The sequence below is a fragment of the Furipterus horrens genome, unplaced genomic scaffold (assembly GCF_987537825.1).
Source record: "Furipterus horrens unplaced genomic scaffold, mFurHor1.1.pri manual_scaffold_6, whole genome shotgun sequence".
Classification (NCBI taxonomy): domain Eukaryota; kingdom Metazoa; phylum Chordata; class Mammalia; order Chiroptera; family Furipteridae; genus Furipterus; species Furipterus horrens.
This window is the reverse complement of record NW_028327176.1, coordinates 64,084,929-64,157,017: the sequence shown is the minus strand read 5'-3', so window position 1 is coordinate 64,157,017 and position 72,089 is coordinate 64,084,929. Positions and strand designations below refer to the sequence as shown.

The following is a 72,089-nucleotide window of genomic DNA, read 5'->3' as shown; positions in this document are numbered from 1 at the left end:
AAAAAGGATTGCATTTATTAAGTGGCAAGTAACATTAGATCAAAGTGCTTCAGATTCTTACACAAATCAAACAAATATGTTAAATGAGAAAACTGGACCCAGTGGAGAGCAATAAGATATTCTTGCATGAAGTGAACTGGAGTACTTATACCCTATCTAGAAGAGATGTCTACTGAGCAATGAAAAGGATCATTTTCATGTGGAATATTAAGCCTACTATTTTCATATGCTCTTATTTTTATTTTTCAAAGGAAGTAAAATTTTAAAAAAATTTTAATGTAAACAACCACAATGTTCAGAACATGGACCAGGCTTAACAGCATGCTTTCTAGTCAGAAGGTGTCTTTGGATGACATTTCAATCTATAATATAAAGAACATTAAAGTGTATCCCCATACTAAATTGTATAAAATTATTAAAGAGAAATAAAAGGATTTTAAAATCTAAACTTGGATTTTTCTAAATTGAACTATTATTAGTTGGACATATTGCAGCCAATATTGAAAGATATATCAATAGATTGATATCCCTAGTTATCATAGATAAATAAATGACAGATAGAAAGGTGGATAGATTCAAATGCTAAATTATTTCCCATTCTTTATTACAAAACTACTACACTTCAGAATAAATGTATTGCTTTAAGAAGTATACAAGTAATAGTCACTAGGATTAGTTTCCTAAATTCAGGGCATCTGTATAATACCAGGTGTCAGCCACATAGTTGTGGGATGGTGCCGACAGTGGGGGAAAGGATCACATTTCAATGCCCAGGGATTAATTCTAATGCTTCTAATCATATCACAGTGATTTATTTTGATCACTCAAGCCTAAAACAATACAGTGACCTAACTCTGACTAATAATATGCTAGAATACAGTTACTTGTTCTCTAACTTCCCACAGTCAATCTCTATATTCTTCTGAAAGACAGAACACATGCAAATGTTTCATCATATTAAGAGAAGACATTTTTATCATAAGCCTGATGTTGTACAAGCAGTGCTGAGAGATCCAAGGACAGTGAGACCTTGATAATGTATAAGAGATACTGACTTAAAATGACCCAGAATGTCTCTCCTTCTGGACCACTCAGTTATGAGCACCACAAAGTTGGCTTTATATTTTATTTATTTTGGATTACAAAAAGTGACCTTATTCATTAAAGAATAAAAAATTGAATTGTGTTTCTGTGGTATGACTTATCTGTGTGATTGATTTATTTTTTCTGGGTTATCTTGAGCTGTATAATTGACAAACTCAATAATGTATGTAACTGAATAAAAATTTAAGTGATTTCAATATTAGATATGACTGGCTGTGTGTCATTATTATGTATCATATCATATTTGATCTATTTCTATAGGCAACACAAATGTACACCATAAAAATATATTCTATATTAATTAACTTAGTTATAAAATTCCAAAAATTATCACACATAAAAGCAAATTTAGATGGAGCTAAATGATGATTTAAGCTCTTGATTAGAGTACTAGACATCCCTTTTCTCTTTAACTATCCTTACCAGCTAGAACAATCTTACCGTGTATCTGTTGCCAAACTTAAAAATATTCACAAAGACTCAACCTAAGTCATAATTCTACCATGAGACTTTCCCTGCCTTAAAGCATCTCTTCCTTACTTTATCTTCAGTAGCATCTTTATTGAGGAATCTACTTTTGCCAGGAGTTTCGAGTTGTTATTTCGGCCAATCTCTCATTAGGTTGTGAGTATCTAGACAGCAGAATCTATTCTGTATCTCTCCTCATTGCCAAGAAGAAGAATGTGGATTTAGTGAAACCACATAAAAAGGATACCTAAAATTTATTTTAAGGTCATAATTATATGATACTAGAGTTTGAGCTTTAATTTTAATAAAAGAGATTAGTAGTTTTCTTTAAGTGTGAAAGATATCTAAAAATCTAAAAATATGAAGCATTATTTTTCTTTTTACAGGATATTTGATATTTTAACCTTTCAGAATAATGAAGATTAATCATTTAGATTCACATAACTGATATTTTACTTCTATTTCCCCCATTTTATTTCCTTTCAATCAAATTAAAATAATTTCTCAAGAATTCCAAAAAAAATATTTTTTTAGGGATAAACATAGATTCTGCCACCCTTTTATCCAGTATTTATTTGGTCACTTTATTGTTACTACATATAGTATAATATGTACACCGTAGGCCAGTTGTCAGATAATATCTCTGCACATTTTATTTCTCAAGATTCTACTACTAAACATCACATTTGAGTTCAGTGAATTGGCAAAAATAAGAAGGATAACAAGTAGAATTATTGAATGTTAACAACCCCAGTTTATTCCAACCTCTCTTGTATCTATTTTCAGACCTATGACTGAGTTGCATTCCTGCAATTTTGTCTTTGATATCACTATGATTATACAGTATTTGATCTCTCTTATCTGGTTAATGCATGGAAACTTGGTTTTTATAAAATGTAACAATGACCCTTAGGGCATTTTTTAAAATGATGAAACAATGTCAGTTGAAGAAAATGTAATAGGGTCTTTAAATAAAAATTATTATTAAAGTGAGTTGAGTAACTATGAAAATCAGGAGGAGAGGTATGTAGTGTAAGACTGTATTGATCTATTTTATTTTAAGAATAATTTTATCACAAAAGAACACATTGACTCAGACTTTTAAGGCTTTAAGTTAAATAAAACTGAGAGAAACAGCTGACAAGATGCATGATTAAATTAAGATTTAATCCATAACACGAAAGTTAACAAAGTACATGTTACAAAAATAAATGTAAAGATTTGTGTTAAAAATCAACTTTGATTATGTTAGCATTGGATAATGAAGTCTAGGAGGGCTTTGGTGCAAAACCTCTGTGGATATTGTGACATTGAAAACAAGGCATGAAGTGATTTCTTAATATGCAAGCCCAAATAGAAGTTGCATTAATTCAGAAGAGTTGCATTTTTTATGGTGAAGCTTAGATTTTTTATTTATTAAATTTATCGGTGTGACATTGATTAATAAATTATAATGGCTTCAATATAAGAGCTTCACTGTTTTTATGAGAGAAAATAACTTTCTATTTATTTTTATTCTAATTATGTTGTTTTACCATCATCAAATAAATAACTATATTGTTTGTTCTAAATTGAATGACACCTACTTAAGAAAGATAAAATGTTTTGTTCAGATAATGCTGGCCATCAAGGTAAAATTATTTGGAAATATTTAAAGAAATCTGAAATATTTAAATGTGTTTATTTATATTTGAAGAAGTGTTATCATAGACAAGAAGACTATTTCTTCCAGCATGTTTTTTGCAAGAGACACAGTAGGATGAGAAGTTGAAATCTACTAATAATCAGATTTTTTTTTCAAGAAAAAATTTTCAAGTAATTATAGCTGTCCTAGAAATAAATAAATAACCTCAAGAAGGATATTTTGATATCACTGTTGTTTTTTAGTTATTTCAAAAGAGGCAAATCAAATATAGATATCTTGTGTAGTTATTATTGATTTATTTTTGGATTATCAAATCATATGCTCAAGAGCATTCATTATATGAGTGATTAGTACACATATTAATAACTGTAGTCAAGGTCATATATGAATTACCTGTTGGTCATATACATCCAAGAAAGGGAGGACTCATTAGTGATCCTTCAATAGTAAGTCAATTTCATTTCTCCTGCATTGTTGTGTCTGCTGGCTATGTATATATTTTCTTTTATTATTATTATTACACAATCAATGTATGTTAAATGTCTATGATATGTTAAAAATACCAACCTTTTAGAACAAATTTATTTATTTTTGATGTGTCAAAATAAGTCATCACATTAAACAAATAAATTACAAAACTTTGCACTAAGTGTTGGAATATATAATCTAATTCAAGACTTTGTGAGGTTAAAAGAAAACAATACATGCCCAGCTTTATCTAGGAAACAATTTGTTTATTAAAACAAGATTACCATTAGTTTTAATATTGCCAATATAGAGAAGTTTCATTAAACTCCCAAAATATAAGTATAATATACTACTCCTTAAGGTGTTTGGGATACATAGAAAATTATTATAAAAATATTTCAAATTAAACTTATGGTGTAAAATTATGCAAATATATAATGTTAATATTTAAGTTAAAACAATATACTGGGATTTTAGAACCTTAAAAATAAAATAAATAATGTTATTCATAGATTCTCAATGAATTCTCAATAAATTATAAGAGAAAATAACAATTCCCTGGTATTTTAATAATCCTTCACAACTGGAGATATAAAATCATGCTTCAGTGCACATTTTATTCTCTAGATTTCTATTATACTTACAGATCACCCAATTGCACATAGCTTAAAAGGAGAAATTTCAGTTCCTAGGGAGCGTATGCCACTGTTTTTGTTGCTGTTGTTGTTTGCACAAACCCAGTCATGTGCAGAAACTAGTAGATGTGTAGTAAATATGCATTAATTAACTGATTCTTCACATCTAAGTGTAGACTTTTCTAAACTCCCCAGATTTTCTTTTCCCCAGCAAATATTTTCTCATATTGTTATGTCCAGAGATAAATGTAGTTTAAGGTAAATTACCAGTTCATGTGAAAAGACAAAAACAGCCAGTTAGGAGCAAAAAATAATTTACATTGCCATTTAGTTGAAAGAAATTCTAAATGTTTTCACTGAATTTCCCCACAACTGTTATAATCTCTAAGTCTCCATATTGTTAGGCCATGGCAAGATTCTATCCTGATAAAATACAAATATCCCATTTGTTTTGATGTTCTACATTTGGCAAGTCTGTGTGTATGGCAGACATTATGAGGAGGGAGGCCAAAAAGAATTGTTATAATGCACCTGTCCATTAGTGAATCCTCATGACTAACAGAAACTTTCTGGCACCATCTGGTTATAATCTTATGCTCTGAAGCACATGAATTGATGTACCTTTCAATTTTTATCTCAGCTAGTATAATTGCGGATGCTATTCTTATTCAAAATGCGCCACATTTTGCCCAAGGCCAAAATCATACAGTTCCCATTGACTTTAATATGCAGACAAGCACAAGAAACTGACAGGAGAATTCAGCCTAATGCTTCTAATTGCTTTATGAATCTTAATAAGCCTGTTTAACTTAATAATGTTCAATTGTAAAACTTGCAGAGGTTATTTATTCATTTACTATAAAATGTGTTGGTCGAACCCTTTTATAAAAGACTGTGTTTTCATTACACAGCAGATTCTTTGCTTTCTGTAGCTAAGAAGCATAGTGTTTTGTTCAATCACAGATTTTATGCAAACAAAAAGAATCTGAGAAAGACTGATAATTATTAGCACCAACATTCCAGCAGACACTGAAACTGCATGCCCTTAAAGATAAAGGATTAAGGATATTTATGCAGTGTGTTTTCCACACAAAGACGAGCTAAATTTGTAGAGAATATAAAAAATCAAAGCTAATTATGATGGTTTCAGTTGGGTTCATGCTAAATCCAATGCCTTACAGAGCCACTGATGCTAAAGAAGAAAAAGATAGTCAAACTATAAAATATACAGGGATGCTGACTATAAGGAACTAAGTGTGATAAAGACAACAGTCCCCATTGGAAAAAAAAATAGCATCAAGTAAAAACAGAGCAAATATTTCCAAGAGGAGATAAAGGGAAAATCAAATTTTAACATTAAATGTAGTCTAAATCCCTATTTATAAACTAAATATTGGCATATGTCTGTAGATATGCCTTTTCTCAAACACATACACACATGCACAAACTGCCTCCTGCAAGTATTGGACTATGTCCCCATTACACATATTGAACACTGTCTTTGAAGCTGAAAACACTGTAGGGTGATAACAACAATTGTGAGAGGTTAAGGAGAGTTGATTTCACCTACCCCTATGGAGCAGCAAAAATACAATCAACAAAAGGAGATGACAAGACATTAAAACACACAGGCAGCATAAGCATATACATGCATGCAGAGAGAACAAAAAAGTATACATCAAGGCAAACTACTCTTCAAATTTTGACAGGCAGACTTACCAGGTTAAATGATTAAGAATAATATCATTTGTCTTTTTTATGAGTAATCAGATCTTATTACTGCAGTGAATTTTTGAGGCAGATGATTCACCAATCATCTAGTTTCCTTAGTGAGTGAAATACGGATGTTAAGCACATTGTTGCTGAGAACTAGTGCTCAAATTTAACAAATCCTATTTTTGTATTAAAGATCCACATATCTGATTGGAAATCTTTAATGGCTTCATGCCAGAGAAGAAAAGAAGGAAGGTTTGGGCTCAGAAAGTACTGTTTTTGTTTGCTTGTTTGTTTTGTTTTGTTTTCCATTTAGAAAAGTCCAATTTATTTTTAAATTTAAATTGTTTTATTGTTTATGCTACTAGAGTTGTCCCGATTTCCCCCCTTCAACTTGTCCACCCAGCCAGCCCCCCACTGTCACAGTCAATCCCCACACTCTTGTCCATGTCCATGGGTCACCTTCACCTCCTTTCAATCAGTACCCACCTCCTCCCTCCCTCATTATAGCTTTTGGAAAAAGCACTGGGTTGATGATCTCCATTGCATTCAAAAATCACAGAGAAAGAGATTCTACAGTATCTGATACAGGCAGTAGTGTATATCATTATAAGACTATAAAGATTTGCATCTCTCAATTAGATTTCATTTCCCAAAGTCCAAAAGTTGTCATTCTCTTGCAGTGGAAATAGGATTCTTCTACAGAGTCGCAAGGAAAGCTTTTCAGGAATCTATTAAGGACTTGAGGCATAGTGGCAAGGTTTATTGTCATGAAAACAAAGGACTGCCCCCAGGTGCCTCATCCATGACCAGATGGCTGAGCTCCATCCTTCTGTGGTAAAAGCCTAGCCTCTGATGCTGCAGGCCTGCACTAGAACCCATCAGGTCCAAGAGAATCAAGGCCCACAGATGCAGAATTTTTGTGTCTCATTCCCTCACCAAGACTCAATGGCGCCTGGGCCATGACTGGACCACACAGCTGCTACAGAGATGCCCACACAAATGCCCCAGGTCTTTGTTAAGCTTTGATTATATTATCTTGAGCATGCGAGGGGGTAAGTTTTATTTCAAACTAACCATTCTCTTCCCTGGCTCTTTGTGGGCTTGTGTTCAGTCTTCCCTCAACCAATCCCTTTTCTGGGCATTTGGGGTCTCTGTCCATTATCCAATCTGATCCTTTTCCTGAGCTAGACACCTTCCCTCATGGTTGCCATCTTGGCTCTTACTGAGCATGTCTCAGCAGAGGAATTTCTCCTATACTGGTTCTTCTCCCACCCCTGCTCTCCCCAGGTGACCTGCAAGAATGGACCCTTTGTTCGCTGGGGAGATTGAAAATCAGCTGGCCCAGGGATTAGGTCCTTCTGGCAGAGCATGTGGGTGCCCTGTGCTGTCTGGAGCTATAACTTTCAGACTGAATCAGGCTATGGCTTAGCCAGTTTTGTTACCTTCTCTTTTGGTTAACATCTAATTAGCTGCCTATGCTAACAATTCTACTTTGTATATTTTAACATGCCAGAGGATATCTTGAGAAGTTTTTCTGGGTCATATAGGGTTGTTATAGATATTAGCATTGGGGGAGTAGGGACAATATAAAGATACAGTTTATTAAGGAAACAGAGCCACTGAAATGCAATATTATTAAAGGCAGATTGAGATTAATAATAAAAACATGAAGTTTCATTACACAAATAATAATAAATTAAATATTTAAAATACCTGAATCAGTGTATTATCACATTATGTATATTAATCTTATAATAGATACCCACATGCACACACAAAAACAAACACATGTACTATTTGATGCATAATGCTATGATTTTACAGTTGAAGAAAATATTAACTGATTAGTCCAATGATATCTATCTGTTATCTAAGATTTATTCTGGCAATATCATGCTAATGCCTAGGTGATTTTTTGGAACTCAAGCAGTGCAAGCACATTCATATGGGATGGCTATACAAGAATATATTAAATGTGATATGTATACAGGATTTAAAGTCCTAAAACCAAGCAGATTTTTGTTCTTGAACGAACATTTATTGGTGCTGAACATAAAGTTATTCTTTAAAAAGACTGGTGCATATGAATTTAGCCAATCAACAACAAATCTTACTGAAATGATCAAATTATTATAAAAATCAAGTGAAATTTAAACTAATCCTGGAAATTTAGGGAATGATAACTTGCACACACTGCACCCTTTGCAAATTTGTTCTGCTTTTTCTGCATTTGGAACAAAAATAACAGCATGATTCTAAAGATGCACACACACACACAAACACACAAAGAACTTTCTTAAAAATTTATATTTTATCATTAAAACAGTAGAAGAAACTAAAGCAGAACATACTCAGGTAAATGTGGATGAATATTGAAAACATAGGCAGGTTTCAGAATAAAAAAATTCCTGTAATTATAACCTGTTATTGCAAATAAACAACATGTTAACAGTTATACTTGAAGTATAAACTAATCAAGAAAACAAAACTTATAGTGCAAATGTTGTGAGGATAATTAAGATAAACTAGTACAGATGTCTAAATAAGTATTATGAAGATGGTTAAAAACTAAATGAAAATGTCAAAAGTATTCTAGAAAGAAAAGAAAGACATATCATGAGAAATAATAATATTATTTTCATTGAACTATCCAGATGACATTATCAAAAGCACAAGAACAATAAGTTGAGGAAAATACAGCAAAAAAATATTCTATTTCTTATAGAGCATACCTATATTTGAAATGCCAAAATTTGTTAGCAACAGAATTATATATTAAAATATACCCCTCCATGCAGTGGGACTGTGAAGGGTAACAGTGGTAAAAAAAGTAGGTGGCCTTTGCATGTTATGCTAGTGGAAATATAAAATCATTCAACCCTTGTGAAAGAGAAACATGTACAATGATGGGAGAAAAATTTATATATGCTTATCATTTGATACAGCAACCACATTTTTGGAATCAACCATTGTCCAGCAAGTTAAATATTTATATTTTGTAGCAATAGAAAAACTGATTCTAAAACTTCAATGTCATTTCAAAAGACCTACAATTGCCATAACAACTTTGAAAAAGAAAACAAAACTGGATGAGTAACACTACATGATTCTAGAACTTATTTTAAAGCTACAGTAATCAAGATAGTATGATACTGTAAAAATAAACAAATAGATTGATTTTCAGAGTAGGGAGTCCTGAAAACGGCCCAGAGGTATATAACCTATTGATTTTAACTTCAGTACAAAACAATTCAGTAAAGAAAGGATTGTCTTTTTAATAAAGCCAATATCTATCTGTAATAAAATGAACCTCAAATTGTACCATATACAAAAATTAACTCAAAATGGATAGTAGATCTAAATGTAAAATTTTAAACTATTAACATTACAAGAGAAATCCAGAGAAAATCTTTGTGACATTAGGTTAAGTGATATTTTAGATATAATGCCAAAAGTGTGATCTCTGAGAGTATGCAAGTACTTATTTTTAAATCCACCTTATAGAAAATTTTTATCCTATAACAGAAACTTCAGGAAAGGCTTCTCAGAAGCAAAGACTTCTAATTTTGCCTTGGCATTAGAAAGTGAACAGTAGTGGGATTCCATTGCTTACTCTTTCTTGGTGTTTATATATGGGAGGAAGAGGGATGTATTCAATGCTTCGCCAACAAAATATGTTGAGACGGTCTCTTATTGAAATACTTTTATGACTTTTATTTGCTTCTACCTACTAAATAAGAAGGCAAAACTAATCTCCACTTTACCTCCCAGGGTGCACTGTTATTTACCATCTTCACAATAAACTATGATTTATCCAAAGACATTATGAAATCAGTGTGAAGATTACAATATTGCATCTGAAACTTAACTTTAATTATTGGTCATTGAAGCTGCTTCTTGGAATTACCTACTGTGTTATTTTAAAACACTGTTCCATCACTCCTCCTCAATATTCTTAGAATTGAAAAGTGAGACACCCTGTTTTCACTAACTGCTAGTCTAGTCATTGCCATTCCACAACACCCCATTGTTTTCCCTCTACCTCCAGTAAATTAAGTTACCTCAAATATTCCCCATGATATCTCTACCTTCTCTATGTGTCTCGGAGCAGGTGGGACATTCGTCTTCTACTATTGCAGCCTGTTTCTCCATTTTCCACAAGTATCAGGTGGAATCCTTGGAAGGGGGTGTCATAGCATTCTAACTCCTTAGAGGAAGGATGAAACCTCACACTCAATCTACACTTTTTCCCAATAAAAGAAAATACATTTTGGAACATACTCTGCTTTATGAGCATTCTAACCTGGTCCTTATTGCATTTGTGTAAAAACAACAACAAAATAGAGTTAAAATATATACATGGTAGTATTTGGTGAAGTACAAAAAGAAAATATGTAGATTGTCTATTATAGCCTCCAAATAGTTATTAAATGTGTTAATTCTTTCCTTCAATCATATTTGAATCTGCAAACATTGAGGGTCATCTTTTTTTGTCTGTTTTTTTCTTGTTTTTACCATGTGTGTGGCACTCCTCTAGAGATGATGAGAAGATCAATAAGGCATGAGTCTAGCTTCAAGCAGTCTGTAGTTCACGGTGTTAAAGTTTTCACCCATACTGCCACAAAAAACACATCTATTTACAATTTTACTTCAGTTTCAAATTAGGACTCTTTTTCTGCAGTATTTGGCTCTCCTGTTTCAAATCTTCAGGATCAGCAACATCTACATAAAGCATTTATAAATTTGTTAATAAAGTGAGGTAAACTCGTTGTTGAAACATAGCACAATGTTATTTGTATAATAGTAGATTTGATTACTTAAAAGTAAATACATAAAAATAGGGATGGGATTATTTTCAAGAGTTTTCTATTTTGACAATATTTATCTTTACCTCTCTTCAGTGTAGATGGCATAAAATTTTATCTTCATATACTTTACATTATTATTGGTTTTACATTGGAAAACTTCCTAGAAAATAAGAAGAGATATAGAGTGGCAATTAATTGAAACAGAACAATAAGGATGCATTAATTTTCATACTGTAATTACTTATTGCTTTTTTAGAAGCTAAGCCTGAATCTGTAATGATGATTTTCTGTTTTTGTAGAGGGAAGATACAATCTGTTTTAAATAAATATAATATTTAACAATTGATAGTAGACATGATATATTGAAGGTAAGGTTCTTATTTCTAATGAACATATTTTTATATTTGCAATTTTCCTCAATTGGCTTCTCAAATAGTTTACTCAAATTAGAGTAAATCACATTTTTTCCCCACCCTTCTATGATGTTTTAAGTTAATCACAGAGTGTCTTTTCTCTTCCCTGATCAGAAAAAGAAGCCAAATCCTCCAAAAAAAAAAGCAAACAAACCATAAATAAACTTTTTTTACTTTAACCCAAAAGTGCTTTCAAGGTGGTATTAGGTCAAAAAGAATAAAAAAGAAAGAGAAAATATAAAACGGTAGAAGCTTCCCCTTAGAAATCGTGATGTCAAATGAGGCCCTTGTGCAAATTTGACCATGTGTAGACATAGCCTATGTAGGCAGTGGATGTTCAAGCTTTGCATTGTGTTTTGAGGTAGGCTCAAATGATTTCTTCTGGAATTTTTTAACTAGGTAAGTGATCATAGAATATCAGCATTTACCAAGCTTATAGTAGGAGACATGAAGCCTAATAAATAAACCCATATTAACAGGTTGATGGAGACTTGACATGTTGGAATTAACCAACAGAGATTTTAAAGCAACTATGATTACAGTGTTTAAAGTGTTAAATTACAAGCTGAAATTTATTATAAAAATAAAAACTATAAAAGTGGCAGAGCTTATTTGAAAAAGAGCCCTTCTAAAATTTAATCATTCAATAACCAAAATTAAAAACCTTAAAGATCATATTTGGAAGTAGAGTGGAGTAAACAATTAGACACAGAGTAGAATGAACTAGTGAATTGGATGACACCTAGAGGTGGGGGAGGTTAGGGGGTAGAGGGATTAAGCAAAAAAGCAAAAGGACTCATGAACATGGACAGCAGTGCAGTGATTGCTGAGAGGATGGGGGTATAGGAGACTAAATGGTAATGGGAAAAATACAATAAAGATTAAAAAAAGAAAAATAAAGCAAAAAATAAATTACTCAGAATACAGCGTAGAAAGAAACAAAAGGGTTAACACCATAAAAAAGAAAAGACACAGGGCTTATAGGAGGAGGACCCAGTATAGTTTTTTTTTAATTGTATTAAATTTATTAGGGTGACACTGGTTAATAATATTATATAGGTTTCAAGTGTACAATTTTATATAGTACATGTTTGAAATGAGTTCTAGAAGTAAAAACAAAGAAAAAATATAAAGTTAAGACAAATTTTGAAGGGACAGCAACCAAGGACTTGTAAGTAGTAACAAATGATACCAAACTGTATTTAATTCTTAAGGATTCTTTTTGAAAATGCTGTCTTCTTAGAACACCCTGTTTACTATTAACACAGTGCTTATTATTCTCTTTCATAGTAACCTATTTACTTTTATTTCTTCTGCTTTGATTTTGAATTCAGTGAAGGTGGGACACTGGTTTCTCTATCTTAATTTTAAGAGCCTAGATAAATTCAGTTCACCAAAGAAATATTTATTTAATAATTGCTTTTTTGAATTAATTGATTTCCTCTTGGGGTCTATAGCTCTTAAGCAGTGCAATGCGAGTGTATCCAATTGGATTGTATTAGCTTTTCTGAGCAATTTCATCTTACTTTATCTGAGGGACTGTCTCTTGTAGTGTTGCTTTTTTTCTCCAGGTTCTTTACTTAATTCATATTTTATTACAAATTACTTCTTGGATGCCTATTATGTAATACATTGTTCTAGATATTGAAACAATATCTATGACCAAAGGACACATTTAATTCTTATATGTAATTAAATTTCTAATGAGGTGTGGGAGATAAAATAATATGTAAGTAAACAAATTAAGATTATTTTAGAGACTAATGAGCTCTATAAAGGAAATAAACTGGGTATATAATATTTAAAGCATGGGTACCCTAAAAGAAAAATCTATTTGATAAGTTAAAAATATATATTATAGAGACAGAGAAAGAAAGAGGGTTTTCTTGTATCATTTTCCATAGCAAAAGACCATGAAAGGGTACATCTCTGATGTAGAAATCTCTGCAGGGGTTTTATAGGTGCATATGTATAGTTAAATAGATTATAAATAAGGAAACAACAACATAATACATTTTTTATTGTTTTTCTATTACATTTGTACCACTTTTTCACCAATGCTTCCCCACACCCCGCACCCCACACACCCTTCCCCCACAGTCAATCCCCACCCCATTGTCCATGTCCATGGGTCATTTATACTAGTTCCATGACTAGACCTTTCCTCTTCTTACCCCCTTGTCGACCTCCTTCATCCTCCCCTTGTCACTGTTAGTTTGTTCCTTGTTTACATGCCTCTGGTTCAATTTTGCTCCTTTGTTTGTGTTCATTAGTTTCTTGTATTAGGTGATATCACGTGTTTTTTGTTTTCGTTTTTTTTTTTTTCATTACCTGACTTATTTCATTAGGCATAATTCTCTCCAGTTCCATCCATGTTGTTGCAAATGGTAGATCTTCCTTCTTTCTTTCTCCTGCATAGTATTCCATTGTGTAAATGTACCATATCACCCTGCCCAGGCTCTGTAGCTTCAGCTTCACTGGAGAGGACACTCCAGCGTCATCGCAAGATGTCGATTCAACACGGGAGGAGACAGATACCGTGTCACTCCCGAGTCGGACTGCACAACCATTCTCGGCGGTGCAGATAGACTCTTAAGAAGCTACACCATCGTCTTTCGAGACGGACGGCTGCCGACGAAATGTACCATAGATTTTTGTTCCACTCATTTACAGATGGACACTACAGTTGTTTCAGCTCATGGCTATAGTAAATAGTACTGCTAAGAACATAGGGGTACAGAGGTTCTTTAGAAATGGTGTTTCAGGATTCCTCGGGGGTATAATCTTAGCAATGGAATTGTTGGATCAAAAAGCAGTTTCATTTTTAGTTTTTGAGGAAATTCCATACTGTTTTCCATAGTTGATGCACCAGTCTGCATTCCCACCAACAGTGCGCCAGGGTTCCCTTTTCTCCACATCCTCACCAGCACATGTTGTTTGTTGATTTGTTGATGATGGCCATTCTGACTGCTGTGAGGTGGCATCTCATTGTGGTTTTTATTTGTATCTCTCTGATGGCTAGTGATGTTGAGCATTCTTTTATATGCCCTCTGTATGTCCTCCTTGGAGAAGTGTTTGTTCAGATCCATTGCCCATTTTTTAATTGGGTTGTCTGTCTTCTTGGTGTTGAGTCATATAAGTTCTTTATATATTTTGGAGATCAATCCAAATTGGCAAATACGTTTTCTGGTAAGGTGGGTTCCCTTTTAATTTTGCTTATGCTTTCTTTTGCTGAGCAGAAATTCTTTAGTTTGATGAGGTCCCATTTCTTTATTCTTTCCTCTATTTCCTTTGCTGTAGGAGCGATATTGGTGAAAATATTGCTACATGGGATATCTGAAATTTTCCTGCCTATGTTGTCCTCTAGGACTTTTATGGTGTCACAGCTTACATTTAAGTCTTTGATTCATCTTGAGTTTATTCTGGTGTATGGTGTAAGTTGGTGGTCCAGTTTTATTTTTTTGCATGTCCCTGTCCAGTTCTCCCAACACCGTTTGTTGAAGAGGCTCTTTTCACTCCATTTTATGTTCCTTCCCCCTTTGTCAAATATTAGTTGACCATATAGACCTGGGTTTATTTCTGGGCTATTTTGTTCCATTAATTTATATGTCTGTTCTTATGCCAGTTCCAGACTGTTTTGATTACAGTGGTTTTGTGGTATAGTTTGATATCAGGTATTGTGATTCCTCCTACTGTGTTCTTCTTCCACGCAATTGCTGGGGCTGTTTTGGTTCTTTTTTGGTTCCATATAAATTTTTGAAGTATTTGTTCTAGGTCTGTGAAATATGTCATTAGTATTTTAATAGGGATAGCATTGAATCTATTATTGCTTTGGGAAGTATGGACATTTTAATGATGTTGATTTTTCCCATCCATGAACATGATATATGCTTCCATTTATTTGTATCTTTCTTAATGTCTTTCTTCGGTGTTATGTAGTTTTCCAATTACAGTTATTTTACCTCCTTGTTAAGTTTATTCCCAGCTACTTTATTTTTCTTGTTGCTATAGTAAATGGGATTTTTCCCCTAGTTTCTACCTCTGATAGTTTATTGTTGGTGTACAGAAAGGCCTTCGATTTCTAAAAATTGACTTTATACCTTGCTATTTTGCCAAATTCATTTATTAGGTTGAGTAGTTTTTTTGTGGAGTCTATGGGTTTCATATGTAAACTATTATATCATCTGGAAATAATGACAGTTTTACTTCCTCTTTTCCAATTTGGATGCCTTTTATTTCTTTTTATTGCCTGATTGCGGTGGCTAGAACTTCCAAGACTATGTTGAATAGGAGTGGACAGAGTGGACATCCTTGTCTTGTTCCTGGGCTCAGGGGAAACACTTTTAGTTTTTGCACATTGAGTTTGATGTTGGCTTCAGATTTCTCATATATGGCCTTTATTATGTTGAGGTATGCTCCCTCTATTCTCATTCTGCTAAGTGTTTTCATCAAATGGGTTTTTTACTTTATCAAATGCTTTTTCAGCATCTGTTGATATGATCGTGTGATTTTTGTCTTTCATTTTTTTTTATGTGGTGAATTACATTTATTGACTTGTGAATATTAAATAATCCTTGCATCCCTGGAATGAATCCCACTTGATCGTGGTGTATGATCTTTTTAATGTGTTGCTGGATCTGGTTTGCCAATATTTTGTTGAGGATTTTAGCCTCTATGTTCATCAGCAATATTGGTCTGTAGTTTCATTGTTGTTGTTGTTGTGTCTTGACCTGGTTTTGGAATTAAGATAATATTGGCTTCAATGAAAGATTTTGATAGTCTTCCCTCTTCCTGGATTTTTTAGAGTAGTTTGTGAAGGATAGGAGTTAGTTCTTCCCTAAAGGTATTGTAAAAATTCACATGTAAAACCATCCAGACCAGGGTTTTTGTGTGCCTGAAGTTTTTAAATTTCTGCTCTGTTCAGGCTCTGGTTCTTCTTGATTCAGTTTTAGAAGATTATATTTTTCCAGAAATTTGTCCATTTCATCCAGGTTGTCAAATTTCTTGGCATACAATGGTTTGTCATAATTTCTTACAGTTCTTTGTATTTCTGTAGTATCGGATGTGATTTTCCCTCTTTCATTTCTGATTTTATTTGGGCCCTCTATTTTTTTTTCTTTATGAGCTGGTTTAAGTATTGTTGATATTGTTTATCTTTTCAAAGAACCATCTCTTGGTTTCATTGATCGTTTGAATTGCGTTATTCTCTATGTCATCAATTCTGTTCTGATATTAATGATTTCCTCCCTTCTGCTCGTTCTGGGCTTTGTTTGTTGTTGTTCCTCTAGTACTTGTAGCTATAGGGTTAAAATTTTTATTAGAGGTTTTTCTATTTTTTTTTTTTTTTTAGTTAGGCCTGTATTGCTATGAGCTTCCCTCTCAGGACTGCTTTTCTGTGTTCCATAGGTTTTAGGTTGTTATGTGTTCATTATCATTTGTTTCCAGAAGCTTTTTTGATTTCTTTCTTCATGTCATTGTTAACCCATTAATTATTTAATAGCATGTTATTCATTCTCCATGAGTTTGAATGTTTTTGAGTTTTTTCCTTGAGATTGATTTCCAGTTTCAAATCATTGTAATCTAAGAAGATTCTTGATATAATTTCAGTTTTTTTGAAATTGATGAGGCTTGTTTTCTGTTCTACCATGTGGTCTATCTTTAAAAATATGCCATGTGCCTTTGAAAAGAATGTATATTTTGCTTCTTTGGGCTGAAAAGTTCTAAATATATCAATTAAGTCCATTTTGTCAAATGTTGTTCAATGCCTCAATACCCTTGGTGTTTCTTTACTTCAAAGATCTGTCCATTGTTGACAATGGGGTGTTAAAGTCCCTTACTATGAGTGTGTTGTCGCTTCCTTCTGTAGTCTTCCAAGATTTTTCTTATATATTTAGGTGCTCCTATGCTGGGAGCATATATATTTACTAGGGTTATATCTTTTTGATGGATTGTTTCCTTAAAATTATAAGATGCCCTTCTTTGTCTCTTTTTATGGCCTTTGCTGTGAAATATGTTTTGTCTGATATTGCTACCCCAGCGTTTTTTATGTTCATTTGCTTGAAAAAAAATTTAATCCCTTCAGTTTCAGTCTGTGTAGATTCTTAGTTCTAAGATTAGTCTCTTTTAGACAACATATACATAGGTCATGCTTTTTAATCCATTCAGCTACCCTATGTCTTTTGATTGGTGCATTTAATCCCTTTACATTTAAGGTTATTATTGATAGGTACTTAATCATTGTCATTTCCCCCCTTTGTACTTGTGTTCCTCTCTGTCTCTGTTTTTTTCTCTTTTTAAAGCAGACCCTTTAGCATCTCTTGCAATGCTGGTTTGGTGGAGATGTATTCTTTTAGCCTTATTTTGTCTTAGAAACCCCTTATTTCACCTTCCATTTTGAATGAGAGCCTTGCTGGGTAGAGTAGACTTGGTCGTAGGCCTTTGTTTTTCATTGCTTGGAGTTTTTTTTTGCCATTTTCTTCTGACTTGTAGTGTTTCTGCTGAGAAATCCGATGACAGCCTTATTGGAGCTTCCTTGTATGTTATTAACTCTTTTCTCTTGCTGCTTTTAGGATTCTCTCTTTGTCTTTGAATGCTGCCATTTTAATTATGATGTGTCTTGGAGTGGGCCTGTTTGGGTTTATCTTCATTGGGATCCTCTGTGCTTCCTGGACTTGCATGACTTTTTCTCTCATCGAGTTATGGAATTTTTCTGTCATTAGTTTTTCAAAGAGGTTTTCTATCCCTTGCTCCTCATCTTCTCTTTCTGGTAGTCCTATGATATGGATATTATTATGTTTCATGTTGTCCTGCAGCTCTCTTAAAACCTCTTCATTCTTTTTCATTCTTTTTTTGTTTAATTGCACTGTCTGGGAATTTTTTCCACATTGTCCTCCAGCTCACTGATCTCATCTTCTGTTTCCTCTAGCCTGCTTTTGATTTATTCTACTGTGTTCTTCAATTCAGAAATTGTATTTGTCATTTCTTCCTGGTTCTTATTGATAGCTCCTATGTCCTTTTTAATACTGTTTTAATTCTCTGTAAGTTCCTTGTAGTTTACCCAGAGTTCTTTGCTATTTTATTTGAGCTTACTGTGCTCATTGAGCTTCCCTATAACCCATATTTTGAATTCCATGTCTCAGAGTTTGTTTACCTCTATTTCATTTTACATTCTTCCTGGGGATTCCTCCTTTTCTTTTGGTGGGGCATTGTTTCTCTGTCTCCCCATTTTTGTGACTCTTCTTGATTGTTTCTTCTTCTTAGATTGATCTGCACTTCCTGGATCTGCCCCAGGTGGTATCAGATTGTGTCCCAGTCTGGGCCTAGGCAGCGTGTTGGAGACTACCAGAGATCTACTGCCTTCTTCTCCTTTACTTGCTAATCTATTCAAACTCTGATCAGCCATCAGGCTTAAACACCGAGGGTAGGGCAAATTAATTCTTGTGAGCAGGACTATTGCTTACCCTAAGCTGATGTCACTTAGAGGTGAGTGGTCTGCCTGCAGTATGAGGAATGAGTCAGCATTGGTACCTGGTCAGCTACTCCCTCAGTTATCTCCTCAAAGCCATTGTCCCAAACTCTCCTTAAGCATCTCTAGTCCTCTGCCCCTCCTCTGCTGGACCTCAGGGTAAGTGGGTGTCAATACATTTTCATTCATGATCCCTTTAAGAGCTGTTTGTCTCCAGCTGTTTCTTTCAGGCCAGCAAAAAAATTACCTTGCACTTTTCACTTTTTAAAGCTGGATGCTCTCTTATTTTCTTCTCTTTTGCTGTAGGCTGGGAAGCCGAGCTGGGGTTTTAAATCCCGCCCATCTCAGGGGAACCCCCTGGCAACTGAGTTGTTTCTCAGTCCCTTCAGCTGCCACACATGGGACCCAAGCCAGCCCTTTCGCATCTCTGCAGTTCCTACCAATCACATTTTGATGAAGCGGCCTTTTCTGTCTGTCTGTGGTTATAAGGCTTCTCTCTAGCTTGTGTTCAGTTGGTTATTACAGATGATTTCTCCACAATTAAGTTGTAATTCCAGAGTGGTCCTGGGAGGAGGTTAGTGTAGCTTCCACTCACTCCTCTACCCAAAATAATACATTAATTCATAAAAATTATAACAAACATTGAATATATTCATTACCCTATTTTAAGATAAGTCCTTAAAATATATTGGAGAATTTTACAAGATTTTTAAAAGATACATTTGTTATCAATATAAAGTACAAAAGATATAGACCCAATACTCAGTTGCGTGTGAGTATATGCCTTAGTCCTTGTGGCCCTACCTTTTATTTTTATTGATGAATAAAGTTTTCTTTTAATCTCAGTTTGTCATACTTCAAAGAAGTAATAATGATTTGCAATCACTGTGGTAAGAACAGAAGGCATTATTACCATGCTTCCTTTCAATGAAATTACTTTGGATACTAGGCTTCACTTTCTGAAAGATATAATAAGGTTAAGATAACAACTTATTCTTATAATTGTTTTTTTTCAAATAAGAAGACAGGCAAGTCACAAATGCTTCAGGAATGCTCCTTCATTCAATTCTAGAGTTCCAGTGCCTTTGCTTTGCCTGTTTGCACTTATTAGGGATGGGGAGAAAGAATTTGTTCAGTTCTCACACATTTCTAATAGTAGTTGATGGCTCTCATAAACAATTTGATAAAAAAACAACAAATGGTTGGAATAGGGATATTTATAAATCTGTATAAATTGCGACTTTAAATTTATCTTTGATTTTTAAACCACTAATGTTCTCCTTGTCTCCTATTATGTAGTAAAATAAGATTGATGCATTTGAATAGAATTTTGGTAAGTATAAAAAGAAAATTAAGTTGTCATTGATATAGAACATTGTAGAAAGTCACAATGTACTGTTAAAATATTTTTCATATTGAACAAAAAATTTAGATCACATCCTAGGTACTCTTCTTGCCATAATCCTGTTTAATATTAAAATGGTAGAAAGGGGGTTATCTGTAATTGTTAACTTCTTTATACATTGCAGCTCAATTCAGTTTGAATAGAGGACACTTATTTGAGAAGCAAATGTCATAAGACTGAAACCAAACCATTTCCATATCTAGTGTATAAAATTTGCAGTACTATGCCAATACTGTGACAGAACACTTGAACAAAGTACAACTAGTACTTATACAGACTTTAAGGCACTTTCTGTGCAATTTATCTCATAGAAAATAGGAGGCAACTTGAAAAAAAAGGAAAATTAATTGAAGGTGGGAAAATTATATTTTAAGGAAGAAAAGATGGAATAAAATAAATGCATGTAAATTTATGCATTTTATTTTATGTTTTCTAATTGCAGCAAGAGTAATGACTATAGAGAGTTGGGGGATTTAGAGTCTTTCAAAAATAAAATTAATTCCTTCTAGAGGTGGTATGAAATGGTACATCAACAGATATTGTAAAATTTTAAGGAGTTTAAATTGGACACTTCTCCTTGGAAAATTTTCTGACTCTAGGTTTGGAGAATACACAAAATGAGTATGAAGTTTCTCACAGTGCCGAAAAGTAAAGAAATACTAAAAAAAAAAAAAATGATGAGCCATATCAAAAGGATACAGAACACAGGAAGAGCCCCTTCTGATCAAAGCTGAATATTAGAAAAAAAAGAACAAAAAAAAATATTGGATTATAACCCAAACCATAAAATAAATATGCACAGTCCATTGCTAACAGAAATAAATTATGTAATGGATAAATAAATAAATAAGAATGAACAAATTTTTTTATGCAAAAGAATTTCAAATAAGTTATGTAGATACTCTGCCCTCAACTCTCATTCTTTCAGTATGAATTAAACATAATGCCTTGTTTCCAAAAGAAACAAAAGAGGAACTGATATTGTAAGACATAAACACTACTTCAAGAAGGTGACTAAAGTGAACATTAACAATAATAATCTATACTGATAGCATTTACTCTTAAAATGATCTGCTGAAAATGGAACTTTACCTTCATGGCCTTCCTTTCAAAGCATATAACCTCTGTTTAATCATGAGAAAAACATCAGACAAATTTCACCAGAGGAAATCCTACAAAATACTTGTCCAATATTCTTCAAAACTGTCTATGTTACCAAAAACAAGGCAAGTCAGAGAAACTAACATCCCAAAGGGGCCTAAGGAATGTGAGCAAATAAATGCTATATTATTATTTTGTAGTTGGAAACTGAAACATAAAAAGGCCATTATGTGAAATCTAAGGAAATCTATATATAGTTAATACTAATGTACCAAAATAGCTTTATTAGTTGCTACAAATTAATGAATAATTTCTAGAATAAAGTCCTAGAATAAAGCAGGATGTTAATAATGGGGGGAATCTAGATATGAAGTATATAAGAACTCAAGAACTCTCTGTATTGTTTGTGCAACTTTTGTGTGACTCTAAAACTATTCTATAATTAAATGTTAAGTTAAATGCATATGTATAGAAAAACTCACCTCTTGGAAATTTCCACTAGTTAATTCCTAGAGAAAAGAATTACATTACCTTTACCACTACAAAAAACTTCTTAAGTTGTTCAGAATACCCTCAGACTTCTTTAAAATATGCCTTATTCTGAGTTAGGGACAATGCCCAAAATCAGGTAACAGATATTTTCATTAGACCATTTAAAGAATGATTTTTTATTGGACAGATATAATCAAATGGGACTACATCAAACTGAAGAGTTTCTGCTCAGCAAAAGAAAACATCAGCTAGATAAAAAGGAAACCAATCGTATAGGAAACTATATTAGCCAATGATACCTCAGACAAGGGATTGATCTCCAAAGTATATAAAGAACTTATATGACTCAACATCAATAAGACAGGCAACCCAATTAAAAAGTGCACAAAAGACCTGAACAAACACTTCTCCAAAGAGGACATACAGAAGGTCCTTAGACATATGAAAAAATGCGCAATATCACTAGCCATCAGAGAGATGCAAATAAAAACCACAATGAGATACCACCTCACAGCAGTCAGAATGGCCATCATCAACAAATCAACAAACAACTTGTGCTGTCGAGGATGTGGAGAAAAGGGAACTCTGGTGCACTGCTGGTGGGAATGCAGACTGGTGCAGCCACTATGAAAAACAGTATGGAATTTCCTCAAAAAACTAAAATTGAAACTGCCTTTTGAACCAGCAATTCCATTTCTAGGATTATATCCAAAAAATCCTGAAACACCAATTCAAAAGAACCTCTTCACCCCTATGTTCATAACAGCACTATTTACAATAGCCAAGTTCTGGAAACAACCTAAGTGCTCATGTGTAGATGAGTGGATCAAAAAACTGTGGTACATTTACACAATGGAGTACTATGTAGCAGAAATAAAGAAGAAACTTCTACCATTTGCAACAACATGGATGGAACTAGAGAGAATTATGCTTAGTGAAATAAGCCAGGCAATGAAAGAAAAATACCTTATTCTACCACCTATTACAGTAGACTAATGAACAACACAAACAAATGAGCAAAATTGAACCAGAGGTATGTAAACAAGAAATAGACTAACAGTGACAATGGGAAATAGGAGAGGGAGATAATAGGGTAAGAAGAGGAAGCATCTCGTCAAAGAACATGTATAAATGACCCATGGACATGGACAACTGGGTAGGGACTGGCTGTGGGGGAAAGGGTAGGCAGGGTGCAGGGAATCATTAGGGGAAAAAGTGGGACACTGTAATGGAAAAAAATATTTTTAGTGGGGGAAAAAAAGAATATATAAAGAATGTAAATGCAATTTGAGTGAATGTTAGAAGGACAAGGAATGTCCTTCACACTGTATATTTTTCTCCCTATCTAATTCCTCCAGAATTTGGCATTCTGAACAAGTAAGTGATGAATAAGGTTCTTTGTATAAAACTAAGAAGACCAGTTGTTAATAGAGGTTTTGTTGACCAAGATTTTGACTGGAATATCATGCCTAAAGGAGACATGCTTGGCCTCTTGGCCTCTGGTTGTTACCAAAAAGCCCTGAAGAACTGGGATTGACTTTCGAAGGTAATAAAAGCCCACAAGGAAAAAGGCCTGGTACCTTGGTTGGTTGTGTGGTCCACGGCAATCTCTACAGGGAAGGAATGAAGGTTGTTTTCCTTAAAGATGGCTAGAATGGACCTTAAGGCACAATGGAAAACCTGGACAACTTGGAAAAGACAGGTGTTTACAGGCAAGGCTGAATGGCATCTATGTGGCTCAGCTTCAGAAGGGCAGACTGAAGGTCATCCTAAATGTTCCTTGAGTAAGTTCCAGCAAAGCAGAACTAAAGATCATAAGTGATCATTTGCTGCTCTTGTTGTGTTTATGCAAATGAGAAGTATAAATTAAAAATGTACTTGATGTAGTCCCTTTAATGACAAGGAGGATAATCTTAAGGAGAAAAATAGTGATTCAAGGAAAATCATAATGCTCAGTGGTAGACTATAAAGTAGTGCAGCTAATCGTCTTTAAAGTTTCTTTCCATTCAAAGTTTGTTTTTATTTGAAAGTTAAACCATGTTTGTGGCATCATCAATGATGCTTAATTTACAGGCAAGAAGTATGTCAAATGCCTTGCAACTGGATGTCTTTCAAATAAGACTCTTACAGATTTAGAGACTTGTTTGTGGGTTATGTTGCATAACCCACGATCTCATTACCTGAGTGATTGTCTGTACCTACAGGTCTCATTTAATCCTGTCTGCATTGCTGCCTCCAGAGACTCAACGGTTTGGCTGAACTAAGTGGCTAGGTTGGTGAAGAATGGGGTGGTCTGTGGGTTTCACTTTAAAACTGGTTTCTCTTTTCTATATTAATGGGTTGGACAGAAAGGGCCCAGAGGTCTGAGAGGGGGAAACCTAAAATATTTCCCTCAGCCCAAACTAAGTATAATGGGCTCCAAAGAAGCCCTTCTTTTCCCTAATGTGGGACATTGAAAAATTAGTACCTGCCTTTTGTCATCTAGTTGTTATGGGTTGAATGATGTGTTTTAACCCTGTTGCCAAATCTGTTGCCCCCAGAATACAGCAAGTGTGCCAGCCTATTAAACCAAGCATGCCGTTGTCCGGGAACAGCCAACTGACCTGGAGTCTACAAGCTCCTTCACTATGTGGGAAGGCCACCCTCCCCTCCACACTCCCACCCTTATTAGGGATTTATGGACCTAAGAGTAGATAGGACGATGACCATGTCCAGCTTGAAGCAGCTAGAGGAGCTTGATACATTCGCCCATTGTCCTTTATAAGGTTATACAGGGTCTTAAGTCTGAGGGGGGGGAATGTTATTTTTTTATTGTTGAAAAAAATCAATCAATTCATTAATTATTTAAAAGAAGAAGAAGAATATAGGAAAGGGTGTAGCCAGAGAACTTGTATGTATGACCCATAAGTATGGACTGGGCAGGGGGCAGAGGGGTGGGGGTGCTGGGGGAGGGTTAGTGCTGGGCAGAGGGGAGCAAAGGGGAAAAAATTGGAACTATTGTAACAATATAATCAATAAAACATACTTTAAAAAATAGTAAGATTACCTAACTTCACCCATTAAATTTTGGTAGATTTTACGGCAGCACTAAAAAAGAACTTGGAAGAAAGCTGAACATCAGTATGAGGTGCTTCAGGTCTTTCCATGAGACCATAGTGGAGAAACAAGTCCCTGAGCTATTCTGATAGCTCAGACTGGGTCCTAAGTGGGGATATCAGGAAAGCTGTAGCTGAAAGGAACTGAGGTACTTGGGCAAGGGTCACCTTAGGACCTTGGAGTCTTCACTTGCCCCACCCACCTTGCTTCCCGCCACCCCACCCCCCCACGTAAAGGGAAAGGAGAGACATCAGGGCAGATCCACTCCTACTCAGGAGCCGGCAGGATGGGAAGTAGGACAGCCTTGGGAGCTCTACCTTTTGCCAGTAAGAACTTAGCCTGAGGAGACAAGACATGAATGTAAGGTATAGAGAAAGAGGTTTGAACAAGTAAGATTTCAGAGCTGGAAAAGAGAAGATATGGTGGGAACTTCTCAGGTAATTGGACAGAAAGAGGATACACACCTGACCTGAGTAAAACCACAGGAAATCATGCTTCTGAAGAAATCTCACTGTCTTGCTACTACAGTCAACATTAGATCAGTTCATACCATATAAAGGCTTAAAGCTTTATCTCTCTGAAGTTTATATTGATAGGTCTTCTTTTATTGAGAAGATTGAAGCATTTGAAATTTTTTTCACGAGGTGTATTGATTTATATGATAAGGTGTTAACTAAGGACCTCGAAAGGCATGCAGCTGAATTACAAGCTCAAGATGGATTGTCTAGAAATGCAGAAACAATGGTTGATGTGCCTCATATTCATGCAAAAGTTTATAAAGGACACACCCTAACAGTACTTGAAAAAGAAGTTAGAAATTCAAATGTTATTGAATCTGTATATTCCTTTTGACATTATTTTTTTCCTTTTTCACTAGGAAACAAACAGTAGGACAAGAACAAAATGGAAGCTGTAGCATTTAAAAAAAATTTTAGAATGATTTAATTTTTGTGAAATTTTTGATATATATAGAGATGATATGGTTTGAGAATTCCATAGGTGCTTTTAAAAGGAACTTGTGAAATACAGACAACCTCAATTTTCTGTCCATTGTAAATTCATGGATAAAAATGTTCCTGTTTTGTATTTAGGGTATACAACTATGCGCCCTTGACACAACTCAAGAATGTCCGAGCAAATTACAATGGAAAGTACGTGGCTCTGAGAGGGACAATGGTTCGTGTCACTAACATAAAGCCTCTTTGCACCAAGATGGCTTTTCTTTGTGCTGCATGTGGAGAAGTTCAGAGTTTTTCTCTTCCAGATGGAAGGCATAATCTTCCCACAAATGTTATCATGTTCTTTAACTAGTTTATTTATCTTGGTATAGAAGGCAAATCATTTTACAGAAAACACTTCCTGATGTTTGTGAACACAGAGCTTATTTTTCTTTTCAGTTTTTAAAGTATGAAATACTTCAGGGTACAAAAATAAGGAAATAAAACATTCTTTTAGCCACATTTTGCCAGCTCCATATATATTTTAAAAGATATGAAGCATTGATAAAATTAGTGTCTCTGTTTTGTCTCTTGCATGTTCCATTCTGAGTGACAATCATTACCCTGAAGTTGGTGTGCATCCTTTCTATTCATATTTTTATATTTTGACTTAACAAAGCACACACATCAAGTTTTATTTTTAAAAATTGGGGGTAAATTTTATTCAAGTGAAGTGATTTTTTAAAAAAGAAATAAAAACAAAAACAAAAATCTTTTCTGTTTCCAGATAGGAGAAATTGCATGAGCAAAGGCCACAAACTGGGTTAAACAAACGAGGAATGAGTGGGTATGTTAGAGTATGCATGTGGGAAAGGGTAGATCTCAAATAATGGTGGGTGAATTTTGGAAGCTAGTTTGGAACTAGATTGCAGAAGAGCTTGGGTGCCATAAATAAAACTATATACAATAAGTGGAAAAACCTGATTTGTTTGGAGTCAGCCATAATCAGTTTTACTCTGAATGTTTTGTAACCATTGTGGTGTAATAATATATGACCATAAAGTAGGTAGATAATATATTTTGCCACCATTTCACAGTGCATTTATATAAAAACAGATCCAAAATTATATGGCATAGCATTTATATGTATGAAGAATGAAGAAACCAATAATATATGACATAGATGGATCTAGTAGAACCTCTTATTTGAAGGCTCATTTATAAATCTTTTAAAATTATCTCCACATTTCAAAACATTTACCATTATTCTCTGACATCAATAGTGCTCTTGATTCTTCTAAATCTGGAAGATATTGTATTTATTTAGGATTTCCTGAGTGAATAGATTGTAGAAGTACAGATTATTAGCCTTATAATAAGTGACTTCCAACAAACTCATCCCTCATCCCCATAAAATACATTTATTTCTTACAAGGATATTAACAAACATGTTGGTCCTTAAAATTTCCATCTTAATTGTTGTATTTACTGAAGACAGAGAGTAATAAATTCCAATGGGAAGTCTTTCATTTGAGAGACAGAAAGATTGATTCTGTATTTTTTCCATAAATGAGAAAGATAGTTAGAATTTAACAGCTCAATTATCCTGTTCATCCTCTCCTATGCAAACCTTTACATTCTTAAAGTCCAATTTTAAATAAATGCCATTTCGGAGGAAGGTACAAGGGTAGAGGATTGGGCGGTTTCTACCCAGCTCTGCCTAAAAAACACTTAAATGCTTTTGAACAAGACTGTCTTCTCTATGCTTCAGTTTCTGAGTCTACAGAAAGTAGAATCAGGTTCTCTTGCATGTAAGAGTCATTATGGAAATTTAAAAATTACTGAATTGCTGAATTGTTGTATTTTCTTTCTGTCTATACTTTGCCATACAGAATTTATTTCTAACTTTTTTTCCTCACTCTAAATGATTTTCTAGTTTTTCCAACTTCCAAGCCCCACGGTAATTTCTGTAGTGAGTGGTTTAGAGGTCTAACTGCAGCCAGCAGGGTGTGGGCTATCAATGACATGGTACCAGGATGAGAAAGCTGGGACCTTGGCCTTCAGGAACCTCTTCATTTATCTGGAACCTGATAATCAATTTGAACTCAGTTTTTCAGACCAAATTACTCCAACCAATGGCTTTTTCTGAATAATGCTTGAACTTTTTCTCTTCATAACTGGGACATGTTAACAGAAGCTACAACACTTTGCTGTCAGCATTCAGTTTGAGATGACTGCCTAGAAAGTCTGAAAAACAAACTAATCAAGTCTTCTTGACCTTTTTAAACAAACCATATTATCAATGATCAAAGCAAGGATAATGCTTCCTCTGTTAGCTTATGTTGAGGTAATAGTATTGGATTCCTCCTTAAATTAGTTGAATTTGGTTACTTATGTTAGACAGAGCATTGATGGTCTGGCAAATTTCAACAGTAAGAAGTCACTTCTATCAATAGAAACATTTAATTGTCAACAAATGAGATCATGTGTAAATGTTGAGATAAATCTGAAAATATTATTAAAATTAAGTTGGAGAAAAATATTTGTAAAAATAATGAAAGAAAATCAGAATATATAAGAATATAACACCATATAATAAAAAATCCAGGAAAAGAAAACAAATGTAATGATAATTTCTTCCCCACAGTGATTATAGATGAAAAATAGTACAAAAGAAAAAAAAAGCTCAAAAGGATTAAAATCAGATTCATCACAGATGTTTCATCAGTAATAATAAAATCTTTAATGATATAGATTTCTTGAAAAAGCTGAAAAAATAACTCCTAATTTAGAATTCAATAGTCAGCTGAATGTTCATTAAAGTGTAAAACTCATATGAAGAATTGTTTTTAACTGAGCATTGTAAATATTAAAGATATCATGCAAATATTGTCAATAAAAAGACCATGCAAGAAGTAAGAAGAAATTAAAATTTTGGACAAATAGTGGAATGTAAGAATTTATAGTAATCAAAAATGCTGGAATAATATTTACTTTATCTTATGATTGTATATGTCAATTATAACTCAACAGATTTGAAAAAATTAAAACCAGAAATATAACAAGAACAACAAAAATGCTGGTAAATTTTCAGTAATTAAATGATTATTGACTAAAATTATTAAATTTGAAATTTAAAAGGAAAAGAATATTAAGTATTATAACATACTAATAATTGTTGACACATATACTGCTTGAATTGTTTTTAATTGATTTATATGCACTAGTTCACTTAGTCCTCATCATGGCTCATTGAAATAGATTCTGATAGTTTTTCTATATTTTATTCATGAGAAAAACATGGCATGGAAGTTTTGTATTTTCCTAAGGTCATAAGTAAATGAGGTGAGAACTAACTTCTAGTGGTCTAACTTCAGAGGTTGCACTTAAAGGCTAGAATCGATTACCTCCCCAAGAGCTGAGTTCTCACATTCTTAGACTGGGAAAAGAATGGATATATTGATTAAAATATACACATTAAAATACATACATAGGTAATGTAATAGAAAATGAGTATATAAATTAAAATTTAAAATAATAAAATATAAAAATTATCAAATCACTAGTACTTGGAAAAATGAGAAATAAAACATGGTTCATATAAATTATAATATACAATTATATATATAAATTAGAAAAAAACAATGATAGAAACACTTGAATAACAGTAATCATTCATTTATTTAATGTGATTTTATTGAGCTTATATGTGTTAGGAATTTTTAATGTGGGAAATAAATTGGTGGACAAAAGAGGAAAAAACTATTTGCCCACAGAACATATCTTTTAGCAATCACAATAAATATTAATATTTTTCACTATTCAGGTAAAATTTTTTTCACAAATGTGCTAGGAGCAAAAATCTAGTACATGATATTTACATGAAACACACAACTGAGAAAAACCCAGAATGATTTAAGGTTAAGAAATGGGAAGTATGCACAGAGGAAATGCTAATCAAAAGTAAGATTATGCAACAGGATTAAAATCAAGCAAAATGCACTAAAGGCCAAAAAGCCTTATCTGAAATAACAACATTCATTTCACAATGTTATAATGAACAAGTTGTCAGAGACAAGATAAAATATCTAAAATTACAGCAACTAATATATGGAAATAAGTATGCAGAAATATTTTTAAATGATGAATATCCAAAAACCTTTTAAGATTTTATCAGACGTCCTTCAGAAATTGAAAGGCATGAAAAAGAAAAAGAGAGGAAGGAGGAAAAAGGGAAGGAGAAAGAGAGAGATGGAGGAAGGAAACAAGGAAGTAGTAAGTAAATATAGAAAATTTGAATATAATTAACAAGTCTGATACAGTGCATACACATTACTTATAGTTGCTTAAATAAATCAGAGGTATAAAACAATATCATTTATTCTTATTTTTATTATTATTGTTATTATTTTTCATTATTCTGGGGATTTACTTAGGTCTCTAATATGGTTGTACTGAATGAATGGACAGGGCTAGAATCATAGGTATCTTCCTTTCTGAGGTGTCTGGTGTTAAGTGAGATGAAGGAAAACCCACACAAAACCAATGGTGAAGGGAAGGAAACCGGGGTTCGAATCAATGATTTGGAACATAAGGAAGAAAAACACAGTCAACCAGTGCAGAATAAGGAAGCAGGAATTGAAAAAAATGAAGGGGGGTACTGGGCAAAGGGGAGCAAAGGGGAAAAAAATTGGGAATACTGTAACATAATCAATAAAATATACTTAAAAAATATATGAACATTTATTCTGAAAATGTTACAGGCTTACCAAAATTAACAATAGGTTATAACACAATGTTTAATAAACTTGCATGTTTTATTGAAATTAACATATATCTCAGTTATCCTATGTTAGATTAAACCTTTTAATGTAATTGTTATATAATACTTTTTGAATACCACACTGTACTAGCCCTGCTTTTTGCTCCCAGGCATCAACATTAAATGCTATATTAAGGTTGAAAATAGCATAGGCTGTGTTAAAAGATAAGATTATCTTTGGTTTTCCTCTGTATTAACTCATGTCTCATATATTAAATTAATTTTTATTTTACTCATGTTTTCCTGTATTTCAGGCTTTAGCTCTCAAGTAAGAATAGCAGTAAGAAATAAAACACCCATTTGTGTAGAGAAAAAGAGAGAGGGAGAGAGAGAAAGAGAGAGAGAGAATGAGATGGTAGAGGCTGAGAATGTAGTAACCTCCCTTTCAAATGTAATAGCCTCGTTTTACTGGTGGGATAAGTCAAATATAAAACGAGAAGCACACCATATATCTCTCTGTAAAGATATATATTATTGTGTATATATTTATACATTTGTGGGAAATTATACTTCTTTTCAAATTTTCTATTATATTAAATTATATCAAGTTTGCAACTGAGCTCTGTGAGATGACAGTCTATATTCAGTCTCAAAGATAAACATCTTTCATTTTGCCATCTGTTTAAAAAAAACTTTCTTGGAGAAACAAGATGGCGGAGGAGTAAGTGGAAGCTACACTAACTTCCTCCTAGAACTAGTCTGGATTTACAATGTAATTTTGGAGAAATCATCTGGAATAACGAACCGAACACCAGCTGGAGAGAAGTCTTATAACCACGGAGAGACAGAAAAGGCCGCTACATCACAACGTGACCGGTAGGGAGTGCGGAGACGTGGAAGGGCTGGCTGGGCTCCCACGGGTGGCAGCTGAAGGGGCTGAGAAACAGCTCAGCAGCCGGGGATTCCCCCTGAGAAGGGCAGGGTCTAAACCCCCAGCTGGGCTTCCCAGCCTACAGCGACAGAGTGGAAAGTAAAATAGTATCAGCTGTGAAAAGCGAAAAGCCACAGGCTTTCTTGCTAGCCGGAGAGAAACAGCAGGAGAAAAAGAGCTCTTAAGTGGATCACATACGAAAATATTTTGGCCACCACTTACCCTGGGCTCAAGCAGAGGGAAGGCAATGAGGGCTGGAGACACTTGGGGAGAATTTGGCACGGTGGCTTTGAGGGGAGAACTGGAGGAGCAGCTGACTGGGTCCCAGTGCTGACTCATCCCCAGTACTGCGGGTAGACCATTCCCCTCCAAGTGGCGTCAGCCTGAGGGGAAGCAAAAGCCCTGCCTACAGGAATTAAGCTGCCACACCCACAGTCCTTAAGCCTGACAGCTAATCACAGATTGAATAGATTAACAATCAAAGAAGACAGACAACAGCAGTAGATCCCTGGAAGTCTCCAACAGGCTGCCTAGGGCCAGACTGGTACATGATCTGACGCCACCAGAGGCAGATCCAGGAAGTGCAGATCATTCCAAGAAGCACCAACAAACAATAGGAGTCAAAAAAATGGGGAGACAGAGAAACAACCTCCCATCAAAAGGAAAGGTAGAATCCCCAGAAAGAGTGCTAAATGAAATAGAGGGGAGCGAACTATCAGATATGGAATTCAAAACATGGATTATGGAGAAGCTGAATGAGCTCAGCGGAAACTTCAAAGAACTCCAGAAAAACTACAAGGAACTCACAGAAAATTACGTGAGCATGAAAAAGGACATAGAAGCTATCAATAAGAGCCAGGAGGAAATGAAAAATACGATCTCTGAATTGAAGAACACAGTAGAAGGAATTAAAAGCAGGCTAGAGGAAGCAGAAGATCGGATCAGCGAGCTGGAGGACAACCTACACAAAAACTCCCAGACAATGCAACAAAATGAAAAAAGACTGAACAAGACTGAAGAGGTTCTAAGACAGCTGCAGGACAACATGAAACGTAATAATATCCGTATCATAGGAATTCCAGAAGGAGAAGAAGAAGAGCAAGGGATAGAAAACCTCTTTGAAAAACTAATGACAGAAAACTTTCCTAACATGACGAGAGAAAGAGTCACGCAAGTCCAGGAAGCACAGAGGGTCCCAATGAAGATGAACCCCAACAGGCCCACTTCAAGACACATCATAATTAAAATGCCAACATTCAAAGACAAAGAGAGAATCCTAAAAGCAGCAAGAGAGAAACAACTAATAACATACAAGGGAGCTCCAATAAGGCTATCATCAGATTTCTCAGCAGAAACACTACAAGCCAGAAGGGAATGGCAAAAAATATTCCAAGCAATGAAAAACAAAGGCCTACAACCAAGAATACTCTACCCAGCAAGGCTTTCATTCAAAATGGAAGGTGAAATAAGGAGTTTCCAAGACAAAAGAAGGCTAAAAGAATACATCTCCACCAAACCAGCATTGCAAGAGATGCTAAAGGGTCTGCTTTAAGAAGATGAAGAAACAGAGAGACAGAGAGGAACACGAGTACAAAGGGGGAAAATGACAATGAATAAGTACTGAAAGAAAGAAGGAACTTCTACCATTTGCAACAACATGATTGGAACTAGAGAGAATTATGCTTAGCGAAATAAGCCAGGCAACAAAAGAAAATTACCTTATGCTGTCACCTGTTACAGGAAACTAATGAACAACACAAACAAATGAGCAAAATTGAACCAGAGGTATGTAAACAAGGAATAAACTAACAGTAACAAAGGGGGAGATGGGAGGGAGAGAAGGGGTAAGAAGGGGAAGGGTCTAGTCAAAGAACATGTATGAATGACCCATGGACATGGACAACTGGGTGGGGACTGACTGTGGGGGGGGCAGGGTGCAGGGAAGCAAGAGGGGGAAAAAAGTGAGACAACTGTAGTGGAAAAACAAACAAACAGAAAATTTTTTAGTGGGGGGGGAATAAAAATATAAAGAATAGAAATGCAAGTTCAGTGAATATTAGAAGGACAAGGATTTTCCTTCCGATAAGACAGTCCTACAGATTTAGAGACTTGTATGTGGGTTATGTTACATAAATTAACATGTGTTTTCTGTTTTCAAAGGGCATAAGCCTACAATCTCATTACCTGAGTGATTATCTGTATGCATAGGCCTCACTTAATCCTGTCTGCATTGCTGCCTCCTGAGACTCAATGGTTTGGCTGAACTAAGTGGCTGGGTTGGTGAAGAACGGGGTGGTCTGTGGGCTTCACTTTAAAACTGGTTTCTCTTTTCTATCCTAATGGCTTGGACAGAAAAAGCCCAGAGGCCTGAGATGGGGGAAACCTAAAATATTTCCCTCAGTCCAAAATAAGTATAATGGGCAAAAGGGTTTTGGACAGGTGAGATGTACCTGGCACACCTTCCTCCAAAGAAGCCCTTCTTTTCCCTAATGTGGGACATTGAAAAATTAATACCTGTCTTTTGTCATCTAGTGGTTACGGATTAAATGATGTCCTTTAACCCTGTTGCCCCCAGAATACAACAAGGATGCCAGCCTGTCAAACCAAGCATGCCGTTGTCCAGAGACAGCCAACCAACCTGGAGTCTGCACGATCCTTCCCCTTGTGGGAAGGCCACCCTCCCCTCCACATCCCCACTCTTATTAGGGATTTCTTGACCCACGGGTAGGTAGGACGACGACCATGTCCAGCTTGAAGCAGCTAGAGGAGCTCGAGACCTTCATCCATTGTCCTTTATAAGATTGTAAAGGGTCTTAAGTCTGAGAGGGAGGAATTGTTATTTTTTATTGTTAAAATATTTAACTAATTAATTAATTAATTTTAAAAAAGAAGAAGAAGAATATATGAAAGGGTGAGGCGGGAGAGCTTGTATGTACGACCCATGGGCATGGACTTGGAGAGGGGATTGTTGGGGAAGGGGGGTGCTGGGCGGAGGGGAGCAAAGGGGAAAAAAAATTGGAACTATTGTAACAATATAATCAATAAAATATACTTAAAAAAAAAAAAAAACTTTCTTCATTATATTCTCTCTGGCTGAGTAAAATCAGGAGACAGATTGCAGCCTGTTGAATTCTTAGCAAGTAAATTCATTCAAGAAGAGAAATCTAGACAAGGTAGTGGCCCTATTATATCCATCAAATCTGTGTTTGAAAGCTAGGGTAGAAATGTCGGATATTTTCTTAAGCTTCTTATTGGAAAATGAATCAGGTTCTTGAAGTCACTGTTATCCATCTTTAGTAACAACTGCAATCCTATAACTGCTCTTTCAATTGCCAGTGAATTTAGGCTCAATAAGAGGCAGCCCAATCCACTAGAACTGTAAATGCACCTACCAGGGATTCAGTTATATAAGAGTTCCCTTTACCCTGTGTTCCTCAGATGCTTGGCTGAAAATAGGGTCTGTATGGAGGAGCAGGCAGACTTTTCATAAAGCATTTATGAGTTGATCAGAGAACTATCACTCCAGAAGACACCCTACAGAATGAAAGCAGATGACTGGTTATTGGAAAACTTAGGAAGAGTCTTCAGTAAGACAGTTGCTGTTCTGTCTATATTACCTTTCCAAGATTTTAATGATTCATATGTCTCTTTCCAATAAACACTTTGGTAAAAACAAAACAAAACTGACTAATGAGCATAAGAGAAATTGTAAGAGTGCTGATCATTTTCATTTTACCAAGATCCACTGATCAAGGTTTATAAGAAGTACCCAGAGGTGGAATGGAAAATGCATTTAGTCTGGGCTACTCATAAAATTAAGTTTTGGTGCAAATCAAAGGGTATGCATCCTTCTTGGCTTCCATTTCAAGTGTTTCCCCTAAAAACTATATATAAGGGAAAATCAGTGTTCATGCAATCCTTAAGCTGTTGACAAATTATAATAGAAAAGTGATCAGCCCTGACTGGTGTTGGCTCAGTGGGTTGATCTTTATAGAATTAGTCTTCTTTCCCTTCTCCCATCCCAAAACAATACATTGCACCATACAATTTTAAGGAATGTTTAGAGAATTTATCTTTCTATAAATTGCTGTCTCTGCTAAATATAGCCAATCTTAAATTACCAATCCACTTTGTACAGCTGACCAATGAAGAAAACCAACTTTTGCCTCAGGAAGAACACAGGTGACCAGAAGTCGCTGCATGTATAACCCATGGACACATGGTTAAATTAAATACCGGTTCAGCTAGCTGACTCTAAGTGAGTCAACCTAAATCAGTGCCTTTGCAATCATTTGGCAGCCCTTTGATACTGGGGAAAAATACTGTGCTGGCCTGTGGTTGCGAACAGCTCACAAGCCATCCTCCCAAGATGACCATGCAGGCATGAACCTGGTGCTCCTACAGACATGGAGAAGAAAGTTGTACAGTGCTTTGAAATAGAGAAGCAAAGACAGAGCAGATCTAGCCTCAGATCACCTAGCTTACATGATACCACTGTTCTTGGCTGATCCCAGCCAAGCAAATAGCATATACAACATTTTGAGAAAGGTGTTTCTGGTGACCAGAATTTACAACTTGTTATGAAGAGGAGAGCTCTGCCAATCAGAAAGAGCAAGAACCAGGGTGGTGCATAGAACATTTCATAAAAAGCGCTCCACAGGATGAGACCCCCTAAGGTGTAGTTCCCAGGGCAGAAGTCAGCATACTGAGGTCTAGGTATAGTATGGTTGCCACCATGGTGGAAATGACATAGATCCTGTCTTATTTCATATATATTCTGCACATCACATTTTATCCATTATCCATAAGTCAATAAATATATGTACACATTTATGTAAATACATATTCATATGATAAATATTTATACATTGCTATGAGTAGCGATAAATATATGATATATCGCATACACACACATACCTATAAAAATATTTAATTCACCTACCAAGGTAGAAATAATTTAAAAGAGTTCAGTGTTGACTCTGATAATTTTAAAGTGAAATAGCATAGCATTGAGGGATATTCACCAGACCACAATTGTTTAAGAAAATAAAAAATATCTTTGCATTGCCAAGCAGTTAATGCATCTTTAATTAGCAAGGATTGTTCTCTGTGGTATTGGAATGCTGAATTCAGTACTAAGTGAACCATTTAATTCCTTCACTAGTAATTATCACAGAGGTAGGTGAATATGCAAAAATGCAAAATAATTCTTTGTTGTTTTTAATCTCACAATAATTAGCTACTGTGTTACAAAGATCACTATACTGCATTGTTTATTTTTACTCCTGGTTAAATCATTTAAAAATGTAATTTCCTTCTAATTTTAATCTATACTCATTATTTTTATTTTAAAATGTTTATTTTTATTATATACTTTACATTGAGCACTTCAGAAAATACAATTACAATGATTTCAAAAATTCAATAAATATCCTCTGTAATTACCTTTACTCAATATTTAGAAAGTATGTAGATATCAAGTCAGCTAACAAAGAAAATAAGCAAAATAACTATATAAACTATAAATCTCAGGGATGAGGAACATGCATGATCAGTGAAGTCACTTTGCCACTATGATTTTTTAAAAACATGATTCACATTTGTTTCATCACATATATCTCCATTCTAAGTTAAATTTAAATTAGACTGCTGATGCTAACAACTTAAATCTATGATCTTTGTTACCTTAAAAGAAAATTCAGTTTAATACAAAGAAATTCAAGAAAAAAATTTCAGGACCCTTGATCAGAGGTTTTTGATACTTGTACTACACTAGTGTACACAAAGGTTCAAGTAAGGTTAAGAAGAGTGTTTCCCATTGAAGACATGATCAAAGAAACAGGTGAACTAGGCAGTCTATAAATAGCCATCAAGAAACCAAAAAAGGACTCATGTTAGTAACTAACTGTTTAAAAAGCCTTAGACAATGTTACAAAAACAAAACATTTAGAGTAATATTTATGAATGCAAGCATAATTGATTTTTTGCCTTATATACATAATCATCTTTGAAATGCTCAACCTGAGTTCCAGCTGTGGCTCTTTTGAGAAGCTGCAGGTACATATGGGATGATCTACTGATTTACCTTCTCAAAGTATTCTTTGGAAGCAGTCAGATGTGGCTTGATTGTAGGAGAATCCGGGGTCCAATTGACTGGGCAGACTTCTCCATGGACTTCCACAAACTGGAATGCCTTCACCAGGCAGAGGGTCTCTTCCACACTTCGGCCTACTGGGAGATCATTGACACTCAAATGCTTGATGACTCCATTGGCGTCAATTATGAAGAGATCTCTTAGTGCCAGCCCGGGACCCTCTAAGCAGCACGCCGTAGTCTCGGGATATCTGTTAGTCAAATCTGACAACAATGCGATGTTCATGTGGCCCAAACCGCCGTTCTTTCTGGGTTTGTTGGTCCAGGCAAGGTGGCTGAAGTGGGAGTCCACGGAGACAGCAACGACCTCGCAGTTCATGTCACAGAACTCATTGGCTTTGTCACTAAAAGCAATAATCTCCATAGGACACACAAAGGTGAAATCCAAAGGATAGAAGAAAAGCACCAAATATTTCCCCTTGAAGTCATCAAGGCTTTAGCTTTTTGAACTCTCCCTTGACGACAGCGGTTCCCTTAAAATAGGGTGCGTGCTGGGTGACGGCAGGAGCGTGGTACGGGGAACTGGTGCTAAAAGGCTAATCTGGCTTGACTGGACGCAGACCACAATACATTTGTCAAGCACGTTCTTCGAGAAGCAGCAGGCCTAAGGGCTGCAGAGGCAGAGATGCCCCAAGGAACAGCACTCACCAACCTTCCCACTGCGGCCGCCATCTTCAATGCCTGTACTAATTTTTTAAATCTGTATTTTGGGTACTTGTCCCATTAATTTTATTTCATGTCAGGGTCAATCAGATATGTTATACTGTCTATATTTTAAATGCAATTGTATTGACAGAGATAACATGAAATAAAACACTGATTCTACTTTTACATAAGTCTACAAAGTGTTGTATATTTAACCCTTAGGTATTCAGACTTAGTGAAATGGATGTAGAGAAAAGGTCATTCAGCTACATTGGTCTACCCTTTTAAGTGTATCATCGAACATTAACTTCCCTTATGAAGTGACATTGTGCCTGGAATCCTTCTATCTCTTCTTTCATAATTGAAATTTAGTCATATTTAGACTCCATTTTGAGAATTAAAGACAATCCCCCCCCAAAAAAACACAAACGTGGTTCTAGAACAGCTCATTAAAAAGACACAGATTTTTCTAAAAGAAAACAGAGCCATATTCAATCCACACATGTTCATTATTTTTTCTTTCTTTTTTCCTTTTGTAATTATTTTTACTCCTTATATCTTTATTTCCTAAACTGAGACATTGAATTGTATGAGAAAATAAAGATATCTTACTATTTATATATGAATTTACTAGTCAAATATTTAACCATGCACTGCACTGAGCTAAAAGCTCCCTTTTTCTCCTGTAACTTATAATTTTGCTTTCATTTTTTTAAGTTTTGGGAGCTTATTAATGAGTTTTAGAAATATACTGTCAATGGTAAGTCAACAGAGTGCAGTACTGTGATTATTGTGTGAAAATAATCCAGAAACTATCATATGTCTATTAAAAACTAATATTGTGAAAATATATATTTTAGCCTCAAACTCACCAGGTACATTTTAGCATATTAAAAAGCCATGCTGCTTTGTGATAGCTCAGATTTAGTTTCCTAAAACTACATTTACTTATAATTTTAAAAAGGTTTCAATGATTCCGTGTTAACCATATGACAAAAAGAAAACTCAGACTGTGATTAAAGGCCTCATGCAATCAGCTGTCATTTATTTCACCTTCACCTGCTCCTGATCTTCAATATGGTTGTTTGCTTTGCCTATTGTAGATGTATATTTCTTTCATGCTTTTTTTCCCATACTTTATCTTGGGTATGCAGCTTTAACTTTTTTTTTATACTTTGCTATTTTTTTTCTATAAGGATCTTGTTAAATCTGAAGTTTGAGCAGCTTTTTTTTTTTTACATTCACTGACTTGGAAGTGCCATTTCACTATTCTAATCTGCCCTACTATCCATATGTATTGCGTATCTGTTAAGTTTTCTTCATAAGTAAGAATATTAATTTTGTAATTAGAATGTCATCATCTTGAGAGGAGGCCATGACTGCCCTATTACATTGTATGATATGCCTTATTATATTATATTTTACAGACATGTATTTTTATTTATTCATAGTGCTTAAAAATGCTAAGAATGCATGGAATCTAAATTAATGTTATTGACTGATTTCCTGTTATCTGAATTAAGCCCTTTGACATTCTGTACATATAAAAGTCATAACCCAACTTTTCTGCTATTTTCAGAATGGAAAACTTTGGTGAAGAAAATAATCAATGGTGTCAAGACACATGAAGAGTCTAAAATTTTACCATACTTGTAAATTGTCAAGTCAGCCTGCCACAGTTACATGAGGGCTGGTGGAAAATGCAAAACTTTAATAGAGAAAACCGGTAAGATTTATTTTCCTTGTCCCAAATCAGACAACACCATAAAAGGAAGGCCAAGTGATTCTTGTACATGGTAAGGGTGTGTGACAGAAGATGAATTTTGAGTTTGGGGAATATATACATTTTTATAATGAGCAATATACTTTTCCAGCCCTCTATTTCAGAAGAAAACATTTTTTCTGTCTGCTAAGGCAGTTTAGTACAGAAACATTTTTAAAAATAGAATCCTAAAAAATGGTGGTCATTGTTCCCATTTTGCAAGATGTTTAGAAATATGAGAGTCTCCTAAAATAGGTCTAGCCCAAACAAGAAAAGAAGCCTGAATTCAATATAGATTGTTGATGAAAATGCCAGTTAAAAAGTTACTCATTGCTATGTCTTTCTTTCACCTTTCTTATTGCAAAAGTGAAATATCCAGATTCCACCTTTGCATGAGTAGAGACCTAACTGTATCTCCACACAACCACCACCTTTTTCATCTCAAACTCATAACAATGATAAATCACCCATTTTTTTTTCTTACAATTCTTTTCCACTTTACCCTTCCATCTTACTGAAGTTCTAAGGACTATGCACCTGTATAAGATGAAAAACAGCTCTTTCACTCACTTATTATTCTTTCTTTTATTGTATAAAGACAGCTATAATTATATAAACTGTCAAGCCCTAGGCCATATAATTCTAGACTTGAGTTTTCCAGCATAGTAGTAATTAGTCACATGTGGCTACTGACACTTGAAATGTGTCCGTTGATATGTGCTATTTGAAATACACACAAAAATTTAAAGATATAATTTAAAAATCTGAGCTATTTTGTTAATAAATGTTATATTAATTTGTATTGAAATTATATTATTTGGAATATATTGGGTCAAAATTAATCATGTTCCTTTTAACTTTTTAGTAATGTATTATGAAAGTTAAAATTAAACGTATGACTTACATGTGTGGCTCATTTATATTTTATTTTTATAGCACTTAACCTGGAACTATTCTATTAAGATCTTTCATCTAATTTGCTGCCTCTATGACATTATCTATTGACATTAGATTTCATTAGGCTATGATTTGTGTGCAAAATTGGCTTAGGAAAAAAATTGGGTAATTCATGTTTCCATATTGAATTTACACTCTCATTTCATATTTGGGGGTTATGAAACTTCAGCTAACAAACAGTGATTAGCTTAAATTTTTATACACCTTCTGCATACCTCTCTCACATATCTGTTGGTAAGAGAAGGTTGTTATTTGAGACTAGTATTCACTGGCTCCTCAATAATAAAAATATTCTAACATTAGTGTTAGTGGCAGTAGAATAGACAGCACTGTAGAGCTTTAGCATTTATCTGCTTTACAAAGGACCCTTGGTTATCACCAAATGGCTTAGCTGATTCTGAATTCTGTTAAGTGAATTAATTAGTGGAAATTATATTCTAAGATGAGCATCTAGTCTATAGAGAATTAACTAGTTATACATTCTCAGAGTTTATTTCATTTTTTTCTGAATTCCTTTAGGTAGTTAACAGATATAATGAGAGCTTAACTGAAGATATTGTGTATGTACTTTTATTTTTTATTTTTTTGGATTACTTGAAATGGAAGAGTGCACAGAGAAATTGAAGTACATTTTATTTAATAATAGGGCAAAGAATTATAATATCATTTCAAATCTGTTCTTTATGGCTAAATAAAAATGATTTAAATAACTTCCTCATAATAAAAATGGAATATATGGACTTTAGATAATGTGCTAAAACACAAAGCTTATCTATTATTTTATTATTCAGAATTAATCAGTACAAGGTGACTAGAATTCATTATAATTCTGTCAACCATTTCTAGAAATGTGTTTTAGATTTTTGTTGTTGTTATACCTCATACTTAAGAAATGAAGATGATATAAAGATAACACCCCTAAAAATGGGAAGACTAGTTTCTTGAAAGGAGCCTCAGTTCCATCAGGTGTTATCATTAGTAACCAGGTGCTCTCCTGGAGTCTCAGAGCAGAGAAGTTTACCCTTCTGTGCAGATAATGTTATCAATACTTCACTTCTTATGACTGTTGTGACTACTTTACCTATATTAAAGCAACATATGTGCTATTTTCTATTGTCTCCACAAGACTATGACTCCAAAACATTTGGGTGAGAAATGGGTATTAACAAAAAGTAGTGGTAATTAGTTATGATCATCTAAAAAATAAACTTCATATTATGTATGATGTACTTTTGTTGGTTCTATTATCTCTTTTAATATTATAGGAGTGTTATTATTCTTGTACTAAAAGTGTTCCCAAAGATTTTTGACCATAAAAGAATACCTATTTATACTATTAGAAAATGAAAAGAAAATGGGGAAGAGAAACATCTTACAATAATTAATGTGAGAGTTAAAGACATCTCTGTAACCCAAAGCTACATTAAACCCACATACTATCAAATTCCACTTTGAAATGTGAAAAAAATAAACACTCTCTAATCAGACTTTAAGGATTGAGTGTAAGTTCAACAGTAATTAGTTTTAAATGTTCCTCTAAGCACTGATTATCTTGATTTGATTAAAAAGATTATAGGCAGAATTAAGCTAACCTTTTAGAAAGTAAATTTTCTCATAGGTAAATTTTAAAAATATATAACTAAAAATTAGATAATCAGTTTCATATTAAAATCAGCATTTTTCTATTAGGAGCAAACATATTTTTTCTCAAATCAGAAAATAGTATTATTGTTATTAATATTATTTTCTTGATTACAAAGAAGTCTTTTTATTATGGAACATCTAGATTAACCTTTCTCTTATATCATCAAGTGAGAATTGAGTTTTTGATGTGTGACCAGACCAACTGTTTTACAAAGGAAAGCTCCAGTTAATGCCTGTTCCTCTAGAGGGATTATTCATAGTGCCCTCTTTCATTCTCAAGTGTTTTGAAACCATAACAATCAAGTGGATTAAGATTATATAATTCTGCTGGCTGGGAGGGAAAAATATCTTTGTTATCTAAATAAAATAGTCTATGAAGGATACTGAAAATTAAACATACACAAATTAGTCACAGGAGTATTGTGACTTATAACAAATTCAAGGTAAGTTGAGGGGAAATTATTTCAGTCAAGTCAGTCAGAAAGTGAAGGAAAAGTAAAATGGGACAGAGCGGGTAAGCAGGAGGAGGGCAGAGGTAAATTCCAGAGACATAAGGCAGATATCTGCTATAGTTTTTATTGAATCCTCAGTGCAAATTTACATGACCAAACAGGATCATTTAAAGAATAAATAGAAATAAGTAGATCTTCTGGTCTTTGTTCTTCTTCTGAAACTACTGATTTAAAAAAACTACACTAAACTAATTTGGCAGCAGTTGAGCAACATCTGGCAAATTTCATTTTGGCCATAATTTAATGTAAATCAAAAAACTATGTGAATGTCATATAATGTAGGCCAGAAGATGTACAAGTTTCCAGAAGAAATTATTTAATTGATCAAAAAAAGTTTTAAACACTGAAAACCTAATTAAATTGTTAAGCATGACATTTTAAGAGGCATAGTAACAAACCAATGTGGTTTTTTAAGGTTCATAAAAACAGTGGCAAGGTTATTTTATTAAATCATAAAATTTGAAAAAGAAATATATGAACTAATGTCATTTCAGGTTGTTACAGGCTAAGTGTGTCTCCCTCAAATTTATATGTTGAAGCCCTAACATATAATGTGATGGCATATAGAGATGAGACTTTTGGGAGCTAATCTGGGTTAGATGAAGTCATAAGATTGGGGTCTCCACCTTTGCCCATTGTCCTTTATAAGATTATAAAGGGTCTTAAGTCTGAGAGGGAGGGATTGTTATTTTTTATTGTTAAAATAATTAATTAATCATTTATTTATTTAAGAAAAGAAGAAGAATATATGAAAGGGTGAAGTGGGAAAGCTTGTATGTACGACCCATGGGCATGAACTGGGGGGGGATTGCTGGGGGAGGGGGTGCTGGGTGGAGGGGAATGAAGGGGAAAATTTGGAATATTGTAACAATATAATCAATAAAATATACTTAAAAAAAAAAGATTGGGGTCTCCATAATGCGATTAGAGAAAGAGGAAGAGCAACATAAGTGCATAATTAGAAGGAGTCTGTCTATAAGTCAGGAAGAATGCTTTCACCAGAACCATGTCTGGCACCATCCCTGAGCTTGGAATTATAGGCTCCAGAACTGTGAGAAATAAATGTTTGTTGTTTATAGTCACATGGCATTTTGTAATGGCATCTCTTGCTAACTAAAACGCATGTGCGCGCGCGCAACCATTTACTTATAAAGTGAATATTTTAAGTAAACATTAGAAAGCAATTTACCAAGGTTATTATAGAAGTTGAATGGAAGATTAATTAGACAACATGATGCTTTCAATAGCACTTAATTAAATACATTGTATGAGACTTTTCTTTTTGGCTTAGTTTAAATAAAACACTTTATTTCCATTTTAGTGTGTTTATGTTGTTATCAAACTTAATTTTCATCTCTAATTCAAGTATATGATTGAAGTCTGTATGTATATTCTGTGAAATTATAAGCATAAAGTATGAGTTACTGATATCATTGTATAGTTATATGGGACACACATTCTTTGTTTAGCATTGCCATATGTAGCAGCAATTTGTAATAAATTAAGTAGCATTCTTAATCAATAGGGTGATCCCTAGTTTTTACTCATTGCCAATAAACACCAAAACTTTCCACAATGAGCATGGAGATTTCCAGTCTTATTTTGTGTATTCTGACATATATTACTAACTTTCTCTTCTTACTAGATGATAATAATCTTCTTAATAACATTTCAGTTAAGAATGTTCAGTCACATTTTTTTAGGTCACAGTTCTCCAGTTTTGTCTACACATCCAGAGCCTGGGCCTTATAACTCATGTATCACTATGGCTCAACAACAGGCCTGTGTGCACCAGTAAGGCCTAATTCTGTATCTCTCCTGAACCTTGAAATGGAGGTAAATAATAATGGACCCTTTAACTTTGACTTTTCCCAGTCCTCACAAATATGTTTTCCCATTTTTTTGTTTGAATAGACAACTATTAGAAAATTGGATGACTATTAAATTATATATTCACACATTTCTTCTGGAGCCTCTGTGCCTGTGTTTTGGAGATGGGAACAACCTAATTTGAGGGACTGACTTTTCTTTCTGGACAGTACTCTACCCAGATTTGATTATTTATTTTTCTTCTCTAATCTTTCTATAGTGTCACCTTAGGTGGGAGAGATGGGTAGTGTTAAGAGAGGACTGTGCTAAAATTATTTTTCTCAACCAAGCTGGAGAAATTTGACAATGGGATTCTGAATGGCTTGTGCTCTCAGCTATTGGTCTTACTTGACATTTATATCACTAAATACTAACATACTGTTACAATATCTTATTAATCTTATACATTTGAATCTTATTATAGTTACTATAATCTACTTAAATAGCAATAGTTTTTCTTAATTAATGCATAGGATTATTACATTTAACCCAAGATCCTTAATTTTATTTTTGATTTTCTGGTTTATATTTTTATCAGTCATGATCCCAATAGAAAAGACATGTCACATTCAGGCTAAATAAATGAGGACAGTTTAATAAATAAATTATTTACAGGGCTTAGGGAACATCAACAAAAATGGATATTGCATTACGTACATCAAGACTAAAAGCAGCAGAGAGCTGTAATTAACCTTATACTTGGAGAGATAAGAGAAGGAAATAATTAATAGAAACCAACGAGGATAGTTTTTAGAAGGGGAAATCAACCTTAGTTATTGTTAGACATAGCAAAAACTCATGCAAATTATCCAGGAATCAGTCAGCCCTACCTCACTTTCTTGCCATGCCACATCACCTGCCAGTGCCTCTCACTGGCCAAACTCAATGGGAAGGCAGAGGAATAGACTATTGATATAGTATACCATAGGACTTTCTCAGCTATTTTAGTGTGCAAACAGAAAATATTCAGCCTAATGAGGGTATTTTTTTCCATTTTATTTTTGTTTGTTTATTTGAATTTCCTTTAAAAACTCGTGCTTTAAATGAGAAACCCCCCAAAAAACTGGAATTATCTTCTGAAGGGTGGACTCCTTGTAGTAAAGGCTTCCACCACTAAGTGACTGTTCTAGGAACCCATCTGTATCAGTGCACCAGCTGCTGTTGTGAGACACTTTGTTCAGCATCAGTGATTTTTTTTTTTTTGAGAACTCTTTCAATGTTTTTTTCCCATTTCATGATATGTGTCCACACTGTCCTGAGTGTTCAGCAGTTTTTGACCAAAAATACATTACCCCTGTGCCCCACCCTCCCTCTAAGCCAATCTTGTCCCAAGAGACTTTTTTTGTTTCCGAGGATGAAAAAAGTCCTCAAAGGAAAATGTTTTGCTGATGTGAAAGAGGTAAAACAAAAATGGCAGAGGCGCAAAAAGGCATCAAAGTCTATGAGTTCAAAAACTGTTTTAAGCAGTTACAAAAATATCTCAATACGTATATTGCATCAAATGGAGAGTACTTTGAAGGTAATGAAGTTTAACCATGTTATAATACACAATTTTTATAAATAAATTCCAGGTTTTTGAGGTGTACTATGTATTTAGTATCATTATAATGAATGTAGTTTCTGAATGGTTAAATTGATGTTGAATTGTATGTAAGAAAATAAATGCATTGTCTCCACTGGGATTCTTTTTACTTGTAGAACTTATTATGAATTTCCAAATAAATGGGAGATCTCCAATGAGACTACTATGGATATCTGACTTTAGACTTTAATACCAATGATAAAAATATTTCCTTTATTATTCATTCTTTTATAATTGTTTACCATATTGATTCTCAGGATCTTCTACTTAAATTTTTACTGTTCTGTTTAGTTCTGTGGAGTTAGTTCTCACCAACTAGCGAAGACCTAAGTAGTTCAACCATATCTTTCTTCCTCATACATTATCTATCACTCTGAGTCCTCTAAGCCTGTTTTTAACTGGTCCTAGATACCTGATGTCCTCATTTACCTTCTGACTATCTAGAATTACTGACTGGTTGATCCTTCCACCACAGGCTCCCTCATCATTATTATCCTTGAATACTTCCAAAGCATACTTTCGCTTTCCTGAGACAATCGTCGGCATCGTCGTCGGCAGCCGTCCGTCTCGAGAGACGATGGTGTAGCTTCTTAAGAGTCTATCTGCACCGCCGAGAATGGCTGTGCAGTCCGACTCGGGAGTGACACGGTATCTGTCACCTCCCGTGTTGAATCGACATCTTGCGATGACGCTGGAGTGTCCTCTCCAGTGAAGCTGAAGCTACAGAGCCTGGGCAGGGTGATATGGAGGGTCTGCTGTTGCCCATGCAGCAGACCCCCCCCTCTCTTCGCAGCTGAAGGGTCCAAGGGAAAGACAGAGTCAATACAGCTTGGCTTCAGGTGCGCCGCAGGAGTTGCCAGTGTTGACTACAACGTCAAACCGCCTTAGGGACTCCGGCTCCGGATTTTCTGTCGGGGTTTACTCCCTTAGCCTTTCCCCTGAAGAGGTATGCCGCAAGTCAGCGGAGGTTTTTTGGAATCAGAGTTTTCCTTCTCTGACAATAAACCTTTCACTATAGGATCAGAACAAAAACACTTCACTATACTACAAATGGAAAACCTTTCAAAACTAGAATATACTAATCTATAGAAATATCCTTTTATTTATAAGCTTCTGTAATAGCATCATAACCTGTTATTACTGATAAAAAGGAGCCTCATGTCAGTAATTTTGGACTGGTAGTTTATTGTTACCCATGCCTGTTTTCTTGGTAACATTATCCTCATTTAAATGCAAATAGATTTATGAAAAAAATATTTAGTCTGTAGAAACATTTTGATAATAAGGAAATACCTTAAATTCATTAAGTTTTGGGTATCAAATGCAAATGAATATTAGATTACAGCATATTTGTTTTTCTAACCCCTACCATTACCCTTTAACTTTATTTACTCTAATAATATCCCTAAGTGATTTTTCAGAGAGATCTATGTTTAAATGTTTCATTTGTGTATGTATGTGTGTATGTTTGTACACATACACATATATATGCATTAATTGAAAAGTTAAGATCTTCAGTAAAGGGTAGGTTATATGCTTCCATGTAAAATGCAGACCTTATCTTTTCAATTCTCTCTGATAGTTAAGAAACCTGAAAATTTGATGAAGAAGGAAACACATCTAGTCAGGAGTCCCACAAGGATTGGAGTCAATGCATATTCTCCTTTAATATTTAAGCAGGTTTTACAGCTGAGAATTCCATATTTTCCCAAGAGATCATATTATCATGGTGCTCATTATCTCCTCAACCACCATTTCACTATTTTCTTGAGTACCTTGAGCAGCCAAATTAGTGACTTCATTTTCACAATCTCTTACTCTGGTCTTTCTTTGCCAGTCACTAGATTTCCCTATCTTTAGACTCCCCCCCCGACCCCGGTTTAAATTCCCAGTCCCTCTGTGATCTATTAACTAATCTGAAAGCAAAAATTGTCCTTGTTGGAGTATAAATGCATGTTAATTTAGTCACAATATTTATATCTCCCTAAGGTTTTAAAGTTTCATAAAGAAGTCCTTGATGGGGGCAGATATTTGAAAATCATTTAAAACAACATCTGTTTTCAGTAAGTTTCTACAGTATTCAAATTTGACTAACTTCAGAGTAAGGTATGATATAATTGGGCTAAATCATTTTATGAATGCTAGAAAATATTTAAAGTTGTCTGAAAAATGGTGTAGGAAAATAGCCATTATTGTGAGGGAGGATTTGCTATGAGATTAAAAGAAAGGCAAAAAGCCACAATAATAGAAATATAAACAACAGGTTTATTTGACAACAAGATGCTAAGTTTTAGATCGAGCCAGACATTTACATTATGGAAAATAAGAAATAAAGTTAACACTTTGAGGTTTGAATATGAAAAAACTTGATTGACAAAATCTGAAATCTGTTCTTGTTTTGCTAGGAAATATGGAGTTATTGCAGTTTCTTTAGAATACATGATGATGTAGTTTGAGATTGTACTAATGGTAGAAATAACTGTGACCATTGATGGTATGATGAAAAGTGTCAGTAGCTATCGGACACACATTGAGAATAATGTTCATAAAAATAAAAAAATGTAAGTCAATATGACTTATTGACACAGAGAGAACTGATTAAGGTCACTGGGGAGAAGTATGAGGGACCATAGGAGGAGTTTGTTGAGGCAATGGAAAGCAGGCTAGGATGGGATTAGCTGAGAAGCTGAATGTCAATGGAAATAAAAAAAGGGCTGGCTCTTTTTCTTACGAGCATTTCTGGCTCCTGAGCTGGCTCTCTCTCAGGCTCTGGCTCTGCCTTGGGCTCTCTGGCCACTGGAGTGGCTGGCTCTTGCTCTAAATCTATGTTAGGCTCTGCTTCCTTGAGGATGCCTGGGTGATTGTGCTGTAGCTGCCTGCATTTCCAAATGGATGGTATTTTGTAGGGGAAGGAACTCCAGTCACAGCCTAGTATTGGTCTGGCCTGGCAGAGGGTGTCAGGTTTATTCTTTGGACATTCTAAATGAAACAGGCTCTGAGGTAGATGTCTGCTATTCTTCCAGAATTGTGTAGATATTATGTATTATGTTTTAGTTTGTAAACTACCCTAGAGAAATTATTAGGGGGAAAGATAAGAGACACAGGTGTAGAGTTTAGCCTTAACTTGTAGCTTAAGTAATTAAAGCTGTGACTTGATAGGCTTAAGTGACTGCCTTTGAATAAAGACTCCTTTCCTTTATCACCAAACCTTTGCCTCTGGAATTTTGCTTACAGGGTGGTGGTGAGCAGCAGGACCCCAACTTGCTGTTTGGTAACATTATTACTTCTCTATATATAATATTTGAAGAATAATAGATACAATTTTACTCTAAAGTTGAAATATTGGAGGGATTTTGAGAGATACAGAATGCTGGGAGGGAAAGTAAAGAATAAATTCATTTTGGGTAAGGCAGTGGGGCATAGTGATTTAGACAATTACTAGGACATTATTGCTGTGCAAATATATGTTAAATAAGAAATAGGCAAGAGAAGGAAATATTATTTTCAATATTATATGAGAAGGCAGGGCTGGAAAGACAGATTAGGAAATCATTCTCATGAAGTTAGTTAGAAGTATTAGTTAAGCAAGAGGAAGTCTTTAGCATGGCATTCCTACTGAATATTTCTAATTAGTCGGCATTTCTAGAGTCACTAAAAAGATATAGAAAGAATAAGAAATTTAATAATTTTATATTCTTCTTACAATGAAAGGGAATCTTAATACTGCCTTCATAACATGGGTGCAAAGACTTTTCAGCATTGCACAGCTCTCCTTTTTTAAATTTTTTATTTATTTATTTTTAAGTATATTTTATTGATTATGTTGTTACAGTAGTCCCAATTTTTTCCCTTTGCTCCCCTCTGCCCAGTACCCCCCTTTCCTCCAGCAATCCCACCCCATTTAGTTCATGTCCATGGGTCCTGCATATAAGTTCTTTGGCCTCTCTCTTCCTATATTATTTTTAACATCCTCCTGTCTATTTTGTACTAACCAATTATGCTTAGTCCCTACAAAATTTCCCCATTTCCCCCCCTCCCCCCTCCCAGCTTATAACCCTCCAAATGATCCCCATACCTATGATTCTGTTCCTATTCTGGTTTGCTTAGTTTGATTTTGTTTTTATTTTTTAGATTCACTTGTTGATAGCTGTGAGTTTGTTGTCATTTTAGTGTTCATAGTTTTGATCTTCTTTTTCTTAAGTCCTTTTGACATTTCATATAATAATGGTTTGGTGATGATGAACTCCTTTAGCTTCACATTGTATGGGAACCACTTCATCTGCCCTTCCATTCTGAATGACTGCTTTGCTGGATAGAGTAATCTTGGTTGTAGGTTGCCTTTCATCACATTGAATACTGCTTGCCAGTCCGTTCCTGCCTGCAAAGTGTCCTCTGAGAAATTTGCTGATAGTTCTATAAACACCCCCCTGTAGGCAACTCTCTGCCTCTCTCTTGCTGCCCCCAGGACTCTGTTTTTATCTTTCACCTTTGGAATCTCAGACATGATGTGTCCTGGTGTTGTCCCCTCTGGATCCAACTCCCCAAGGACCTCTTTGCTTCCTGGACCTGTATGTTCATCTCCTTTGCAAAATTTGAGAAGTTTTTCTCATTTTTTTTTCTATTTTTGCTTCCTCATTCTGCACTGGTTGACTGTTTTTTTCTTCCTTATGTTCCAAATTATTGATTTGAACCCCGGTTTTCTTCCCTTCACCGTTGGTTTTGTGTGGATTTTCCTTCGTTTCAGTAACATAGCCTTCACTTCTTCTCTTACGCGTTTGCCATACTCAAGCATATCTGTCAAGCCTGTGAGCATCTTTACCACCAGTGTTTTGAATTATGTATCTGTTAGCCATATTTCCTCATCTGTTAGGTTGGCTGTCTCCTCGTCGCTTAGTTCTCCCACTGGAACCTTGATCTGTTTCCCCTTTTGGGCCATACTTCTTCATCTCCTCATTCTGACAGGCTCCTGTGTTTGTTTGCCTCTGTGTCCCAGGTAGAGCTGTCACTCCTTTTATGTTGTAAGGGGCAGAGCCTTAGGGATTCATCAGTACAGGGCGACCTATTTCACCACATTGTGGCACTGTATTTGGGGAAGGGGTCCGGGAGGGAACAATGCCACCTGCCCAGCACATGCCCCTTTTCCAGGCACCTCTTCCACTTTTGTATGGGACTGGCTCCCCTTTAGCTGCTGCCCTGGCCATTGTTCCCAGAGTGGGTGGGTCTGCGGACATTCTAGAACTATAGGGGTCCTTTAAACAAGTGTTCTCTGCTGAGAGACCAGCAGTTTCTGCCTCCATCCCAACCCCTACTTGTCTGCACAGTCAGAAGCAAAGAGGCTTGATTTTTCCCTCGTGCTGGGACCATGCACTGTGAGGAGTTGGATACGCTCCCCAGGTGTCCCCCCTGACTTTTTAAAAACTGTGACTGCGCTTTTTGCTGGCCTGCCACTGCCACAGCTGCTGCCACAGCTGCTGCCACCACCACACCACATCCCTCCAACCTGGCTCTGCTCCTCCTATGTGTCTGGATGAGTATTTCTTCTTTGTACCTTTGTTTGCTAGACTTCCATGCAGTTTAGTTTTCTGGAACTTCTAGTTTCTTGTTTTGAGGTACAGTATTCCCTCACTTATTGTGGGTATTACATTATAGACCCCCCCACAATAGGTGAAAATCCACGAAGTAGGAACCTTACATTTATTTTAGTATTTATATATGTTTTAAGGGTTTATAAACCCTTCCCACACACTTATAAACGTTCCCAGTCCCTTATTAACCTTTTCCACACTTTTATAAACACTACTTATGTTCTTAAACATATTCTACACTCTTAAACCTATGTACCTTTAACAACACACATATACAGTATTGCGAAATCCTGTGATATAGCAATAAATTTGTGATAAATAATTAAATATAATATTTTTAAAAATCCTGTGATACAGTAAGGCCACAATAAGTGAAACGTGATATAGAGAGGGACTACTGAAGTTGTATTCCTTCTTAGTTGTGGAGGGAGATACAGCATGTCTGTCTATGCCTCCACCTTGGCCAGAAGTCACACTCTCCTTTTTTAAAATAAACTTTTTATTTTATAAAGGTTTTAGATTTCCTAAAGAATTTGAAGGATAATATAGATTTTTCCCATAGTAGCATATTATATTAGTATGTTATATTTGTCACAATTAATTAATCAATAATGACACAGTGTTATTAACTGATGTCAATGTTTTATTTAGATGACATTAGTTTTTACTTAATGTCCATTTTCTTGCCTAGATTTTCATTCAGGATATGACATTATATTTAATCATTATGTCTCTTTAGATTCCTCCTGGTTGTGATGGTTTCTAATGTGTACTCTTCTTGTTCTTGATGACCTTGACAGTTCTGAGTAGTTCTGTCAGGTCAAATAATTTGCCAAATGTCTTTGATTGGAATTTTTCTGATTTTTAAAAAACCATCACGTTCATACTGGGGTTATGTTTTCTGGGAAGAAATGCCATAGTGATAAATTTTATTTTCATCTTTATCAATATGACTTCACTGTTTATGTTAACCTTGATCTGTTGGCTGTGGTACTATTTGTCATATTTCTCTAATGTAAACTTATCCTCATTTACTCCAATCTCCATCTTTTTCTAATGACTCATAGATCTTATTTACCCAGTTGTGATTTGGAAAATAAAATACCCACAAGTGTCAACAATTTCTTGCCCACTTTCCCTCTCCCAAAAGTAATGCCATAGATAGATAGATAGATAGATAGATAGATAGATAGATAGATAGATAGATAGATACACACACACACACATTTCAACAAACAATTTAAAACTTATACTACATGAGTTGCAATGTCAGGATTATAGGGAGGTGGGGAAATAAAACTATTAAGCACATACACACCTACTTTTCTAGACAGAGTTCAAGCTTGGATGAGATTTGATATTTGTAAAATAATACCATGATGATTCTCAAAATTGCCTGCACATTGAGTCATTTGAGAAGACTTAAAAATTACTGATGGCTGGAACCCACACCCAGGAATTATCATTTCATTGGTCTAAGGTTTTCCTGGGCACCAGGGTGAAGGGTAAATATCCCCCCCTAGTGATTCCAATAAACAAGTATGGAATCCATTAGCCTGTAGCAATTAATTGACCATAACCAATTTTTCTTATCAGCTATAACAAGTTAAGCTATACCAAAGAGGTAATTAAAATGAGAGAGGGATAGTTTTACTTTTTTATTCTATTAACAACACTTGGTTCAGTCAAGTGTGGATATAAAAAGACAATTTAAAAATATAATTGTTTCAAAAAGGTGCTTTAATTATGTCAATTATATCTCAATAAAAAAATCAATCAAACACTTTAAAACCTTGCCTTGTTACTAAAACAGAAGGGATATCATAAAAGCATTATTCTGAAAAAAAATACAATAGAAAAAAATAAAATTAACATATGTGTCATTAAGAATATATATATATTTAATTTTCAAGTTAGTTTTTAATGTCATGTATATGAACACATTAAAGTTACCAGCAAAAGCAATCCCTTGATTGTGCTTCACTCAAGTGTACTGAAGTCTGGTTAAACTGAATCTTCTCTTTAATGTAACAAGGAGATTAAAAAAAAACAAAGACTGGGAAATTTTGAGTAGTGGAAGTCTTTACCTGGTTGCAGTAGTTGGGAGCACAGATTCAGCTCTAGGCTAGGAGTAAGGAAGGCAGCTGTGGGACAGGCCCTCCTTACTGAGAATCCCCAAGCTGAGAGGGGAACATGGAGCCAGGTCTGGAGCTTGGTCAGGTGAAGCTTTCATAAAGGGGGCCTCATTCAAACATGACTTGACATCTCTGATTGAAGGCATCCATATACTTTATTGAATAGAGTGTCAGTTGATGCGGTGAATTATAACTACATCTTAGTAAGCCATGTAAGAGAAGAAAAAATGGAATGAAAACCAAAATTAAAACCTGAGCATTTTGAATGGGAATCAATTGTGAATGTATGGAATGAAATCTGTTTATCAACATGTGTGGTGTTTGACGATCTGGGCACTGCGTTCAGACTAACCACCGAAAAGCAAGCAGGTAAGCAGTGGGACTTAACCCACAGTCAGGATATACACCTGCTAGAGCTCCTGATCAGAGTAGGGCAGGGCCTTCTGACCTTGTACTATGTCCGAGAGCCAGAAGGAACTGCCCAGGCAGGGAGCTGGTGTCCTCCAGTGAAACCAAGTTAGAGGCACCTAGCTCCATCTGCACACATGGCCTTCCATTAACAAGCATAGTAAGTTGCTCTGATCTCAACCTAGTATTCTTATAACACCTTACTATTGGAGTATTTACTTCTCTTTTTGGCTGGAATGGAGGGAATATAGGGGGGTTAAACATGTCTGCATGATAACTCTGATGATATCTGAAGATCTATGTACATTAAGAAAACCTGGGCTGATTTTATAGCTTCACTGGGTGGTAACCTATATTTTATCAAAACTTTATCAATTTATGATCAAGGTTGGGATACAAGTTTTACCAGAATCATGGGCAGAAAACTACAGCTCTCTAAGTATTAAACTTTCTCTGGAAAGTGCTGTATGTGGCAAAATTAGAAAACAACACCTCTAATTTTTTTCCCTTACAAATAGTAAAGTTTAACAGAAATAAAAGGAGTTATTCATGTAGTGTTCAAAGCTTTTCATTATACCATTATTTTCAATATTTTCATTATTACTAATCTAATATTTTCTCTAAGATAAATGTTTGAAATAAGAAATGCATTAATTTTTAAGAAACTCAAAACAACTCAAATCATGAGTATGCTGTAATTGTTTTTGCATTCAGCATGTATTAGTCTATTTTTATGAAAGTTGTCCTTGAAAAAACAAGAATCATATTCACAATGTTGAACAAGTCCATAAAATTGGTGTGCAAAGTTAATTGTAAAAGAATAACACTATTTGTGCCTCCCAGATCACACTTTCTTATCCTCGTTGTAAGTTGAAGACACATACTATATAAAAATAATAATTTTTAAATAGTAAGATATACAGAGATTCAAATATCTTTAAAATATATGGTCATTTGAATACAAAACAAATGTAAAAAATGACATGACTGTAAAACTATGATTTAAAGGCCCATAAACAGTACAAAATAGTTTGCATTAATTTTACATTAGTGCAAACAAAAAATTCCTCAAAATTCCTTGGCTGCAAGTCTCAAAAATTTGCAGAGTTGTGTAATACATGGAACATTTTTAATGTCATGCAAACTGAACCCAGTTCTCAATTTTTTCCAAATTGTCTTCCAAGGCTTCCAGGGATAGGTCTCTGAAGCTGATTCAAGCTGAGATATTCCTCCTGATTTAATCTTGTCTGCAAAATGATTTGTCCTGCAAGAGAATGCCTTTGACTTAGTGATGCCTCAATCTGCTCTTTCTCTTTATTACATTTATCAAAAAATCATTCCATTTCAGCCAGGCTCACTTTTACAGTGGACTCAAGGTCATGACAGTGCGGTGCTACTGAAGCAAGCTTACACTGCTCATAGCTAAGGGGTTTTTCTCCCTGGCCGATTTCACAGATATCCTTCACTCTATTTGGCAACAGTTCCAGGGAAGTTATGATTAACATGAATGGCAGTGGATTTTTCTGAATATTTTTTTTCTTCTCAGTCATCAGAGGAGAAACTGGAGTTGTTTTCTCAGATTGGTACATTATAATGGAGACACAAGAACAGTTCCTAAATCACCCAAAAGTATATCAATTCTAATAGCACTGTTTTCATTTTTCCTAAGTAGATGACTAAATCCTAGGGACAAGTTTCATTTAGGGGGCCACTTTGGACTATAAGTAACAGTATCTAGTGTTAAAATAATCTCTCTTTTTGTTGGAGTACTTGACTGAAGATTTGAAGTTGGTAAAGATGACTACCTTTGTGAAGCTGAATTACAGCTCTTGTCTTTGCTGGGCACATTTCTTTCGGAATTGACTTGCACTGACAGACATTTGTTTGCTGAGGATTCACTAATTCATTTGAAATGTCCTCTTTTTCTGTCTGTGTGCTCCAATTTTTAGATATTTTTCTTCATCAGGTTATTTTAATGTCCTCGTGATAGGTGTGCCTGAACTCTCTCTTCCTCTGTCTCTCCTTCCCCACCCCTGTCTCTCTCTCATCAATAAGTTCCATGATAAACTTCCAGGTGAAGAATCATTTTCCAGAGGAAAATGGTACCCAGGAACACAGGTTTCTCCTGCTGGTTAGCCACTGTCCTGTCCTGCATGATGGTATTGTCTTTTTCTTTATTACTTATTCTCATTTCCTCAATTTTTCCTTGTAAAATTTTGGAGTCATTGCTGGCTGCACTGAGGTGTTCTCTGAAATCACTCACTTCTATTTCTGGTAACTTATTCTTATTTTCAAGTGTTCTCCCATGACTAGTAGCTTAATTCAAGCACTATTTAACTGACCACAGCTCTCTATAAGAATTTGATTGGTTTTCTTTCAATCTTCAATCACAATCATTTCCCTCCAGTTTGTTTTAAGCTATTTATTTGTGATTCATAATAAACTTGAAGATCCTCTATGTGTCAAGCATGCTTTTCCTTAAGACAACAGCACAGGATCTTTAGGGAAAGTCAGTGAAATGCGTTATGGGACAGTGTTGGCTGTACCTGGAAGCTGGGACTGACTGAGGCTGGAGTTACCATAACAGTGTTTTCCTCTTCTACAGTGTTGACAGAGATGTCATTACTCATAATAGTATAAACTGAAGGAAAACATGGAGCTGGTCCTGCTTTTGTTTGGAATGCACAATTTTTCCAACAGTCCACTGGTGAAGCTTTTGTATTTGAAGGATATTTTGGGGATCCAGAAAACTGAGAAGTGATATGTGCTTGTGTAAATGAGTCTATGTCAGAGTGAATAGACATACTGGATTCTAGAACAGAGTCTGGTGAAAAGGATATTCGGTCATCTAGGGCCTTTAAAAAGCCATGTGGTTGAATACCTGCAGTCTGCTGATTTGGCTTCATGAGTAATGTTGAATCTAAAGTCAGTATCTGGCTTGCTGATATACTGGTGGAGGAGGACAATGCAAACAGCTTCTCTAAAGCCTCAGGCAGAGAGTTCTGTTCAGCTTTTGTTTTCCTACTGTATACTTCCAAAATCTCATTTTCATCAAGAAACTTGTATTAAATTCACCAGGGAAAATGGAAATACTTTCCTTTAAAGAGGCAAAAAAGTCTACAGGAGAATATATATAAAACTGTTTTATGAGGTCTGTCTGGAAAAAGTTGAGTGATTGTAAATGTAATAAGAATGGTTTGCATGACATTGATGTATGTGTATACCTAATCACACCAATTTAAAAATGTTTACATTAAGCAAACTAATTAGACCTGTATATATAATCTCATTTCATATTAAACTTTTTGCCACAGAAGTCGATGTTCTTTAAGTATTTGTATTAAACAAATCAGTATGTTAATTGATAAGCTAAATCACTTGGAAAAGGTTACATGACTCATTTTTACTTAATCTTATATTTGACTTGTTTTATTTATTTTGAACTAAGAGGTTGAGTTTATTATCTCTAAATAAGCTTAATATTTTCCTTCCCTATTGACTTATTTAAATAACTTTTTTGAAGTTATGTGACTATCCCTTACAATAACAAAACCACCAAATACTTTTCCTTTCTAAATCTCACCATAGTTTCAAGTTCTGTAATGCAAAAGTTCTCCCCTTTACAAACAATCACTCCAAAATCTAAGCAAACTATATTATTTAAATTTTTAACATATTTTCTTGATTATTCTATCACAGTTTTCCCAGTTTTTTTCTAATTGCTCCCTCTGCCTGGTACCCCAATTCCCTCCAGCAACCCACCCTTTAGTTCATGTCTATGGGTCATTCATATAAGTTCTTTGGCTTCTCCATTTCCTATACTGTTCTTATCCCCAGGATACTTACCAATTTGCACTTCTTAGTCCCTGCACCTTTCCCCCCATTCTCTCCTTCCCCATTCCCAGCTGAAAACCCTCACAATGATCTCCATATCTATTGTTCTGTTCCTGTTCTGCTTGTTTGCTTAGTTTCTTATTTAGATTCAGTTGTTGATAGCTGTAAATTTTTTGCCATTTTAATGTTCATAGTTTTGATCTGTTTCTTATATAATTCTCTTTAACATTTCATATAATAATGGCTTGGTGATGATGAACTCCTTTAGTTTTACCTTGTCTGGGAAGCACTTCATCTGCCCTTCCATTCTAAATGATAGCTTTGCTGGATAGCATAATCTAGGAAGTAGATCCTTGCTTTTCATCATTTTGAATACTTCTTGCCAGTCCCATCTTGCCTGCAAAGTTTCTTTTGAAAAATCAGCTGACAGTCTTATGGGAACACCTTTGTAAGTAACTCTCTGTTTTCTTCTTGCTGATTTCAAAACTCTATCTTTAACCTTTGGCATTTTAATTATGATATGTCTTTGTGTGGTCATCTTTGTGTCCAACTTGTTTGGGACTCTCTGTGCTTCCTGGACTTGTATGCCTATTTTCTTCACCATATTAGGAAATTTTTCTTTCATTTTTTTTTCAAATAAGTTTTTAATATCTTGCTCTTCCTCTTCTATTTCTGGTACCCCTATGATTTGGATGTTGGTACATTTGGAGATGTCCCAGAGGCTCCTTATTCTAACATCTTTTTTTTTCACTTCTTTTTAATTCTTGTCTTTCTGACTGAATGATTTTGTCTTCCTTATGTTCCAAATTGTTGATTTGATTCTTGCCTTCATACCCTCCACTGTTGGTTCCCTGTAGATTTTTCTTTATTTCAATTAATGCAACCTTCATTTCTGCCTGGGTCTTTTTTATGCTGTTGCACTACCCAATGAGTTCTTTGAGCATCTTGATAACCATCTGCATCTGATAGGTTCCTTATCTCCATTTCATTTAGTTCTTATTCTTGAGTTTTTTTCTGTTCTTTTATTTGGGCCATATTTGTTTGTTTCCTCAATTTGGCAGCCTCACTGTGTTTGATTCTGTGTATTCAGTATAGCTGCTTTGACTCCATGTCTTAGTAGTGTGGCCTATTGTAGAAAAGGCACCTGTAAATTGTGTGAGGTGGAGCTTTATGTTATCACCAGGGGTGGGCAACCTGTTTCACCACTTTATGGCTCTGTGGGGGGGGGATTGGGGAGGGGATAATGCTGCTGCTTGACTTCTGGAGATTTCCCCTGGAGGAAGGTGTCTCCTGGAACTTGCTCTGTTGCCAGTCACTTCACTTTTTTCTCATATGACATTTGTGCTCTTCCAGCTGTTGCCCTGGTGCTGATCCAACAGGAGGCATGTCTGCATAAGTCTTGAGACCTTTGCGGGCCTTTTAAGAGGAGTCTGCTGAGAATCCTGCAGTTTCTTCTGCTGTGCCAATACCCACTGGTTTTTACAGCTAGCTGTTATAAGGATTTATCTTCCTGGCACTGGAACTCTGGGCTGGGTGTTTTGGGCACTTTCGAGATGTCTCTCCTAACTTTTATCCACTATATGTGAATGTGAGACTGCCTGTTCTTCTGTATTTCTCCACCTCTCCACGTCCATCTGGATGAATTTGGGTTGTTTAAATCTTTGGTTGTCAGACTTTTGTACAACTCAATTTTCTGACAATTCTGGGTGATAGTTCTTTTGTAGTCTACTTGTGATTTTTACTGTAGTTGTACAAGGAGGCAGAATGTGTTTTCATATGCCTCCATCTTGACAAAAAGTTATATTACTTATTTTTAAAATTATTTATAAAACCTTTGAAGTCAGGGAAGGTATTTCTTATTGTCAGATAGCCTTGCTCTGAGTAACCACCTGGAGACCATTCTAGAATTAAACAATGGGTTTATTGAGGGAAAGGGCAGATGGAGGTGGAGGAAAGAGGAAACTCTCGAACAACTTGAAGGCCCATAAATGCAATGGGAAAGGAAGAGAGAGTGAAGATTCCTATGGGCTAACGTGAATATTTGCTAATAATTTGTGTAATTTAATATATATACCAACAAAATACTATGGTATGTAAACCAATAGTATTCTAAAATCTTTGCACTGAAATACAGATTATCAATGTCAGACTATAAATGAGTCAAATCTGGAATTTGATTTCAGCACCACACATGGCTACCTGCACATATGTTATTAAACCCTTATCAATAATTTAGGAAAAAATACCACCATATAATAGGAATAAAAAGGCACTTAGCAGTACTTCCGGCCAAAATGGGGGCATAGACAGACATGCTGCATCTCCCTCCACAACTAAGAAGAAATACAGCTACCTCAAAACTAGAAACAACCAGAAGTTCCAGAATATTAAACTACATGGAAGTCCAGCAAACAAAGATATAAAGAAGAAATACTCATCTAGACAGGTAGGAGGGGCAGAGCCAGGACAAAGAGGACTCAGTCTGGTGGTGGCAGCAGCGGCAACAGCAGCAGGCTGGCAGAAAGCACAGTTACTCATTTTAAAAAGTCAGGAGGGACACCTTGGGAGTGTTCCCAGCCCCTCACCAGACCACACAGCTCACTGTCCCAGCACCAGGGAAATCAAGCCTCATTGCTTTTGACTGTGCAAACCAGTGGGGGTTGGGGTGGAGACAGAAACTGCTGGTCTCTCAACAGAGTCCATTGTTTAAAGGGCCCCCACAGTCCTAGAACATCTGCAGACCCACCCACTCTGGGACCACAGCCAGGGCAGCAGCTAGAGGGGGGCCAGTCCTGTGCCGAAGTGGGAGAGGTGCCTGGAAAAGGGACGAGTTCTGGGAGCATGGCATTGTTCCTTCTCAGACCCCTCCCCCACATACAGCGCCACAACGTGGTGAAACAGGTCACCCATTACTGACAAATACCTAAGGCTCCGCCCTTTACAATGTAGTAGGAGTGACAGCTCTGCTTGGGACATGGAAGCAATCAAATACAGGAGAGTTCTGGCCAAGTTGGAGGCCTAGACTGACACTCTCTGTTTCCCTCCACAACTAAGTAGGAATACAACTACTGCAAAACCAGAAATAACCAGGAGTTCCAGAAAATAAATGGAAGTCCAACATATGAAGTTATAAAGAAGTGGTGCTCGTCCGGACAGGTAGGAGGGGTGAAGCCAGGGAGAAGAGTTCAAGCTGTGCTGTCCATGGCAGCAGCAATGATGGAGGCAGGACATTGGTAAGCACAGACACCTGTACTTAGGGGGAGGCAAGAAGTGCCTGGGGAGCACCCCTGGATGCAGACAATACCTGTCAGCTTATGATTCCAAAGCCAGGGTAGGCAGACCTCCATTTCCTTGGACTGTGAGGCCCAGAAGGGGTGGGGATGGATGAGGAGGCTCCTGGTCTCTCAGAGGATAGTGAACAGCAAGAAACCATCTTGGACCCCCACCCACTCAGAAAATGCCACAGCATGATGAGACGGGTCACCCGGCTGTGATGAATGCACAGGGCTCTGCCCACTATAGCATAGGAGGTATGACAGTCCTGCCCAGGAAGCAAAGGTAAACACAAAATGGTCAGGATGGCACAGATCATGATAGAGATCCCGGTGATACAGCTGACCAGACAGCAAATAGCTAATCTAATGAAGCAGCAGATAGGAAATCTTTCTGAGGCTCAGTTCAGAGCTTCACTTATAAAAGTGCCTACAGACCTAACAGCAGATCTTAAACAAGATGGGCAAGGAACGAAGGCTAGTCCTGCTGAAATGAACAAAAACACATACAAAACTAGTGGTGAGGGAAAGAAAACCAGGGATCGAATCAACAAATTGAAACTTAGAGATGGAACAAACAGTCAACCAGTGCAGAAAGAGGAAAGAAAAAGTGAGGAAAATGAGGAGAGGCTCAGAAACCTATGGGACAGCTATAAGCAGGCCAACATCCAGATCATAGGGTTGCCAGAAGGTGAAGTAGAACTAGAAAATGAAAAATTATGTTAAAAGATAATGAAGCAGAAATTCCCTAACTTGGGGAAGAAAATAGAATTATAGGTCCAGGAAACACAGAGTTCCAAAAAAACTGGACCCAGGGAGAAATCAAAATGTCAAAAATTAAAGATAAACAGAGAATCTTAAAAGCAGCAAGAGAGAAGGAGAGAATTATGTACAAAGGGGTCCCAATAAGACTATCACCTGATATCTCAAAAGAAACTCTGCAGGCAAGAAGGGACTGGCAAGAAATATCCAAAGTAATGAAAAGCAAAAACCTACAACCACACTTACTCTATCCAGTGAAGCTATCATTCAGAATAGAAGGGCAGAAAAATTGCTTCCAGAACAAAGTAAAACTGAAGGATTTCATCAGATCCAAACCACTGTTATATGAAATGTTAAAGGGACTCGTTTAGGAGAAGGGGGATCAAAACTATGAACATTAAAATTAAAACTATATCACAATAACCAACAACAGAAGCTAGGGAATTAAAACAAAGGCCATCTAAGTAGGCTACAAGAGTGGGAAAAGAATTACAGTTATGAAGAACATTTTGGGGGGAGGTCAGTGGGGAGGGGTAAAGGAGGAAAGTGAGGGAGATGGCACAGGAATTAAGCATAGTAGGAGGGAGTGGAGTAGACACAAAGATGTTGAGAAGAACTATATGCACAACCAATGGACATGGACTAAGGGAGGGGACAACTTGAGGGAGGGAGGGTCACTGCATGGAGGGAACAAAGGGAAAAGAAATTTGGACAATTATGATGGCATAAACAATAAAGCATATATATATATTTTAAAGGCACTTAGCAAAACACCTGGTATAATCTGTGCTCTTTGGAAATGCCCATTTATAGTCTATTCTAAGAAAGTTAAAAACTGGACAATTGCTCTCCTTTAATTTATTTACTGTTTTTATAAAATTCTTCAAAACCTATTTACGAACAAAATTTCAGAAAGTGTGTAAATGTGAGAAAGAAAAAGCAGCTCATACAATTATAATTGCATGATCATGAAATAGTCATATATTTGTTTTCTTTAAAAACTTATTTTCTTTATTTTTGTAGAGACTGAATGGTGCCTTTATAAACAGAAGTGATATCACAGTGTTAAATTGACTTGTAATTACTTATTTACATGCATCACTGAAATATTTTCATATTAATCAATATAAAAGAGCAATCAGTTACACTAATTTACTATGTACAAAATATTGCAAGCATATACTATTTTAATTATCCAATATGGCATTGATGTCAATTGATTGGCTTCTATTTTTTTTATTATAGTACAATGTTATGATGAAGAGTCTTTGTGAATGTAATAAACAGTGTTCTATATTTATTTTCATGGACTTTGCCTATTATTTTCTAAGGGTACATTGTTGGAAACAGAGAAGGAAAACTCTGATTCCAAAAAACCTCTGCTGCCTTGTGGCATATCTCTTTAGGGGAAAGGCTAAGGGAGTAAACCCCGACAGAAAATCCGGAGCCGGAGTCCCTAAGGCGGTTTGACGTTGTAGTCAACACCGGCAACTCCTGTGGCGCACCTGAAGCCAAGCTGTATTGACTCCGTCTTTCCCTTGGATCCTTCAGCTGCGAAGAGAGGGGGAGTCTGCTGCATGGGCAACAGCAGACCCTCCATATCACCCTGCCCAGGCTCTGTAGCTTCAGCTTCACTGGAGAGGACACTCCAGCGTCATCGCAAGATGTCGATTCAACACGGGAGGAGACAGATACCATGTCACTCCCGAGTCGGACTGCACAACCATTCTCGGCGGTGCAGATAGACTCTTAAGAAGCTACACCATCGTCTCTCGAGACGGACGGCTGCCGACGACGACATTGTTGGAAAGAAGAATTTCTGGTTCAAAGAATATATAAATTTTAACTTTTATAAATATTATTGTATTAACATTATATCTTCAAAACTGTTATACCAACTTTCCATTATAGTAGTATATAAAATATAATTATAACTTTAAATTTATCAAACTCATAATTGTTTCTGGTTAGGTACACAGACAATGAAGTTTCACATCTTTGATCTCTAGTAAGGTGAAATGTTTTAAATTAAATTTGTTGGCGTGATGCACTTCTAGCCAAGATGGAGGCATAGGTAGACACACTGCATCTCCTTCAAAAACTAAGAAGGAATACAACTATCTCAAAACTGGAGACAACCAGAAATTCCAGAAAATCAAGCTGCATGGAAATTCAGCAAAGAAATAAAAAATAAATACTCATCCAGACAGATAGGAGGGGGCTGAGCTGGGGCATAGAGGAAGTAGTATGGAGACAGTGGCAGTGAGAGCAACTGTGGCTGGTCAGTGAAAGCACAGTCATACATTTAAAAAGTAGGGAGGGACACCTGGGGAGTGCTCCCAGCGCCAGACCAGACCATGCAGCTCATGGTCCCAGCACTGAGGAAAATAAAGCCTCATTGCTTCTGACTGTGGAAACCAGTGGGGGTTAGGGCAGAGGATGAAACTTCCAGTCTCTCAGGAGAGTTCATTTGGTTAGAGGCCCCTATAGTCATAGAACATCTGCAGGTTCAACCACTCTGGGAACCACAACCAGGGCAATAGCTAGAGAGGTGCCAGTCCTGTATGGGAAGTGGGAGAAGTGCCTGGGAAAGGCGTGAGTGCTGAGTAAGCAGCATTGTTCCCTCTCAGACCCCTTCCCCACGTGGTGAAACGAGTCACCCCATACTGACAAATACCTAAGGCTTCACTCCTTACAATGTAACAGGTGCAACAGTTCTACCTAAGACTCAGAGGCAAACACAGGAGCCTGTGAAGTTGAGGAGACAGAGAATTATGGCCCAAAAGAGGGAAAAGATTAAGGTTTCAGTGGGAGAACTAAGTGACAAGGAGATAGCCAACCTAATAAACACGGAGTTCAAAACACTGGTGATAAAGATGCTCACAGACTTGACAGATATGTCTGAGTGTGGCAAACAGAGGAGAGAAGAAGTGAAGGCTCTGCTAAGTGAAATGGAGAAAAAGCCACACAAAACCAATGGTTAAGGGAAGAAAACCAGGGTTTAAATCAATGATTTAGAAGATAATGAAGAAAAAAAAGTCAACCAGTACAGAATGAGGAAACAAGAATTAAAAAAAAATATGAGGAGAGGCTTAGGAACCTCTGGGACAACTTTAAACATCCCATTCGAATCATAGGGATGACAGAAGGAGAAGAGGACGAGCAAGAAATTGAAAGCTTATGTGAAAAAATAATGAAGGAAAACTTCCCAAATTTGGTGAAGGAAATAGATATACAAGTTTAGGGGGCACAGAGAGTCTTAACAAGATGGACCCAAAGAGGACCACATGAGGACACATCATAATTAAAATGCCAACGGTTAAAGATAAAGAGAGAATCTTAAAAGCAGTGAGAGAAAGGAGAGTTACCTACAAAGGGGTTCCTATAAGACTATCAGCTGGTTTCTCAAAAGAAACATTGCAGACAACAATGTACTGGCAAGAAGTATTCAAAGTGATGAAAAGCAAGGACCTACAACCAACATTACTCTATCCAGCAAAGCTATCATTTAGAATGGAAGGGCAGATAAAGTGCTTCCCAGCAAGGTAAAACTGAAAGAGTTCATCATATATGAAATGCTCAAGAGAATTAAATAAGAAAAAGACGATCAAAACTATGAGCATTAAAATGGCAACAACAAAAAAAAAGGCAAAATTTCACAGCTACCAATAACTGAATCTAAAAAAGAAACTAAGCAAACAACCAGAATAGAACAGAATCATAGGTATGAGGCTCATTTGGAAGATTATCACCTGGAACAGGGAAGAGGGAGAAATGGGGAAATGGTACAGGGATTAAGAAGCATAATTGGTTGGTGCAATATAGACAGGGGTAAGTTAAGATTAGCACAGGAAAGAGTGAAGCCAAAAAACTTATGTGCATGACCTATGGACATGAACTAAGAGGGGTGGGATTGCAGAAAAAAAGGGGGTACTGTGTGATTGGGAAGAAAAGTAATAGAAATTGGGACAACAGTAACAGCATAATCAATAAAATATACTTAAATTTACTGTCATGACATTTATTAATAAAATGGCATAGGCTTAAAGCATACAATTTTATGATACATAAACTATATATGGCTTGTATGTTTATTATCTAAAGTCAAATATTTTTTGTCACCATGTATTTGTATATGACTTGGGTTTATTCTTTTGAAAATTTTCACCTTAAGTGAGGTACTAATATTTCTTGATTCATAAGAGTACCTTATATAATAATATTTTGATATTATAAGCCTTTATACTTCAGATTATTTTAAATAATAATAGAAGTCAATATATGTTGAGTTCCTAATATGTATGGATATTGAGCTACATATCTTTTTATTTTTAATTTTATTTATTTATCTCCAGAGAGAGAGGAGGGGAGGGAGAAAGAAAGGGAAAGAAACACCGATGTTGGGTTGCCTCTCGCATGCCCACAACCAGGGGCCAGGCCCACAACCCAGGCATGTGCCCTGACTGGAAATCAAACCAGCAACCCTTTGGTGCGCAGGCCTGTGCTCAATCCACTGAGCCACACCAACCAGGGTGAACTACATATCTTAAATGCTTTTTCTACTTAGTATATATTTTAATCAGATTTCTATTGTTATCTGCATTTCAAAAAATTTTCTATCAGACTATGAGTCTATGATAAGATAAATCAATACAAGATTATATAAAAGAGCATTTGATCTAGTTCTCTGTGATCCAAAGAGCAGATCATTTAAGCCTAGATTATTTAGGCAAAGTCATAAAGGGAGAGAGTGTAATGTTTTTCAGAAATGGGATTATAGCATGATAGAATAAGAATAACATTAACTGTAGCATCAAGCCTTGTTACCTCTTTTGGTTATGCTAATTTTTGGATGTGAGACTTTATGGCAGTAATTAATTTTGAGTGTCATTTACTTTTTCCATTATAGCAGATGAAATGCCTAACTCCCTATTATATAAGTATTAAAAGAAGTAAAGTGTTTGTTTGTTTGTTTTTAAGTATTGTAAAGTGAAAAGGAAGTCATGTTGAGGAACAGAAAAGGTATAAATTAGTATAACAAGCGAGCATCACATTTTGGGGGCAGTATGGAGGCAATAGCCCTAGTGAAGAATAAAATATTTGCTCACCCATTCTCTGAATTGCACAAGGAGCAGTTACTGCAGCAGACATTTAGAGGATGGGTCAGTCTCTGCAATTGAGAACATGCAGACAATGTAATTCAATATGGTGAGAGCTATAAAGGAGTTAGTTATATGGTTGGAATTGGAGTGGCATGAATGAACCAGTGAGGCTCTCTAGTTCCCAGTGGGAAAGAGACTGTGCCCTGTGTTAGCTAACGTGTAGACATTTTCAGGCCAATTGAAGGCAGAATTGTGAGATCAATGGCCATTTGAGGGACTAAAACAAAGTTTGTCAGAAAGAAAATGTTGCTGGAAGTGTGGCAAAGGTGATACAGAAAGGACTTGATTATGTAGGTCATTACATGCTACGTTTGTGCTGTGGTTAACGAGTCTGCACTAAGATGTGAGCTCCATTTTTATAAGACTGTATGGACTAAATATTCATAAAGAAAGTTGAACTGTGAGAAGATGACTGCAAATGAGCTGGATAAATGATAGTAGGATCTGAAATAATCTGAGAAAATGGAGACGAGATGGTGTTGAGAGATATTTAGAAACTCAAATAGGCATTAATTTGCTCCAGGAATGAAAAAGTGAGGTTTGAGGAAAACGTTCAAGTTTCTGTTGCAGATGCATGAATAGTTGCTAGCACTCTTAACTAAGTGTAGAAAAATAAAAGCCAGGGCATTTTGAGGCAGGAATAAATGAACTGAGCTTACAAGATGTTAATTTTGAGGTTTCTACTGGAAGTGTGACTCTGTACCTCAAGAGGCAATAGTATAGGAGGCACACATTTAAACACTTTGTAAGCCATATAGAGAGTTTTTATTGGATGTAATAGGAGTGAAAGAGCTGAATAGATGTCATTAGGTTCATCATATGATGAGAGATAAATTTTAGGAGGGTGAAATTGGCAATTTTGTGTATTATGGTTCTGTAAGGAGACACTGATAGTAGGTGAGAAGATGTTTAATTAATGTGTCTAAAATATTTTTAATTAGTGTGCTTGACATTTTGAGAGACTGATCTAGTTTAGAAACTGTAAGAACACAGAGGATACAAAAGGAAAGAAATAAACCAGTGTTCATTGTGAGTGCAAATCATGACAAAAGATCTAGCAATAAAAGTTGTAATCAACTAATCAGTAAATGGATGGTGCAAATGATCAATACCCTACATATGTAAAGCAGGAAAACATATTTTGAGGTGCTATATAATTTTACTGTTCATTACTTAGTAGTATCACAAGGGTATCCCTTGTGATACTGATGCTACTGCTCTGGGGACCTCACTCCGTGGACCACTGGTTTGGGCACTGTCAGTTGGATCATCAAAGAACATCAGTGCAGGTGTAACCCAGATTACACGCTGGTACAATAACCTGTGTAATATTAAGAGAAGCCCCTTGACTGGAAACGTCTTCACTACCATCTTCAGGGCAGTGACTGTGTCTTGTCCATTATTACATCAGTAACTCACAGGTTCGACGGCTGGCCGCTGGTGCGAGCTTCCTTCTGAGAGCGAGTGGACAGTGAAAGTCTGGGACCAAGACTCGAAAGAGGGGCTCTCTGGATTTGGTCAGCCCCGGCGGGGTAGCGGCCTGTTGAGCGCCTATCTGCCCCGGGGCTCCGGCGCCAGGGTGCCGCGCTCCCACCCAGGCTCCGCGTGGGTTATCAGGAGGGGGAAGGAGATGCCTAGCCGCTGCCCTCCCTGTCTCGCGTCCGAAGCTGGCCGGCTTTTCCTTCGGCTCCCGGGTTCTCAGCAGCAGAGCGAGCTGCGCCCCAGGCAGGCGGCGCCGCAAGCGCAGGGGTGAGAGCTGGGTGCACCCTCGCCTTCCGCCCGATACCTGCTGTGGGCCTTCGCAGCGCGGGTCCAGCGGGCATGTTTCAGGTGGGCAGGGACAGTGTCCCCAAACCTGCGCCCCGGAGTCTCGAGGACCTGGACTCAGTGCAGCGCGTCCTCCTGCACAGTTGTCATCAAGTTACTGTAAGGTTCCAGGATACAGTGACTTTTTTTTTTTTTTTTTTTAAGTGTTACTGAGGGCCATCTCTACTCCTGTAAAGGAGGAAAGAGGAAGGACATCTCTAAAATCAGAGAAGGAAAACTCTGACTCCAAAAAACCTCCGCTGCCTTGCGGCATACCTCTTCAGGGAAAGGCTAAGGGAGTAAACCCCGACAGAAAATCCGGAGCCGGAGTCCCTAAGGCGGTTTGACGTTGTAGTCAACACCGGCAACTCCTGCGGCGCACCTGAAGCCAAGCTGTATTGATTTCGTCTTTCCCTTGGACCCTTCAGCTGCGAAGAGAGGGGGGGGGTCTGCTGCATGGGCAACAGCAGACCCTCCATATCACCCTGCCCAGGCTCTGTAGCTTCAGCTTCACTGGAGAGGACACTCCAGTGTCATCGCAAGATGTCGACTCAACATGGGAGGAGACAGATACCGGTTATAAGCTCATCCGATTGGCGAAGGAAACGAGCGCCAGGGGACTCCTCTGACGGTGGGAGAGGTCATCGCACCTCACTGGACAGCTACCACCCGCCTCAAGCTGGGCAGCCCCAGCCAATTAGGTGCCGTCTTGCCATGGCTCGCCTGCCCCACTGGGTGCGTGGGGATCAGAGAGGCGCCTCTCGAAAAGTGGGCCACAAAACACCCGCACCAGTTAATTCCAAGCAAACAACAAGAAAGAAGCCTCCGGCTCTTCGCCTCGCTAGCTGGAACATCAGGACCATGTGCCCCGGACTTACTGCAGACCTTCCGTGGATCAATGGTGCCAGGAAAACCGCTGTCATCGATAGGGAACTGGCACGACTAAACATCGACATTGCGGCTCTACAGGAGACCCGGTTGGCCGACAACGGAACTATCAGAGAAACCAACTACACCTTCTACTGGCAAGGGAAGTCTCCGGACCAACCAAGACAGCACGGTGTTGGGTTCGCTGTGAAGAACACGCTTGTTAACTCCATAGAGCCACCCACAGGAGGCACAGAGAGATTACTTACCCTCCGATTGTCAACAACTTTCGGCCCAGTCAGCATTCTTAGCGCGTACGCCCCAACCCTCTGCGCCACCTTCGAAGAAAAAGAACAGTTCTACCATGCACTGGACGAAGCGTTATCCAAGATCCCCAGAAGTAACGCTCTTTATCTCCTTGGAGACTTCAACGCAAGAGTAGGAGCCGACCACATGGCCTGGCCCACCTGCCTTGGAAACTTTGGGAGAGGAAAGATCAATGAGAATGGTCAGCGACTGCTTGAGCTTTTGTGTCACCACGGCCTGTGCGTGACAAACACATTCTTCAAGTGCAAAGAGATACACCAGGTGTCATGGAGGCACCCCCGCTCCCGCCACTGGCACCAGCTTGACCTCGTCATCACCAGAAGAACGGATATTGGCAGCACCCTCCTCACCCGCAGCTACCACAGTGCAGACTGCGACACGGACCATGCCCTCGTGGTAAGCAAGGTGCGCATAATGCCGAAGAGGTTGCACCACTCCAAGATGAAGGGTCGCCCACGCGTCAACACCAGTTGTGCCAGCAACCCAGTTAAGACCCAGCAATTCATCAACAAGATGGAAGATGCACTCGGCGAGGGAGTGGCGGCAGATGACATTATCGAATCCAATTGGCCACGTCTCCGTGACGCCATATACAACTCCGCCATTATTGCTTACGGGAAGAAAGAGCGGAAGAACGCTGACTGGTACGAGGCTCACTGGGAAGAAATGGAACCCGTGATCGAGGCTAAGAGGAAGGCCCTACTGGCTTACAAGGCCACGCCCACTCCCAGTACACTTCAAGCTCTACGGGCTGCCAGGAACAAAGTCCAGAAGACCGCCCGCCACTGTGCCAACACCTATTGGCTAAACCTGTGCAGAAGCATTCAGGAAGCCGCCGATATAGGCAACGCACGAGGAATGTATGAGGGTATCAAGAAGGCAACAGGCCCAATCCCCTCCAAGATCGCCCCCCTTAAGTCCAAGACAGGTGAGGTCATCACTGACCAGGAACAGCAAATGCGGCGGTGGACCGAGCACTACCTCGAGCTATACGCAACGAAGAACACCATAACAGACACTGCTCTTAACGCCATCCCAGACCTAGCAGTCATGGAGGAGCTAGACACCCCACCTACTGCGGCAGAGCTCAGCAAAGCCATCGACCGCCTCGCTTGCGGGAAAGCACCAGGAAGCGACGGAATCCCTCCAGAAATCCTAAAGAGCGGGAAACCAGTCCTGCTACAGCCGCTCCACCATCTACTCTGTCGCTGCTGGAAGGAGGGTTACATCCCCCAGGATATGAGAGATGCCAACATTATCACCATGTACAAGAACAAAGGAGACCGCAGCGACTGCAACAACTACCGGGGCATCTCTCTCCTCAGCGTCGTCGGCAAAGTATTCGCCCGGGTCGCCCTTG

The 72,089-nt window shown here is 36.4% G+C and overlaps 2 pseudogenes; both read right to left on the bottom strand.

The window, feature by feature from the left end:
- Positions 1–37,359: 37,359 nt before the first annotated feature.
- Positions 37,360–38,272, bottom strand: LOC150006327 (thioredoxin-dependent peroxide reductase, mitochondrial pseudogene; annotated as a pseudogene).
- A 17,518-nt stretch (positions 38,273–55,790) lies between these two features.
- On the bottom strand, positions 55,791–56,747 carry LOC150006326 (M-phase phosphoprotein 9 pseudogene; annotated as a pseudogene).
- Between the last annotated feature and the right edge of the window lie 15,342 nt (positions 56,748–72,089).